This window comes from Nicotiana tabacum, chromosome 16 (assembly GCF_000715075.1).
Source record: "Nicotiana tabacum cultivar K326 chromosome 16, ASM71507v2, whole genome shotgun sequence".
Classification (NCBI taxonomy): domain Eukaryota; kingdom Viridiplantae; phylum Streptophyta; class Magnoliopsida; order Solanales; family Solanaceae; genus Nicotiana; species Nicotiana tabacum.
The window spans coordinates 135,419,044-135,491,132 of NC_134095.1; the positions used below are offsets into that span (position 1 = coordinate 135,419,044).

The 72,089-nt window shown below is 39.4% G+C and overlaps 2 protein-coding genes across 4 annotated transcripts; both read right to left on the reverse strand.

The window, feature by feature from the left end:
• Positions 1–4,873: 4,873 nt before the first annotated feature.
• Positions 4,874–21,404, reverse strand: LOC107786266 (uncharacterized). 3 transcript variants are annotated; one of them, XM_075233370.1, is made up of 4 exons: positions 20,926–21,404; positions 6,500–7,660; positions 5,510–6,251; positions 4,874–5,426 (listed from the first exon to the last, which is right to left on the reverse strand). In XM_075233370.1, exons 2-4 carry the CDS (start codon positions 6,556–6,558, stop codon positions 4,965–4,967), a joined length of 1,263 nt encoding a protein of 420 aa, XP_075089471.1. In that variant the 5' UTR covers positions 6,559–7,660; positions 20,926–21,404; the 3' UTR covers positions 4,874–4,964. The 3 variants fall into 3 exon arrangements, with proteins under 3 accessions (XP_075089471.1, XP_075089473.1, XP_075089472.1); XM_075233372.1 differs by lacking the exon at positions 6,500–7,660 and adding an exon at positions 9,762–9,829; XM_075233371.1 differs by lacking the exon at positions 6,500–7,660.
• An 8,362-nt stretch (positions 21,405–29,766) lies between these two features.
• LOC142170422 (uncharacterized) lies at positions 29,767–31,435 on the reverse strand. The gene is made up of 4 exons (XM_075232326.1): positions 31,201–31,435; positions 30,831–31,108; positions 30,459–30,598; positions 29,767–30,196 (listed from the first exon to the last, which is right to left on the reverse strand). Exons 1-4 carry the CDS (start codon positions 31,433–31,435, stop codon positions 29,767–29,769), a joined length of 1,083 nt encoding a protein of 360 aa, XP_075088427.1.
• Between the last annotated feature and the right edge of the window lie 40,654 nt (positions 31,436–72,089).

Sequence of the window (72,089 nt, forward strand, 5' to 3'; positions counted from 1 at the left end):
TTCCTTTTGCGTTTTGTGTCTGGATTATGGAAGTACTTCCTATTTTCCAAGAGAAACAATTTGTGAACTTCAAAGAAGCTGGTTATCCTCGAATGTTATGTTATTCTGAAATGAAGTCTCCACAATTTGATGCTCTTTGTAGAAAATATTTCCATAATGAAAAAGTAAGTTAATGTAATTACTATCTCTTTTTTTGTTTATTTGTTTTAGTTATGTATACTTATGTTTAGTTTTTTTTTATATAATAGGTGTTTAAGTTGATTGAGGTGCCACCCTTTATTCCCGTGGAAGAAGAAGATACAGAGCATCTTTGTGTGGAGGAGCCAGTTTCACAAGATCAAGGCTCAAGGTCTTCTTCCACACAATTTGACGAAGGCGTACTTAAGGAAATTGTTAGAGTATGTGTTTCTGCCTTTGAATAGTATTAGTTTTTTATTTGATTATTTCTTGCTTACGAACACCTTTTTTTTATATTATGTTTTTTGATTCAGAGATTATCAGAGAGTTTTAAGAAGGATTTGCAAGCAGAAGTTACCAGAGTTAATCAGAAAATTGTTGTATCAGAAAAAAAGATTGAGAATGAAATCAAGGTAATTTCAGTTAGTCCAACTTTAGGATTTTGTGTCCTTAAATTTTGAACTTGGAATTGAAAGATAAGGACTTCTTGTCCTTAACTTTTGAACTTTGAAATGAAACTTAAGGACATCATGTCCTTAAGTTTTGAACTTGGAATTCAAAGTTAAGGACTTCTTGTCCTTAACTTTTGAACTTGGAGTTCAAACTTATGGATTGCATGTCCTTAAGTTTTGAACTTTGAGTTCAAACTTAAGGACTGTCTGTCTTTAAGTTTTAAACCTGTCCTTCTCTTTGTAACTTAGTTGCTTTCTCAGGATTTAAAGAAAATTCTAGGATCAAAGCTTGATACTTTGATGAACATGTTTGGGAAAGCTGATCAGATGAACACAGATAGAGAATCTAGTGTTCCAATTAGAAAATATGGAGTTGATGATCATTGTCGTGCTACTGAGCCTACTGGCATATTCAACCAAGATGCAGGTGGTGTTGAATGTGATGATATGGATGTGCATGCAGAGGGTCAGTATGAAAGAGAATTTAGAGATGCACATCTAGATGATGAAACTGAAAATGTTACTGATATTGGGAAAGGTTAGGTATAGATTTTGATTTTTTTTTCGTTGAAATGTATATTCAATAGATTAATACATATAAACTATGCATGTGCATGCAGAAGTTGAAGATTTAGGAGATTGTCAAGAGCAGGAGAATCAACAAGAGAAAGGAGTGCCAGAGAAAATTTGTAGAGTTTGTGGATTGCAATCACAGGAGGATTTAACAAGTCCATTGGGGGCAAGTGTCAGCGAGATTGTATGCAAATGCTTAGAAGGAACGTATGATCTCTCTACACCGCTGTCATACAAAAAAAAATTTGGAGTTCAAACTTGTTCCAGTCAAGGTTAGATAAAATTTTCATTATATATTGTATCTTTATTTTAGTGCATTATTAGAATGGGTATTAATTGCAAATGTTACAGTATTTTTTGAAGCAGCAAGCGAAGAAGCTGGAGTGCAGTATCAAGAGTAAACTGGACTACAATCTCAAGACATAAGCAGAAGTGAGATTGGTTCCAAATCTATAGATGCAACATGTGATGATGCTGATATAGCTGGAATGATCTTGGATATTGCAAATGGTTAGGCAGTGCTTTTTTAATTTTATATATGTTTGTTTTAATTAAAGATTATTAACATGTTAGCTCTTGTAAATATTTTTGCAGAATCTTGTCAACAAGCATCTAAAAAGATCATGGTGAACAACTGCAAGATAAAGAAAATGTGGAATTGCAAGAAAAAGAAAATACTGCACGCAATATCATAGCTGAGTTGTTTCTTGAAAAAACACAAGAAGGTACTGCGGAGAAGACAGGTACTGATTGTGCCCTAATTATTATATGTACAATTGAAATTTTGTCTCTTCATTTGACCTGTTGCAGAAAACTAATATGAATATGTATATATATATATATATATATAGTGTCGCCAGTAGAGGAAAACAAAGAGGACACCAATGATGACGATCTTAACCAATATACAAGGAAAAGAAAGAGAGACAGTATTGGTTATGATGGTCCGTCATTTTCTCTTTTTACTCCTACTCCTCCAAGTACACAAATGGACATTGATACGACTTTGACTATGGAGGGTGAAGGAAATGTTGAAGAAGAACTTGGTCGAGGTAAAAGGAACAAGAAGTTAAGCTGGCAGTTGAAATCTCCTTTTGATAAGGAAGGAAAATCAGTAAGTTCCAAGGCAGACAATCAAAATACTCCGAAGAGTTCAGGTTGGATAAAATCAACCTATACTCGTAGGTGTATTTTTCATTATGCCACAGAAGATGAAAAATTAGTGAAGAAATTCATTGTGTGGTTGGGCAAGGAGAAAAGGAGAGGTCGCAAAAAAGAGTAAGTCTCTTAATGTGTTTCACTACATCCTTAACTTCTGTGATTGTAAGACTAATTTTAGGACTAACTGTCCTTAACTTATAGATTCAAGTTTAAAACTTAAGGACTTCTTGTCCTTAAGATTTGAACCTGGAATTCAAAGTTAAGGACAGAAAGTCCTTAAGTTCTAAACTTTAATCTATAAGTTAAGGACCAAGTGTCCTTAGCTTTTGAATTTGATACTCAAACTTAAGGACTGCATGTCCTTAGCTTATGAATTTTGAATTCAAACTTAAGGACAGACAGTCCTTAAGTTTTAAACTTGAATCTATAAGTTAAGGACCAATTCTCCTTAGCTTTTGAACTTCTAATTCATATTTAAGGACTGTCTGTCATTAATTTTTCCAGCATGAAAGGCTAAGTTCAGGATTAAATTCTAACTTGACATTTTCAAAATTTTCAGGGGACAAATTGATTTATATGCTGATGATAATAGTGTGAGGAAAAAATCATACAAATTGTATCATCAAAAAATCAGTAGCAAAATATTTTTCCTTGAGCTTTCAGATAGCAAATTTGTTCTTGATGATAAGGTTAGATAATTCACAAGGCATTTATTTTTTCTATTATTAATTTATCATTTTTTCATTATTTTATAACTGATTTGTTATTGATTTGTTTTATTTTTTGCCTTTTTATGAAGCATATTGACATTGCACTCTATTATCTGAGAAAGAAGGAATGCTACCACCCTCGCGATCATCCTTTTCGATGCACAACTACTGATATTCTTTTTGATAATTATATGGCACTTGTGTATAAAGATTTCAGTGAAGATGCTAGTGATGAGTTTTGGTGTGCTGGTGATAATCAGTTATTTCTGACACCATATGTGTGGGGGGACAGCCGAGATGTGGAATTGCATGGACTGAGGTTGACAAAATCTTTTTTCCATGTCGGCTTCCTTCAGAAGATGATAAAGTTGTGACACACTTTCTGTTGGGAGTATTGGACTTGAATCAGAAAAATATTGATGTATATGATTCCATATACAGTGAGTCATATGAAGCAGGAATGAATTACATGCAAATGTATGCACGAATGATCCCCCATTTGCTAAAGTTCTCACAGTTTGACAAAAATCACAAGTCTTTTAGGAATGATTGTCTTCAACAAATTTGATATACAGTGGCAAAGATCATCACACCAAACTGGATCGTACGTGTTGTTATTTGTTATATTATTTATATGTACTTAAGATTTATTGTTTAATTCACTGCATATCTTACATTTCTCTTAGGACTGATTGTGGTGCATTCCTGGTCAAATTTGCCGAGTTGCTGATGATTGGAAAGGACGTGCAGCAATTCCAACCCGAAGACATAAAAGACTTTCGAAAAGAACTTGCTGCAAATCTTTGGGCACATGGTGAATGAAAAAGAAATTCTGGTTATGATACTCCACCAGAAAATGTTGGTGATGATTATGAGAGTGAAAATGAAACATTCTGTCCAAAGGAGTTGTAAAGAAATTGTGGTATTATTTTGTATAAAATTGTTGTAAAGGTGACATCTGAATTCTGCTAGTTTAGGATAGTTCTGAAATATTCTATAAATTTGTGAAAAGGCACTTATATTTTGTTTTATTGACATAGCGTAATTTTTTGTAACAGCTATGCAAAATTACAATTTCAAAAGTTATGTCAAGGCATTTTGTTATTTATTTCGTTGTTTCTCTCAACTGTTGATTTGTCTAGAGTTTGTTAGTATTTGTTCATAACTAAGTGTAAGTGAACTTCAAATTCAAAGTTAAGGACCAAATGTCCTTAACTTTTGAACTTGAAATTCAAAGTTAAGGACCGACAGTCCTTAAGTTTTGAACATGAGACTATAACTTAAGGACCTCATGTCCTTAACTTTTGAACTTATATTTCAAACTTAAGGACTCCTGTAGTTAATGACAAACAGTCCTCAAGTTTTTAACATGGGACTATAACTTAAGGACCTTATGTCCTTAACTTTTGAACTTGAAATTCAAAGTTAAGGATAGATAGTCCTTAAGTTTTTAACATGGGACTATAACTTAAGGACCTCATGTCCTTAACTTTTGAACATGAAATTCAAAGTTAAGGACAGACAGTCCTTACATTTTTAACATGGGACTATAACTTAAGGACCTCATGTCCTTAACGTTTGAACTTAAAATTCAAAGTTAAGGACAGATAGTCCTTAAGTTTTTAACATGGGACTATAACGTAAGGACATCATGTCCTTAACTTTTGAACTTGAAATTCAATGTTAAGGACAGACAATCCATAAGTTTTCAAAATTGCAAGTTGAACTTACTGACTCCTGTTAATAACTTTTAATTGTTGAACTCAAAAGAAATTAAAAGAACGTAACAAGATATAAATATTGAAAATCTAGGCATCCGCTCGAATTAGAATAATAATGAATACAATCTATAGCAAAACTTAAAAGAGTCGATAAACATAAGTGTATATTTCTACTCTTCTCTATGCTTTCTTGAAAATGGATGGAGTGCCGGAGAATATATACAAGCTGTTCTATTATGACCAATTCTTCTGCAACGACCACATTTGAATGTTATTTTTGATGGCTCGGTAGCAGGAATATGCCTTTTCTTTTGCCTTCTACCTGGTGGCACTTTGAAATCTGGAGGTTTAACAATTTGTGACTTAACACTCTCTGGTACAATCCAAGAATCAGTATGTCCTACAGGATGTATTTGTCTTTCATATGTTTTCAGCCAAGATTCCTTTAAGTACCAGTGCGAGCAAAAGTCGGACTTCTTGATGTTTCTCTTCTCGATAACTGCAATTGCATGTATGCATGACAATTCATCAAGTTGAAATTGAAAACAATCACATGTTCTTTTGTTTAAGTCTACCAAGAAAGTTATTCCTTCTTCTTCAACTCTAGAACGCCATGAATCAACAGGGAAGACCTTCAATGTTGAAAAATTATAAGTGAGTACATTATGTTAAAAAATGTTAAAATCATAATATAAACATAAAACATAATACTTACGTTCAAAGTAAATGCTAAATCTATTCTTTTCTTCAATTCCTCCTCTACCCAACAAGAAACATCATAAAATGTTCCTTCTGCTTTATTTCTTCTTTCATAAAACCAATCTTGTAGCTTCACTTGAATGAAATCCATCATTCTTAGTATAGGCAGCTCCTTTGCTTCTAATAGCAATGAATTCAACTCAACTATGCTTGTTGTGAGCATGTCATATCTTCGTCGTGGACTACAAGAACGTGCCCATCTTTCCGGTGGTTCTTCCATCAAGTAGTCATAAGTTTTCTTATCTACATTTGCAATATCTGACATGTATATGTCAAATTCTTTACGCTTGTATACTCTTGCAGCACTTTGGAAAAGTTTTATGACCTCACTTTTCACCTTTCTTCGCTTTAGGTTCTGCTCCAAATGATAGATGCAAATCCCATGATGGCTTTCAGGATATACCTTTACAATGCCATTTGCAATAGCTTGATGCCTGTCTGATAAAAAAATCAAATTCTCACGGCTCCCAATTGCATTGCGAAGCTGACTAAAGTACCACTCATAGGAATTGTTGTTTTCAGATTCTGCTATTCCAAAGGCTAATGGAAAAATTTGGTTATTTGCATCTTTTGAAACTGAAATCATTAAAACACCACGATATTTTGACTTCAAAAAAGTTGCATCAACAGCAATCACTGGTCTACAATGATTCCAACCAGCTATCGATGATCCATATGCGTAAAACATATAAAGAAACCTGAAAATACAATATAAAACAAGGTTAAAATACCTGAAGTTTAGGACAGTCAGTCCTTAACTTACATTTACAAGTTATAAAGTTAAGGACATGTTGTCCATAACTTTTATTTCAAAGTTCAAAACTTAAGGACTGGAAGTCCTTAACTTTTAATTACAAGTTCAAAACTTAAGGATAGGCAGTCCTCAACTTCTGGTTACAACTCAAAAGTTAACAAGGCTAAAGACAGCATGTCCTAAATTGTTTACCTGTTGTTGTCGTCTATCTTTATGTTAGTATAAGTTCCCGGGTTCTTACTTGTCATCATATACAAGTATGAACACAATAATTCATAATTTTCTTCGGGACTTCCTCTTATTAAAGCAGAAGCATGTTGAATAGCATGTCACGCCTTGTGATATCCAATGTCTAGTCCATGCAATTTTTGCATCTCTGCCATGACAAAAGCTGGTGTAACTTCAAATCTTGGGTCCCGAAGATTATCGCTAATGTAACCACTAATCAACTTTGAAGTAGCATGCCTTTGATCTGCTTTCCTAGTGTTAACAGAGCAGTCATGCTTTTTCTCAAGCTTTACTATCTTGAATAATGTTGAGTCTTTAATTCTGAAAGCACGCACACACCAACGACACCTATCATCATTGCATGTCAACGAATATCTTGTTGAGCTTGATCTAACAACTTTGAATTCAAAATGTCCTTTGATTGCTACATTAGAAAAACAATTAATTATGCTCTTCTTCTTGTCAAATACTGATCCGACTTTTATTTGATCCAAAGAAGCATTTTCTCTTAATATCGTAGTTGGGGATTCTTTTTGTTTCAAATTTGATCTTCGTCTAGTTATTTGAGTGCAGGTTTTGTCAGCAACTACTTCGATTACCGGTGCACTCTCTAAGACTTGAATACCCAAAGCTTGTTCGTTGTCAATCTCTATAATGTTTTGTCCTTCTACTTGAATAGAATCAAATGTTTGATGCACCTCTTCATTTAATGGTTGAGCTTCAACCATATCTACTTCAACTATCTGTTGGCATAACTCTTGATTGTCATGTTGAGTTTTTGTGTTGGCATGTTCATTGCTTGTTGATGCAAAAACTCTTTCCGAAATATCAACTATGAAACGACAGCTCTTGAAGAGTGAATGAGTTTTTAGCAACTCTATACATGTGTGAAGATCTAAATCTTTGGATACAAGCATTCCTTTGCTTGTTCCAAGGTTGATATCAAACCATATCACTATTTCAAACTTTTCTCTATCAAATTCAATAAGCTCAAAAATCTGTTTAACGAAATCTTCAAACTGAATTGGCTCAGGTGCTAGGAAAAGCTTTGTTTGATGATCAAGATATTTATAATCTTCAGTCCATCTACCATTAAAAGCAACTATTATGCATATTGTTTCCATCCTACAAGTCAATAGAATGGGAAACAAAGGACATACGTTATAAAGCAATCCTTGTAGAATTAAGAACAAGTGTATTGTAAGTGCAAGACCAAGATAAGGACTGTCTGTCCTTAACATTTAAACATGGAATTAAAAGTTAAGTCCTTAACTTTTGAACAAGAAATTAAAACTTAAGGACTGTCTGTCCTTAACTTTTGAACCAGAAATTAAAACTTAAGGATTGCATGTCCTTAACTTTTGAACCAGAAATTAAAAGCTAAGGACTGCATGTCCTTTAAAATTTAAACATATAATTAAAGTTAAAGACTGTCAGTCCTTAAGTTTTAAACATGGAATTAAAAGTTAAGGACTGTCAGTCCTTAACTTTTGAACCAGAAATTAAAAGCTAAGGACTGTCTGTCCTTTAACATTTAAACATGTAATTAAAGTTAAGGACTGTCAGTCCTTAACATTTAAATATGGAATTAAAAGTTAAGGACTGTCAGTTCTTAACATTTAAACATGGAATTAAAAGTTAGAAATTAAAAGCTAAGGATTGTCTGTCCTTTAACATTTAAACATGTAATTAAAGTTAAGGACTGTCAGTCCTTAACATTTAAACATGGAATTAAAAAATTAAGGACTGTCAGTCCTTAACTTTTGAACCAGAAATTAAAAGCTAAGGACTGCCTGTCTTTTAACATTTAAACATGGAATTAAAAGTTAAGGACTGCTAGTCCTTAACATTTAAACATGTATTTAAAAGTTACGGACTGTCAGTTCTTAACATTTGAACCAGAAATTAAAACATACAATTTGAAACTCAAGCTACAGGACTTTGTATACAGAAGAACAACAACAAAGTGAAGGACATTTTGTCCTTAAGTTTTTTTTATTCAATTTGCAAAATGAGACCAATAGAATCAAAGTTAAGGACATAGTGTTCTTATTTTTTTGAATTCAATTTCCAAAATGAAGACACTATGTCCGGAATACAGAATTATCATAGGAGGCAATGTCTATAAATTTATCAATCCAGAAATTCAAAAAAAAAAATCAAATTCTTATCTAATATATAATCAAATCAATACAGATCTAAAAAAGTATAACTATAGCGAAATAAAAATCGATAGAAACACATGAAATTACAACTTACTGTTTATCTATGTCGTTTTTTTGGATTAGAATGCTGAATTTTTTATATCGGGAAGAGAAATGGTGGTTCGTCCTCAGTTGATCGCCGCTGTGGTAACTGCTGCTACTGCTCGCTTCTTCTCTTTGTGTAACTGCTGCTTGTGTTGATAGCGTAGGTATAAGTTATACCAGAAGGGTATTTTCGTCTAGTCAGGTATAAGTTTTTTAAAGGAGTGGCTAAAGTCTAAATACATTGAAAACAGTGACTTTAAAATAAAAGCCGCTGCTTTTAGTGGCTATTTGTGTCGTTCGCCCTAACCACTGTGGCGTGCAGCCCGATCCGTCATTTATAGTCGACTACGCTCACTGGGGGTGTACAGACTCTGGAGGGGCTCCTACAGCCCAAACGTCATATCACTGCGGCGCGCAACCCGACCCAATACATATATTGTTGCGGCATGCAATACGATCCATATAAGTATCTCTACGGTGTACAGCCCGATCCATAATATATACATATAATATCCTCACTATTAGGTTCTCAACCTCTCTCAGTCATTAACCTCACAACCTCTCGGGCACAACAATAGAAATTAGGGAACTCAGCCCCAACAGTCCTCACAGTTAGAAGTGGAGTGAGAAAACCAATTTTTAAACATTTTAACAGGTAAAACATGACTAAGGATATGCTTTCAACAAGTAAAGTGAGGAAAACAGTAAAAATGCCTCTAAGGGTCTCAACAGGTCGGCCCAAGGCCCCAAACATGGCATACAACCCATAATATAGTATCAACAGCTAAAGTACAGAATATCATAAGGTTCCAATTCAAACACGTGGCTTAATAGTCGCTACGGGACGGACCAAGTCACAATCCCTATCGGTGCACGCCCACACGCTCGTCACCTAGCATGTGCGTCACCGCATTTACCAAAACAAGTCAAATATCGGGGTTTGTACCCTCAGTTCCAGATTTACAATGGTTACTTACCTCAAACCGGTGAAAATACTACTCCACGACGTCTTTGCCCCTTGAATCGGCCTCCACTCGTGTCAAATCTATCCAAAATTAGAATCACAGCGTCAAAATATGCTAAGGGAACGAAGCCCAAGCGAAAACAATTAAATAATACCAAAAATCCTGAAATTACCAAAACCCGACCCCTGGGCCCACGTCTCGAAACTCGATAAAAATCACATCAACGAAATCCTTATCCTCCCACGAGTCTATACCTATCAAGAACACTGAAATCGGAGTCCAAATGACCCCTCAAATCCCCATTTAAATGTCTCTTAATCTTAAGCCCTAATCCCCAATTTTTTCTTCCTTAATCTCCACAAAAACCATGATTAAACAATGAAAAATGATCTTAAACCCAATTAATTAAGCCTAGTAAACTTACCCAACTGATATCCTTTGATTCCTCTTGAAATCATATGCTTTAGCCTCTTTCCCGTCTTCAAAAATGGAGTATTTTGCAAAAATTCGCGAAGAAAGCAATATATACCTTCTGGCCAGGGATTTTCGCATCTGCGGCTATATTTCTGCTTCTGCGGTACCGCATTTGCGGTTCTTCCTCCGCTTCTACAGAGATCACTTACTCACCTTAGTCCGCATCTGCGACATCGCAGATGCGGTCCTCTTACCCGCTTTTGCGGTTCCTGCTCCTCAAGCCATTTTCGCTCCTGCGATCAATTCCTCCGCTTATGCGGCACCACACATGCAGTCCCCAATCCGTAGATGCGGAAATACCAGAAGCAACTAATTCAGCAGCTGCAACAAAGTCCAAACTTCTCTGTTAACCATCCGAAATCACCCCGAGGCCCCCGGAACCTCAACCAAAAGCACAAACATATCCTAATGCCTTATTCAAACTTGTGCCAATCTTCAAAACATCTCGAACAACATTGAATCAAGCTAAACACATCAGATTCAAGCCAAATTTTCTAAAATCTTCCGAATTATGATTTTGATAAAAAATGCAACCAAACCACGTCCGAATGACCTAAATTTTGCACGCACATCCTAAATGACTCAACGGAACTACTGCAACTCTCGGAATTCCATTCTGACCCCTATATAAAAATCTCGCCTATCAACCGGAAATTGTCAAAATATAAACTTCGCCAATTCAAGCCTAAATCTACTCCAAACCTTCAAAACTCATTCCGATCACGCTCCTAAGTCATAAATCACCTCCCGAAGCTAACTGAACCATCGAAACTTACATCCGAGCACTCTAACACATAGGTCAACATCCGGTTGACTTTTCCAACTTAAGCTTTCTTAAAAGAGACTAAGTGTCTCAAACCTTACCAAAATAATTCCGAATTCGATCCGACCAACCCGATATCACAAACACGAATAACAAAGCATAAAGAAGTAGAAATGGGGGAAACATAGCGATAACTCATGAGCCGACTGGCCGGGTCATCATATCCTCCCCAACTTAAACAAACGTTCGTCCTCGAACGAGTCAAGAAACATACATGAAGCCTTAAACAGGTGAGGATATCTGCTCCGCATCTCCCGCTCGGTCTCCCAGGTAGCCTCCTCCACGGGCCGACCTCTCCACTTGCTTTTCACTAAAACTATATCCTTTGACCTCAACTTTTGAACCTGATGACCCAAAATAGCTACTGGCTCCACATCATAAGTCAAATCATCATCCAACTGAACCATGCTGAAATCCAAAACATGAGACGGATCCCCAATATACTTCTGGAGCATAGAAACATGAAATACTGGATGCACACTCGACAAGCTGGGTGGCAAAACAAGCTCATAAACCACCTCCCCAATCCTCTGAAGCACCCCAAAAGGCCCAATAAACCGAGGACTCAGTTTCCCTTTCTTCCAAAATCTCATAACACCCTTCATGGGTGAAACCTTCAACAAAACCTTCTCGCCAACCATGTAGGACACATCCCGAACCTTCCTATCAGCATAGCTCTTCTGCCTCGACTGCACTATACGAAGACTCTCCTGAATTACCTTCACCTTTTCTAAAGCATCCTACACCAAGTCTGTCCCCAATAGCCTAGCCTCACCGGGCTCAAACCAACCAACTGGAAAGCCTCATATGGAGCCATCTGAATACTCGACTAGTAGCTGTTGTTATAAGAAAACTCTGCAAGCGGTAGAAACTGATCCCATGACCCTCCGAAATCAATGACACAAGCATGCAACATGTCCTCCAATATCTAGAGAGTACGCTCGGACTGCCCGTCTGTCTGAGGGTGAAAAGTTGTGCTCAACTCAACCTGAGTACGTAACTCTTGCTGCACAAACCTCTAAAACTGTAAAGTAAACTGAGTGCCCCTACCTGAAATGATGGAAATTGGGACACCATGCAAACGAACAATCTCCCGGATATAGATCTCTGCCAACCGCTCTGAAGAATAGGTAGTACACACAGAAATGAAGTGCGCGAACTTGGTCAGCCGATCCACAATCACCCAAATAGCATCAAACTTCCTCAAAGTCCGTGGAAGTCCAACAACAAAGTCCATAGTGATCCTCTACCACTTCCACTCGGGAATATCCATCCGCTGAAGCAAGCCACCTGGTCTCTGATGCTTATATTTCACATGCTGACAATTGAGACACCAAACTACAAATCCCACAATGTCTTTCTTCATTCTTCTCCACCAATAATGCTGTCTCAGATCCTGATACATCTGAGTGGCACCCGGATGAATGGAATACCGCGAGCTATGGGCCTCCTCCATAATCAATTCCCGAAGCCCATCCATATTAGGCACACAAATCCGACCTTGCATCCTCAACACCCCATCATCACCTATAGTCACATCCCTGACATCATCGTGCTGAACTCTATCCTTAAGGACAAGCAAATGCGGATCATCATATTGGTGCTCTCTGATGCGATCATATAAGAAAGACCGAGAAACCACACAAGCCAATACCCCACTGAGCTCCGAAATATCTAATCTCAGGAACCGATTGGTCAAGGCCTGAACATCAACTGCAAGAGGTCTCTCCCCAACTGGAATATATGCCAAACTCCCCATATCAATGCCTTTCGGCTTAAAGCATCGGCCACCACATTAGCCTTTCCCGAATGGTACAATATAGTGATATCATAATCCTTAAGCAACTCAAACCATCTCCACTGCCTCAAATTAAGATCCTTCTGTTTGAACAAGTGCTGGAGGCTACGATGATCAGTACACACCTCACAAGACACACCATACAAGTAATGTCTCCAAATCTTCAACGCGTGAACTATGATAGCCAACTCCAAATCATGAACAGGGTAGTTTTTCTCATGGGGCTTCAACTGTCGAGAAGCATAAGCAATAACTCTATCCTCCTGCATCAATACACAACCAATCCTAACTCTCGAAGCATCACAATACATGGTATATAAACCTGAAGCTGATGGCAAAACCAACACTGAAGCTGTGGTCAAAGTTGTCTTGAGCTTCTGAAAGCTCTCCTTACACTTATCCGACCATACAAATGAAACACCCTTCTTAGTCAACTTGGTCAAGGGCGATGCGATAGATGAGAATCCCTGCACAAAACGGCGATAATAACTCGCCAAACCAAGAAAGCTGTGAATCTCTATGGCTGAGGACGGTCTGGGCCAACTCTGAACCACCTCTATCTTCTTCGGGTCAACCTGAATACCCTCACTGGACACTACGTGCCCCAAGAAAGCCACTGAACTGAGCCAAAACTCACACTTGGAGAATTTTGCATAAAGCTTCTCCTCCCTCAATCTCTGCAACACAACTCTCAAATGCTTCGCGTGCTCCTCCTGACTATGTGAATACACCAAAATATCATCAATGAAGACTATGACAAACGAATCGAGATAGGGCAGGAACACGTTGTTCATCAAATGCATGAATGCTTCGGGGGCATTGGTCAGCCCAAAAGACATCACCAAGAACTCATAATGACCATATCGGGTCCTGAAAGTTGTCTTAAAATATTCAAGTCCCTGATCTCCAACTGGTGATAACCCGAACGGAGATCAATCTTGGAGAACACTCTCGCTCATTGAAGCTGGTCGAATAAATCATCAATGTGAGGCAAAGGATACTTCTTAATTGTTACTTTGTTCAATTGCCTATAATCAATGCACATCCTCATAGTGCCATCCTTCTTCTTCACAAATAAAACCGACGCACCCCAAGATGACACACTAGGCCGAATGAACCCTTTATCAAGGAGATCCTGAAGTTGTTCTTCTAATTCCTTCAACTCCGTTGGTGCCATATGATACGGCAAAATAGAAATGGGTTGAGTGCCCGACACCAGGTCAATACCAACATCAATGTCCATGTCCGGTGGCATGCCTGACAGGTTTGCAGGAAACACATCGAAAAAATCCCTCACAACTGGAATAGAATCAATACTAGGAGTCTCAACATCGACATCCCTAACAATGGCTAGATACGAAAGACATCCTTTCCTAACCATACGTTGAACCTTCAAGAATGAGATCACTCTACTGGGAACATAGTCAGTCAAACCTTGCCATTCAATTCGTGGCGCACCCGGTATAGCCAATGTGACTGTCTTGGCATGAAAGTCCAGAATAGCACGACACGGAGATAATCAGTCCATGCCCAAAATGATATCGAAATATACCCACAGTAATAAAAGATCCACTCTGGTCTCCAGACCCCCAATAGTCATCACACACGACCAGTACACACGGTCTACAACAACAGTATCGCCCACTAGAGTAGATACATGAACAGGTGAAACAAGAGACTCACGGGGCGTATCCAGATAATGGGCAAAGTATGATGACACATAAGAAAAGGTGGAACCAGGATCAAATAATACGGAGGCATCTCTGTGGCAGACTGAAACAATATCTGAAATCACTGTATCTGAAGCAGCAACATTTGTTTTACCTGGGAGGGCATAGAAACGAGCCTGACCACCACCTGATCGACCTCCCCCTCTAGGGCGACCCCTGGCTGACTGACCTTCACCCCTAGCTGGCTGGGCAGATGGTGAAGTAACTGGAGCAGAAGTCGAGGGCTGACCCCTCTGTTGAGACTGACCATCATGAAGACAAGGACACTGCCTCCTTATATGCCCAAACTCTTCGCACTCATAACAACTCCCCAGTGCTGGAGATGGGGACTGAAGGGAACCCTTGGCACCAGAATGACCAGTAGAAAGGCCTGGCATGGAAGAACCCTGCACAGATGGAGCACGGGACGAACTCTAGGCTGGGAGGGCACTGAGTGATGAGTGGCCCTGATGAGAACTGTGAGAACCATGACCCGATGATGACCCACGATAACCTGGGCAAGCTGAATGAGCCTATTTGAATGGGCGGCCTCTGCCCTGCTGGAACTGACCCCTCGAAGGAGCACCACTAAAGCTACTAGATCCCCAAGGGCTCTTGGCCTCCCTCTCCTCTCGCTCCTGGCGACGAACCGACTCAATCTCACCGGCGATATCAACAACCTCCTCAAAAGTAGCATCTGTCACCCTCTCCCTAGTCATGAGAATCTGAAGCTGATATGTGAGACCATCAACAAACCTCATAGTCCTCTCTCGATCTGTGGGAACCAACCAGACCGCATAACGAGCTAACTCAGAGAACCGCATCTCATACTGTGTCACAGTCATCTCTCCTTGACGCAACTGCTCGAACTGCCTGCGCAGCTCCTCTCGGCGAGACTGTGGCACATACTTCTCCAGAAAGAGAACGGAGAACTGCTGCCAAGTAAGGGGCGCTGCACCAAAAGGCCTACGCTTCTCATATGCCTCCCACCAAGTGAAGGTAGCCCAAAAAACTGAAAGGTGGTAAAAGCTACACCACTGGTCTCTAGGATCCCCGTTGTATGAAGCATCCTGTGGCACTTATCCAAGAACCCCTGGGCATCCTCGCCCTCTGCACCGCTAAAAGTCGGAGGCATGAGTCTACCAAACCTCTCTAGTCGACGCTGCTCGTCGTCCGGCATAACTGGTACCACAAACTCCTGAACTGATGCAATCGCTGGGCTGGAGGTGCCCCCGGTGTCTGGAGTACCTGCACAACCTACTCAGAAGTGCGAGAAACGAGAGTCTGGGTGCCTCCCCCGACCTGAGATGTAGTTGCGGCTATAGTAACTGAAACCGCCTGAGCCAAACTGGTACACATTGATAAGATCTGAGCTAAAGCCTCCTGAAGGCCTGGAATCACAATGGGCACAGTTGGTTCCTAAGCTGGTGCTGCCCTAGCATTTACAACTGGGACCTGATCCTGAATTGGGGCAACTGGTGGGTCTGCAGGTGCTGCCCTAGTTGCTTTGCCCCTACCACGGCCTCGATCGCGTCCTCGACCTCTGGTGACCCCAACTGGTGGAACTGGTGGTCGTCCACCCTGCTCAATAGCACGTGTCCTCACCATCTGTGAGAGAATGGAATAACAGAAGTTTAGTATTCGGATCAACAAGTTCGCACGACAAGAATTTCAAGAATATGAAGAATTTTCCTAAAGGTTCTGCAGCCTCTCAAGGATAACTACAGATATCTCCGTACTGATCCGTGAGACTCTACTAAACCGGCTCATGACTCGCGAGACATATGTAACCTAAGCACTGATACCAACTTGTCACGGGCCCAAATACCAGTCGTGATGGCGCCTATCAGATTACTAGGCAAGCCAATCAATCAATGAATCACAACCCCTTTTCCTTTAACAATAAGCCATTTTCTAACACAGTTTTTAAATACCCAATTTCATTATAAACGCTTAAAGCAACAGGAAATATGCGGAAGTCAAATAACAGGAAACTACACAGCCCCATAATCTGGTGTCACGAGTCTAGAGCCTCTAAATATACAAATCTGACTGTCTAATACATAACAAGTCTAAAATGCAGGAAAAGAAGGATAAGAGGAAGAAAGCAAGGTTGCGGACGCCATGCAGCTATCTTGCAGTCTCCGACAAACTCTGAAAATGCTGAGGACCCTCACTCTGCCGCTCGGGCACCTGGATCTGCACACAAGGTGCAGGGAGTATGTCAGTACGCCAACTCACTAAGTAACTAAAGTAAATAAGGTTTGAAATCACTTACTGACCTTAGTCCGCATCTACGGTCCCCTACCCGCATCTGCGACATCGCAAATGCGGTCCACTTACCCGCTTCTGCGGTTCCTGCTCCTCGAGCCATTTTCTCTTTTGCGATCAATTCCTCCGCTTATGTGGTGCCACACCTGCGGTCCCCAATCCGCAAGTGTGGAAATACTAGAAGCAACAAATTCAGTAGCTGCAACAAAGTCCAAACTTCTCCGTTAACCATCTGAAATCATCCCGAGGGCCCCAAGACCTCAACCAAAAGCACAAACATATCCTAATACCTTATTCAAACTTGTACCAATCTTCAAAACATCTCGAACAACATCGAATCAATCTAAACACATCGGATTCAAGCCAAATTTTCTAAAATCTTCCGAATTCCGCTTTTGATCAAAAACCCAACCAAACCACGTCCGAATGACCTGAAAGTTTGCACGCACATCCCAAATTACTCAACAAAACTATTGCAACTCTCGGAATTCCATTCCAACCCCTATATAAAAATCTCACCTACCAACCGGAAATCGCCAAAATATCAACTTCGCCAATTCAAGCCTAAATCTACTCCGAACCTCCGAAACTCATTCTGATCACGCTCCTAAGTCATAAATCACCTCTCGAAGCTAACCGAACCATCGAAACTCACATCCAAGCCCTCTAACACATAAGTCAACATCCTGTTGACTTTTCCAACTTAAGCTTCCTTAAAAGAGATTAAGTGTCTCAAACCTTACCAAAATCATTCCGGATTCGATCCGACCAACCCGATACCACAAAACACGAACAACAAAGCATAAAGAAGCAGAAATGGGGGATACGGAGTGGTAACTCATGAGACGACTAGCCGGGTCGTCACACTACCACTTTCATAATTCTCTAAAACCATCGAATTTCTTCTGCACTCTATTCTTCTCTCTTCCAAAACCCCAATTCACAAATTCTCTTCTAGAATTAGCAAGATGACTAATCCCCAAGATAACTCAGGCACTCCTCCACAACCCACCCCATCTGATTCATCCACCCCTCCTCCACCTAGCACAACCCTTCAACCTAGGAGAAGGCGAGTAAAAATGCTTGCCCGCAAAACGGTGGCAACTGGTGCTCTTTCAAAGAGATTAAACGAGAAATTAAAGGCAAGCCAAGCCCAAGATTCTGAGAACTCAGACGATTCGTTCAAATCTACGAGTAAGGGGGGTAGGAACTGGGTCTTCTGACTCTGAGAAGGCTCAAAACTCCCTTTCTTAGGTACGTTCTGCTTTGGTTTAGAATTTAGACAATAGGTTTGTTCTAGTTGGGTCTGTTAGGAATGTGTAATTGCCTGAGTCAAGAAGGAGAGGTGATAAAAATAAAAGAGAAAAAGAAAAGGAGAGTGAGGGTGAGGGTGTGCGTAGTGATGTGAGGGGAAAAGGGAAAGAAGTGGCTGGTTCTTCACCCACTTCTAAATTGGTGGTACCAGCTATCTGTGGTGTTGAACATGCAACTGTAGAAGAAAGTAGCAAGAAGACAGGGGGAAGTGGTTCAGGGGAGACTGTTGAAGGGTTGGTTAATCTAAGTGCACATGCAGATGAACCTGGTTCATCTATTGAGGAGACCCTAACAGACCTTCTGAAGAAAGTAGGTGCTAGTTATGATCCAAAGAAAAGGAGAACCTCAATGCCAAAAGCCCCAGCACTGCAAAATCTTCTAAGAAAAGAAAGACTTCTTCTCCAAAAACTGCTGAGATTTCTTTACCAAAAAGAAGGGCCACACGAAGCATGATGAAGCAGAGTGAGAGTAAGTTACAAAAGGTTATGGCAGAAAAGAAGAAGAAAGGATGGATAAAGGAAAAGCTAAGGTTGCAGAGCCCTATGAGGCTGTTGATGTTGAGGAGATGGAGCAGGTCCATCAGGAGGAACACACAACTGTGGAGGTTCAGACCCCCAAGCCCAAAAAGACCAAGACTTCTTTCAAGAAGTCTTCATCTGTGTCTAAGGCTGTTGATCCTTCATTGGCCAAGAGGACAAGGTCTGTAGTGAAAAACAAACGGGATAGAATTGTTGAGGATGAAGAATAGAGTGGTGAAGAAGAGAGTGAGTCTGATGGTGAACAAGACAAGCTAGCCAAGTTTGACAAAAGAAACATTTTGAAGGGTAGATTGTTGAAAGACTTGATGGAATTAGGAATGGTTTGATTGGTGGATGCACTAGCTGCTCAGGGCTGGAAGGACATGGTCCTTCAGATGGATGAAAGGCTATCCAGGAATAAGATCATTGAATTCATGGCAAATGCAGAGGTCAAGGAAGGCGACTCTTGAAATCCATTCTGAAGGGTATGATGACTACACAAGGCAAAGATGGCCATGTCCGGACTCCCTTCCAATTGTCCATGCTATCACACCTCCTTTCTACCACCCGAAAGAGGGTATATAAGGGAGTTTTGACAATTGAAGTAACATAAATCGAAATTGAATTATTTTATTTATTTCAGAGTCGCCACTTGGAATAATTTTATGGTGTCCCAAGTCACCGGTTTATTTTAAATCCCAAATCGAGAAGAATTTTGACTTTATTTAAAAGTCTGCGAAACCAGAAATTCTATGTAAGGAATTATGTTAACTCGGAAGAAGGTGTTAGATATTCCCGGATTCCGTGGTTCGAGCACGGTCGCTTAAACTATTAATAATTGGCCTAAATATCTGATTTATTACATATTTTAAACCTATTGTGCATTTTTTAACTTTTATAACCGCTTTTATTTATTTAAACTATTTTTAGGATTTACGGAATTATTTCTTGAATAAGTTACGATTGTCGTACACTTGTTGTTTTGGGACACATCACAAACCGCACTACATGATATGCACCCGCAATTTGCGACATGTTTATTTATTATTGTTCGAAGTTGTTATGATCGGGTCACATGAAATGCACACCCGAATTTAAGAAATTAGGCATCGTAACTATGTCAGGGAACCATACCCATAATCATGATGGTTTATTAATCGTGCCTAAAGCATGCTACGATTGTTCATGATTAATTGGAGCTTAATTGGTATTCTCCTCAAATGTTGACAGAAGATTAAAGCACTGTGATTCTCTACATTTTAAGGATTCCCTATTTTTTAAAACAAGTATATGTTGAGGATTCTTCAAGCGCTCCACAAGATTATGCAAAGTCTCCATGTTACTTTCTCCTCCAAATCCCGCAATGGTTATTTTCAAACATTTATTTAAGTTTTGTGAATCCATATAACAAGCTCCTAATATTTCCAGTTCATACAAAAGCCACTATCAGACAGTTGCCATGCATAAGGAATATCACAAGGCATAGTAGATTAACAAAAGACATAGTAGAAAATGTTTTACCAGACCTAATAGAGTTGCACATGTCAAGAAAGAGAAAAATTCAGTAGGTAAACAACTAAAAGAGGTAAAGAAAACCTAAAATAATTGAAAAGAGAAGAAGATATCGGACAATAAAGCTTCTCGCGAATGGACCCTTCCCACATGATCTCATGAAAATGTAAAGTTCATACCGGAATCTGAAAGTCCTAAGGAAAAGGGGAAAAAAAGCTAAAAGAAAGAGCATAACTTGATACATGAGACCAGACTTGCTAGTGTAGCATAGAGAGCGCAAGATTGAGAATAACAGTCACAGGGAAGGAGAAAGAGCAGTTCTTCACACATTGAATGGGACTAACATTACTACGAATCTACTTAAACGAGTGAAGGAGAGATTATCATTTAATGATATGAATCTTAGTTGCAGAATTCCTGAACCTCCAAAGTTTGTTCTTTTCCACTACTATCTTATTTTAAGTTCTAACTCTAATCCATAAGGAGATGTGAAATTAACTAATTTACGGATAAAATACATATCTAATCATGAAGGATATAATTATAATCCGTGTTAATCAACAACTACCGAGCCACTAATTTTTCAACCCAGCTGATTATGCAAGTTTCATACCAAAAAAAAAAAATGAAAACAGATAGGGTTCTAATAGCAATAACAGATGAAATCGAATTCGACCATAGCTTAAAAAAATGAGCTAGACAATAAACACAATTCCATATCATAGTAAATCTGAACATAGCTTAAAGGAATACATACCTAATAGCAGGGAAATTGTAGAAAAAAACAACCCAAATAAAGGCTGGAATTGAACACGGAATTCAACAGCTCAAGAACAACATACTCAACTTCAATTTCGGATTCAAACCAAACTCGAAATTCAACGAAATGACAAAGAAAGATTCCTTGAATCAACAAGAACAAACCATAACATTTTCTGCTTTTTCGAACTGTTTGAATGCAAAATCAATCTAAATCTCTACCCTTTTTTGTTTTGGATTTTAGGACCTCAGATTTGGGTTCGAGCTCCCTCTATAAAAATTCTGTCCGACTCCTATTCTTGTCCGTGTTCTCTGTTGACGAATGAAAGGGGGAGCTCCGTCTTTGAGTGTGTACTATCAGATGAGTGAGATGAGGAAGGAGAGGGGGTTGGGGTTTTGAGAAATGAAAATGAAGAAGAAGATCGAGGGAAGGTGTGCCGTTTTTTTTCTTTCTGAGAGGGTCTTCTGATTTTTGTCTTAAGCTCGAATGTGTGTATATATTAGAGTGTAGGAGGTGGGCTTTTAATAAAGGGAAATGGGTATTTGGGTAGTGTGTTGACGTTGTATGGGCTTGGATAATTTGGAATTTTTAGGGTTCAAATTAAATTTTGGGCTTAAAATTAAGCTGGCCCAAACGAAATTAGAAGACCAAATATATATATATTTATTTTTTATTTCAAAAATCTAATTGAATTAATTAAATAAGCTAAATAAAATCCTAAATTAGGCTCTAACTTAAATTATTTTGGAAAATTAATCTTACTTATTTTTACTAATTTAACACTAATTAATTTAAAACTGAAAGCTAAAATGTTGACATGACTATTGTAGTAATTTTTTTGTAATTTTTGTTTAATAAAATTAATTCCTACATGCAAATTGAACTTAAGATGTCATGAAATTAAAACGTGACAAATTTTATGATTTTTTATGATTTTAAAAATATTAAACATGCATGGAATGCAACTAAATAAAAAAACTCCTAAAAATCAATTAAAATTATTTTTGATTTATTTTTAGTAGTTATTTTTATATGGGGCAAAAATTAGGTGCTCACACTTGCAATCACTAGGAGATTCTGTGATGTTGTAGAAGTGAATGAGGCTAAGGCTATGCAAAAGATTGAAATGAAGTCATGCCACAAAGTCTTGTTTGAATTTGTCAACAAGTGTTTGCTGCCTAGACAGGAAAGAAGACACACTGCTAATCATATGGACTTGGTGCTAATGGAGTGTCTTAAAAGTGGAAGGCAGATCAACTGGCCTGCGTTTATTATCAAGCTACTGGACAGAGTTATTAATGGCTCCAAGGCCCATGCCACTCCTTATGGGTTTATTCTGACTACTGTTCTTGATCGCTGCAAGGTGCCACTAAAGAAGTGGAAATGACCACAAGCAAAGATCATTTTGGAATCAACACTTTGATTGCTTGTGATTATGAGATTACTGCCATTTTCAATGAACCTAGTTCATCCAGGAAGACACCTATAAACAACAAAGTCAGAGCCCTAGCGCAAGAGAGTGGAGCAAAAGATGCTGAGATAGCTAGGCTGAAGGCTCGCTTAATAGAGGTTGAATCTAAGAGGGATGCTCTCAGAACTGAGCTCTCCAAGGAAAATGAGAAGAATGATGACATTCTTCATAATATGCTGACCCTTCTCCAAGCCCAAAATCAATCATGTAACTCTCCCAAGCCTTAGGACTTCTAGCCTTCATTTCCTGACATTGTCTAGTACCACCAGTGACCCATATTAGGGATTTCTCTTTCTTTTGGTCATATTTTGAATATTTTTGCTTTTTTTTTGTGGATTGTGGCAGAATCATATTTTCTATCAATGAATTCTACTATTTCTGCTCTTGGTGATTGTTAATATTTCCTTGATAGCTTGAATATGTTTGTTTGATTACTGATGATTAATCCATGATTGCACTTACAGTTGCCCTAGTGGCCATGAGTAATTGTTAAAATTCTGGGAATCACACTTTGTTTATGCAACTTTTCGATGATGCCAAAAGGGGGAAGAGATATTGTGCTTTATATATTATTAATAAGTGATGTTTATAACCTAATGAACCTGGTCCTTGATGATTAGTAAATTTTTCTAACTTTGTATTGATAGATAAGCTGAGTTCTGACAGGGCCTAAGTGAGTGAAAAGCACAGAGTTTGTCATCATCAAAAAGGGAAAATTTGTTGGCCCAAGTAAAGGTGAAGTTTTGAAGACTAACAAAGGAACTCGGATATGGACCAGGTCCATCTTGTGAAGCACAGTTACGATCAACTCAAACATGTGAGATGTACGTGGAGGAGATAAACCTAACTTACCAGAAATGATATCTCATGATCCTGATCGAAAATGTTGCATATTAGATAAGGAGAAATACTCCTTACACAAAGAGAAACACAACTTAAGAATTGGATAGAGTTAGAAGATGAGACCAACTAGAAATCTTCCACCAAGGAAGAGTAATATATGTATTCTAGTCAATCTCTTTTACTAACTCCATAAATATCAGTGTTGTTCTCTTTTATAGGTAATGCACATAAGCAGAAGTTAAACGTGAATTGAGAGCAAAATAGCAAGGCAATTTTGCAAGCAATTTATGTGTGATTCAAGCGTGCAAACCTGAAGCTACTTGAACCAGATAGAAGAACCAGTTCTAAGTGTCTATCTTTTATTCTAGGTTCAATTGTAGTAGGTGATTTTATATTGTACCTTTCAGCTTTATCTAGAAGCAATTGTATTAGGTACTCAGAGTCTTTCAAGTTAGAGTTAACTTGAAGTTGTCGCAATAGTTGAGGCCGTGTGCCACAACGGGATTAGAGTTAATCGTAGGTTTACAAAAGAGTTTTTGTAAATACAGTTTTTGGCTCAGTAATTTTAGTGGAGAGTTTGGGAAAATCCTACTGGAAAGTAGGTCGTGGTTTTTTTCACCTTTTGAGCCAGGTGTTTTTCACGTAAAATCTCTGTGTTTTTTAATTTCTGTATTTATAATTCCGCAACAGTAATAGTTAAAACACATAGAAGAACCAGGTTCTTCTATAATCAAGTTAAGTAAAAATTGGGTACCACACATATCACCCCCTTCTTGTGTGGTATTGAAATATAAAACATCAAAAAGCTTTATGGCGTTTGTCACGACCCAAAATCCACTAAGTATCATGATGGCGCCGGACACCATTGTCATGCAAGCCAACGCCAATTTACTATTAATTTTCTTATTTTAATATTTTTTTTGAAATCGTTTCCTTTTTACATTAAACCATAAGTAATAAATTTCACTGAATAAATGTTTATATATTTACAAACTTAATAACAAATAATCCCATAATCATCCCAGAACCCGGTGTCACAAGTGCATGAGCAGTTACTAGGGAATGAAATAAAATACACTAACTGTCCGGGATACAATTGGATAGGAATAAAATAATACAGTACAGTACTCTGAGAGAGACTCTACTGGCTGCGGATCGTCTCACAAGATGCAGCTCACCTAAGTCCCCGTATCAACCATGCCGCTATGCCACTAGCCACACATGAACCTGTGCAACAAAAATGCACAACAAGTGTAGTATAAGTATGAAAACAATGTGTACCTAGTGAGTATCCCGCTTAATCTTGAAGAAGTAGAGACGAGAGGTCGACTTCGACACTTAATAGTGGTCCAAATAAAAATATAGTGAAAAGGTGAGGAGGTCATGGATTTTATAAAACAAACAATTATAATTCATAAAGTTAGATAACAGGTAAACAACTTCCCAAAATAATAATGCATTTCCAAAGATTTACTTTTCATTATCTTTATCAATTTATCTCCGACCAGGAAAGACAAATATCAACATTTATAAATCTCCGGCAAACAATACAGGCATGTGCATATCATGCCGAGGTCGTATGGCCCGATCCAATATAAATGTAAATTGTGCACTGCCGAGGGTCGAACGGCGCGAACCATAGATGCATCTATTACCCCGCTCGCGAATCATACGTGCGACGTGGTCAAATGTAAATAATCAATCACCCTGCTCGCGAATCATACATGCGACACTGGTACACATAGAAACACATATTCAAATAGTCCATCAGGACATTCATCAAGGAAACAATTATTGAAAGGGGTGAAATTTCCCATTTTTAAGTCATAAAATGGAGTTTAACTCTTTTAGAAAATTATTTGCCACTTCGATATGATTTAAGCAATTTAAACTATTAATAAGATTGCACTTATTACAAGCAAGCATGCTTTTGGGTTCTAGACTACCCGGACATAAGCATAATAGTAGCTACGCACGGACTCTCGTCACCTCGTGCATACGTAGCCTGCACAATTAGCAACACATATTCAATTAAATCACCTATGGGGACAATTACCTCTTACAAGGTTAGAAAGGAGACTCACCTCACTCCGGAGCCTATATTCCGATTCAAGAATGCGCTCAAACCTCCAATTCAAAGTCGAACGATCCAAAACTATTCAAATAGGGTAAGAACTAGTCAATACATGCTCAAAAGTTCATATTCTAATTATTAAACCAATTTCTCATCCCTAAATGTAAGGTTCCTAAAATTCATCCTCGGGCCCACGTGCCTGGATTCCGGAAATTTTTGAAGAAAGTTGTTACCCATAACCTAAGGATAAAAAATATATGATTTTTACTCCATTCCCTAACAAATTTCGTGGTTGAAGAATTTTTTACCAAATTCTAGGTTTTTCATCTACAACCCTTGATTTTCCCTAATATTTAACTCATGTTGTGTAGAAATTACTTACCTCTTTGTGATGATGGAACCCCTCCTCAAATGCTCTAAAACATCGCCTAAGACCAAGTAGGAAATGAGGGAAATGGGCTAAGTCTCGAAATAAAAGCCATTTCCCCAGACGCATAAGTCGCATTTGCGACCCCCAGCTCGCGATTGCGATGGTTGCATTTGTGACAAAGGCACCGCAAATGCGAAACCCAACTTCCCCCTGACATGGTCGCATTTGTGACAAAATTCCTCGCAAATGCGAAGAGGACAGCATCGCAAAAGAGATGGCCCCCTTGCAAATGCGATCTCCCCTCAACAGCCCTAGGTTCGCAACTGCGAGCTCCCTCTCGCAAATGCGATGGTCGTATTTGCGACCAAAACACCGCAAATGCAGTCATACCAGTGCCAGCGGTCCCATTTCTTAGCAAATCACTCTGAAGCTATCCTGAATCTCACCCGAGCCCCCGTGGCTCCAAACCAAACACCCGCACAAGTCTAAAAATATAACACGGACTTGCTCGAAGCCTCAAATCACATCAAACAACGCTAAAACCATTAATCACACTCCAATTCAAGTTTAATGAACTTTAAGATTTCAAACTTCTACTTACGATGTTTAAGCTCATCAAATCACGTCCGATTGACCTCAAATTTTGCGCACAAGTCATATTTGACATTACGGACCTACTCCAACTTCCGGAATCGAAATCTGACCGCGATATCAAAAAGTCCACTTCTGGTCAAACTTCTCGAAAATCTTCAAATTTCTATCTTTAGCCAAATGATCCCACAATGACCCACAGACCTCCGAATTCACTTCTGATCGCGCTCCCAACACCAGAATCACCATGCGAAGCTATTCCTAGACTCGGAATCCCAAACGGACATCGATAATACTGAAATGCACTTCAACCCAAACTTATGAAATTCTTCCAAAAATTCTAGCTTCCACAATAGGTGGCGAAACATTCCCGGTTCTTCCGAAACCCGATCCGGACATACACCCAAGTCCAAAATCATCATACGAACCTACTGGAACCTTCAAATCCCGATTCCAAGGTCGTTTACTTAAAAATCCAATCTTAGTCTATTCTTTCAACTTAAAGCTTTCGAAATGAGAATTCTCTTTCCAAATTGACTCTGAACTTCCTGAAATTCAATTTCGACCACGCGTACAAGTTATAATACCTGAAGGGAAGCTGCTTATGACCTCAAACTGCTGAACAACGTGCTAGAGCTCAAAACGACCGGTGGGGTCATTACAGCGTTGGACCAATTTACATTATGCTGAATTAAAGCATCGTGCTAATAGTATCATATGACATAAACTTTGTGCTATTAGCACCAAGGCCTCCATAATATTTGTTTTTTTGTGCAATTTTTTAATATAGGGAAATATGTTTGATATCACTAAGAATATACACGAGACATTCCTCCTTTCGGCTCGGCGAGTGACACTAGGAGTAACCCTTTTCAACCTTGGTGAAAATCCCTACTCTTGGAGGCTTGGAGAGACACTATTTCATCATTGGTGAGCGAACATGTACCACATCGTATTGTTGCAGGTTTTCGAGGAAGACAATTGGAGTAGGCCTTTCCAACTTCGGCAAGCAAGCACCTAACGTGTCTCTGTAAAAATATTTATTTCTCGATGCAAGAGCGATGAAATCACAAGATACTTCTTCCTAAAGAACTAGAGGCGAGGGATTGGAACATTTAAAAAATTCAGTGCCAAATTCCTTGAGGATTAGCCGCAATATTTTTTTGAAACTGATACACATGTCCGGCATTTCAACTTCACAATACTGTACAATCTCGCCAAAAGATCGATATCTCGAGTTAGGAGTGCCCAAATCATGAGCGTCTGCGCCATTAGAAAGAAAACTCAGATAAGGAAATCTTTAAGATATTCTGGAAGGATTCCTTCCATATTGGCCCTAGAAATTTCTTAAACTTGATCCATCTGTCTGCCGAAAAGGCTCTTCAGCTTTGCACACTTTTGTAAAAAAAATCATATCTTGAGCTACGGGTGTCAGAATCACGAGCCACCTGTACTGTTGGAAAGAAAACTCCGAGACCCACAATATCTGTAAATACCACAACGAAAATCCTTTCTAAACATCTGCAATAATAATTTGAAGTTTCTACAGACATCTGTTGCACTCAATTACTAGATTTGCACACTCTAGATGATTTTTTTATATTGGGCTAGGAACATTGAAATCGCGAGCCATCTACGCCACTGGAAAGAAGACTCAGAGATAAGGAGACTCTCAAAATAATGTAGAAGTATTACTTCCAGATTGGCCCCAGAAATATCTTGAAATTTATCTAGACGTCTGACATACTAGATTTTTCAGCTTTGCGCACTCTCGTCGAAAAATTCATATCTCGAGCTAGGAATCTCCAAATTGCCACCCTTTTATGCCATTAGAGAGATAACTCAGAGACTTCATATAAATTGTATGGCATAACTTCGTTTGGTCTCTCAACAACAAATTTTCGAAGTGGGCCTAACCGAAAGGAGCTTTCAGGTTTGCGTACTTTCGACAAGAAAAACTGTATCTTGATCTAGGGGCGTCCGAATCACCAACAGTTTGATCCAATGAAATTTGAACATCAAGAACTATAATCATGTTTAATATAGAGGCTCCATTCATTCTTAGTTAGTCTAACAAATATTTTTGAAATTGATTTTACAGCCTTGCATGTAATAGATTTGGCTATCATCACAAATCTATCTCCTTATTTATTTCTTTTGCAAACTTGCAAAGGAGCTCAAAACGTCTCGGTGTCAGACTAACAAGGTACACAAGATGAGGATATTTTCATATTTGGAGCAATAAGCAACAAGTAAAATCTTCATGCAAAAGACAAACTTGTTGTAGAGAGATCATCATGTGAAAGTACTCATCTCCCAAAAGTTGTGTATACTCGAAATTTTGATATCCATGAAGCTTACCCAAGGTGCTCACATAATTATGGAACTTGTGAGAGCGAGGTACATGCTCATGTATGTGAAAGAAGAAGTAGACCATTGCGCCCACGACTTAACAACAAGACGTATAGTTAAAGGATTATGGAAGCAGCTAAATGCTATGAGCACGCCATCAAGGATGATCCATCATATGAAGAAGTCTCGAACAAGGTGGCAACCATGCTTATCTTTCTATCATTTACATGACTATAGATTCTTTGTATAGGATAATGTCTCATTCTGCTTTTATCATTGATATACATATTTCTTTCAATTGAAGCAATGAAATGTCTTTTATGCTTTGGTGCCAAATTATCTTCTTTTCATCATTTACATATACCTCTGTATTTGAAAGAGTTAATATGATGATCCTATGACGCCAAACTTTTTTTTAAACACTCATTTGACGGAACTTAGAATGAAACTCTAAGCTGCCTATGTACCTCGGTGAAGAGGATCAAGTCATAATATAGTTTAGAGAGATGAGCTTCTTTTTTGAATTTATTTTATTTTACTTTTATTTTTGGTCCTAACTTTTGCCTAGGCCATCTCTTTCGAAGTTTTCAACCTAGAAGACTTTTTTGTTGTTGGTCGTACACTGTTTAGATTCATGCAGGCCAGGAGTGTAGCAATGTGCAGTTTAGGCTCATGCATCAAGGAACATCATGACTTGCATTCTAGGCTCTTGCATCGAGGAGCATTGTGACGTGCAATTTAGGCTCATATGTCAAGGACGTTGTGACGTGCAATTTAGGCTCATGCATCAAGGAGCGTTGTGATGTATAGTTTAGGTTCATGCGTCAAGGAGCATCATAACTTACAGTTTAGGCTCATAGGTCGAGGAGTGTAGATGAATTTCATAGGAAGTATTGCTTCAGAAATTTGCCATTGATTGGACCAACTTACTTTATCAACAATTTTGTATGAGCCACTTGGATATGCTTCTTTCACAATATATGGCCCATCCTATTTTGAAGTAAACTTGTCGCCTATGAGTTTGTTGAGGATTATGGGTCTTTGAACAACTAGGACCAAGTCTCCTACTTGGATCGATCGTGGCCGCACTTTCTTGTTGAAGGCTCGAGCTAGTCGAGCTTGATAGCACTCCAATTTTTATTGTGTTTCCAATATTTTCTCATCCAATGCCTCTAACTCTTCTATGCAAAGTTGAGCATTCTTTTCGAGTGTGAGTCCTTCTTGGATCGCGATCCATAATGATGGAATTTGTTGCTCTAGTGGAAGGACTGGTTTTACACCATACACCAAAGAGTAAGGAGTTGCTTGTGTAGTAATTCTTAAGGTTGTCCGATATGCCCATAAAGCTTCACCAATTTTTTCATGCCAAACTCTCTTGTTCTTTGCATCAACTTTCTCTAAAAGGTTACCAACCGTATTGTTAAAATCTTCAGTAAGGCCATTGTCGGGTGCATTATACATTAAAGACTTATGTTGCTTGAAACCGAACTTCTCACATAGACTCCTTACGAGCTTGTTGTTAAATGGAGTTCCATTATCTATGATTATGTATCTTGGTATGCCATACCTACAAATTATATTTGACTTGATAAAATCGGTAACAGTTTCCTTTTCACTTCCTTGAGTAGAACAACTTCATCCCATCTAGAGAAGTAGTTTGTGGTAGCGAATATATACATCTATCCCTTTAATGACTTTGGAAGTGGTCCAACAATGTCAAGTCCCCATGCACCAAAATGCTATGAAGCTACAGTTGGATGAAGAGGCTTTAGAGGTTGGTGGATATAGTTCGCATAAAATTGACATGTTTGACACATGCAATCTTTCACCATTGTCGTCTAGGAGTAGCCCATCCTCTTGATGCAAAAATGGAGCTTGGGACCAGATTGGTGTGCTCCACATGAGACGGAATGTGCTTCCTCCATTGCTTAGCGGGCTTCTTATTTATCAATACATTGTAAGAATATTCCTTCAAAAGGACGGCGAAACAATGTCTCTTTATAGAAGATGAATCTTGGTGCCCTTCGCGTGATGTCTGTTTTTTTTCTCGAGGATCCTTTGGTAACTTTCCATGTTTAAGGTACTCTATCAATGGTTGCCTCCAATTTTCTTCTTCAATCACCCGAACAGACGTAATGATGGATTTCATTGATTTGAAGATCAAGAAGTCTAGGAATAATCTATCGATGACATATTTGTACCTTTGTTGACTCTTTCTCTCCAGGTGCCATTGTCATGGCCAAGTGAGACAAAGCATCAGCCATGCAATTTTCTTCTCTTGGGACGTGGCTTAAGAACACTTGGTCAAATCTTTCAAGTAAACAAGAAGCATATTGGTAGTATGGTAAAATATCTTCCTTCTTTACCTCATAACTCCCAAAAAGTTGGTTGATGATCAGCTTAGAGTTGTCATAGATCTTCAATTGTAGAATCTTCATGTCTAATGTCTTTTTGAGACTGATAATCAAAGCCTGGTACCCTGCGACATTATTGGAGCATGTTTCATCTAAAACAAATGAGAATGGCAAGACTTGTCTTTCTAGAGAGATCAACATAACAACTGCGCCACACCATTATGATATGTAGATCCATCAAAGAACATTGTCCATGGTGGCAGTTCTTCAATGATCAAAACGTCATGTGGAAACTCATCAGAAAGCTCCCACTTCTCCAGAAGAGAGTGATTAACTAGAAAATTGGCAAGTGCTTGTCCTTTCACAGCCTTTTGAGGTGTGTATGTGATCTCATATTGGTTAAAAAATATAGACCATCTTGCTAGGCATTCAGAAAGAACAGGTTGAGTCATCATGAACTTCACGAGATCTGCTCGAGAGATGAGTTTGATGTTCCATGCTTCAAAATAATGCCTTAGCTTATTTATCGCATAAAGTAACGCTAAACATATTTTCTCAATAGGCTTGTAGTTCAACCCAACTCCTATTAAGTTTGACTGACATAGTACAAGGTATGTTCCTTTCCTTCCTTATTCTCTTGAGCAAGTAGTGCCCCAAGTGAACGTTCTTGTGCCACAATGTAGAGTATCATTGGCGCCCTTAACATAAGCGGATTCATCAAGCACCTTTTTATACTTTCAAAAGTATTTTGACAAGACTGATCCCAATGAAAAAGAGATATACTTTCTTAATAGATGATTGAAAGGTTGACACCGTCCGACTAGATTAGAGATGAACCTCCGGATGAATGCTAAGTTTCCTTGGAAACTTCGATGCTCCCTCAAGTTCTTTGGCTCGGGCATTTTTTGAGTGACATCAATCTTTGCAGGATCAACTTCAATTCCACGATGATGCACAATGAAGCCAAGAAACTTTCCTAAGTTAACTCCAAATGAAAATTTGAGTGGATTCATTTTTCTTAACCTTTCAAAAACAATTCAAAGTGGTAACGCCTACTCTTTGTCTTCACCACCAAGTCATCGATGCAGCATTCAACCCTCTTATGGAGAATGCCATCAAAGATGTTTTACATTGTGCGTTGGTAGGTGGCACCAGTATTCTTTAGACTGAAGGGCATCACTTTGTAGCAATATATCCCTTTTGGAGTTCAGAAAGCTATACACTCTTCATCTTTTGGAGATATTCTGATTCAATTGTTTTCGGAGGACCCGTCCATGAATGACATAGCCTCATACCTTGTTGTAGCATCAACCATGGGTTCAATAATTGATAGACAAAAGTCATCTTTTGGACATGCCTTTTTAGGTCTCAAAAGTCAACACAAACACATATTTTATCACTCTTCTTCTTGATAGGTACAATATTCGAGATCTATGATGGATACTTCAGCTATCGAAATAATCCTGCCTAAATGTGCTTGTTGACTTTGGCATCAATTTGTGGTATTATCTCGGGTCGAAACATGCATTGTGGCTGCTTCACAGGGCGTGCTACACTTTTGATCCCCAAATGGTGAACAAAGACCTTAGAACTAAGGCCAGGCATCTCTTTATATGACCAAGTGAAGATATCTTTGTACTCAGTCAACAATTTTAAGTATTCCTCCTCCTTTTGAAGCATAAGAAGTGCACTAATGAAGGTTGGGCGTGGATCTTCCAGAGTGCCTAAATTGAGTTCCTTAAGCTCAACTATAGTTAATTTTCTGCCATATTCTAGTTGAGGGGGAGCCTCATGGACTCTATTGTCAACGTCAAAGCATGGGCTATCTTCTATTGTTATGTGATGGGATGTTTCCACAAAGTCTGACTTTTCCCTTTGACTTTGTTGGATGGTCAGCATGGCTTCTTCCTCTTTCTTTATTTCTCTATGAGGCTGGCAAGTGTAAACGATGGTATTCCTTTTCACCTTCTGCGAACCATCTATGGATATTGACAAAATAGGCTTCCTTTTCATACGTGATGGGAAAGCAATACGAATTTACTTCTCAGCAACAACTTCACAATGACCTTGCTCCTCATATTTTGACAATATCTTTCTAGATGGTGACTTCCTTGTAGTTCCCAGCCGATAAAAGATGGAGGTCTTTAAGGTAGAGGTCACTCACTTTGGATGTTTGGAAGACACACGTTCACTTTTGTGACTTAGCCTTTCAAACACCGAGACACGAGGTGTTGAGCATCCAACACGATCAAACACTGAAGCAAGTTATTTTATTCTCTTATATTTAACTTCCTTCTTCTTCTCTACCGAGGTGTATTGTGATGGAGCCATCTCTTTGCCTCTCTTAGATGAAATTCGAAGAGACTCAGCCAAACTTAATCATATCCAAAAATTAGGAGTGGCAACGTAGTGCCCTTGCTTCCTCAACCTTATTTGGGACTCAGTAAAACCATGTATCTTTTCACCAATGAATTTATCTTTGAGCTCTCCTAGCCTTGATAGATTAGAGAAGTCATAACCAGACTTTTCAAGTAGTGTGAAAACCTTTGGAGCAAAGTGCCCTTTTATTTTATCAATTTGGGTATTGCCTTTCACAAGTCACGGATGGCGTTTGTTCATCTTTGATAGCTTTGTGACTCATTTGCTTCTTTGGAGTACATTGCTCTAACAGAGGTTGCACTTTGTTTCGACGTTCACACGGAACATAGCGAAAATCTAGATGCTCATTATTAGTCATTGTCTGTATGTCACCTTCTGATGATGCTAGCTTATTGGATACTTCTTCTATTCTCTTCTTAGATAGCTTGACAGTAGTCCATTGAGCCTAATTTTCTTCTTTTGAATTGACATCAACTTCACCGGCTGATGATGGTTTCTCCGCACTCAATTCATAAGAATCTAGGTAGAATTTTGCATCTACAAAGTATGAATCTGTCTCAGTGAAAGGATTGATGTCTACATCAATTTTGGCTATCTCTCCATCCCTTCTGTACTTTAGACATTGGTGCAAAGTAGACGACACTACTCCATTTTCATGAATCCAAAGATGTCCAAGCATCAAGTTTTATGATGTTTTAACATCTATGATGTGAATCAGGGTGTTTGGCTTCATCTCACCAATGGATAATCATACACGGATCATACCTATGGCTCATTGTCCTCCTTGGTTAATACTTTGGATTGTTATAGCTCATTGATAAAGATCTCAAGCTTTTTTAGCACTATCTTTGGCATGATGTTGATAGCCGAACCAACATCAACAAGTATTCAATTGAGATGTTGTTCCCAAATGACCCCTACGACAAATAAAGGTTTGTTACGTGGCTAGACCCTAGCAAAAAGTCATCATCTGGGAAGGAAATTGTTGCACAACATGTCATAGGAAAGAATTCATGCAAGGTAATGGGCTTTCGGAACTTTTGTGATAAGGCACCCTTAATCTTCTTGCTAGTAGAAGATTTGATGTTTCTTAACGATTGTAGCCTATCCACATTGCTCATCATCTCTCTTGGCTTAGGAATTCGTAGCCTCAAAATTGCCTTATGTTTTCGTTTTTTGCTAGTGACTAGAGTCCAAAACTCGTCGTTATTGTCTTTGGTATAATTTCCCAGCTCTGATGAACCTTCAAGAGCATTCCTTGGAAGATCAACTTCAACAGGATCGAAACTTCCAAATTGTAAGAAGGAAATGCTTGACACGTTCTGCAACCTTGAACGCTTCTTTCCTTAGGCGCGACACTTGCATGGTTTTCTTCCGCCGTTTTATCCGTGTCTATGATAATTTTTCCTTCACTTACAAGAGACATGATTTTCTCCTTCAAGATGAAGCATTTCTCTGTAGGGTGGACAATGACATGATGAAACTTGCAGTATTTCGGATCGCCAACTTTACCAGTTTCCTCAGGCCTTTTTGATTCAGGGAGATCAATGGTTTTTTAGTCTAGTAATTCATCAAGGATTGTGGGTACTTCTCAATATGAAAATGGATAAACAATCACCTTTAATTCCTTCAAGGTTGGGTGATGTTTCTCCTCTTTGCGATATTGACTCAGGGTCTTCTCCTCTTTCACTTCTTGCTTAGTCGTGACTTTCAATGAAGTTGCTTTCACCGCTATAGATTCTTTAGTTTGGTTCTTTGATACAACACTTTTCTTGAACTCCTTCTGATCAACAAATAGAGATTCCTTTACGTGACTAGCGATGCTCAACTCCATGTCGTGTGCTTGCATTGCAAGTTCTTCTAAAGTCCGCAATTTGATCCCTTGTAGGATATACAAAAGGCACCAGTGCATTTGTTGAATGCTCATCTCCACATCAAATATTTTTAAAAGGCAATCTTTATAGTCCAAACTTAATTCTCTCTAATGATTGGTGCCTGCCAACTCTATCATGCTTGTAGTTCTTCGGTTACTGTAAAAATGATTGAGGAAATCCTTGTCGAGTTGCTCCCAGCTATCATTAACTCGGACTCAATGTCGATATACCAGTAAAATGTGTTCCCTTTTAACGAACAAACAAACTATTTTATCAAAAGGTCACCATGCATTCTAGCATTGCTACATGTCTTGATGAAGTGGGCAATATGTTACCTTGCGTTTTCTTTGCCATCAAAATTAATGTAGCTTTGGTGGTTGATAATTGGTTACATGGTTATACAATAAATCCGCTTAGTATAAATCTTAGTATAGTACAACAAACTTTGTGATGGTCCGCCATATTGAGCTCTGATGGTGTTTGTTATCATGTCTTGCAATTGTTGGACAGATAAGGCCGCAACTGTAGTAGATTGCTTCTTCTTTTGAATGTTGAACTTGGCAAGCGATTCCTCAATAGTCATTTTTCATGAGGTGAAGCTAAGTGAATAAAGAGAGACGTGGCTCGACTCTCAAGTGCATAGGCCTCCAATTTGTTCATGAGTTGAGCGATTTGAAGGTCTTTGTCTTCAAGAGATTTCTTCAAGACTTCTATAGTTCATTCCATCATAGCAAACTTTTTGTCCATGTTAGTTTCTTCAGTCATTAAGGCATTGACTTTCATTAAAACTGGAGAATCCACCAAATCCTCAAATCTGTTAAGGTTGGAAGTTGTTTGAGAAATCTTGTCAAATAGCGAGAATGAGGTGTTGCCCCCAGATATTGCGGTTACGGTCGTCATGTAAGATATTCTCTTCTTTTCCATCTTTGAGGAGGAAAAGTATTCGGATCTCTCCAAGCAACTAGCCTTGACTTTCTTCGAGTGGTTGGGCCATTGCCATATCCAAAGACGCGATAATGGTAGCGTATTTGTATGAAACACCATCACACTTTCGGAAGGCCATTGCAGCAGTAGATCTAAAATTTTAACTTGCAAGAGGAAGAGATGAAGGGCAGAATCGGTCCCACCGGACGTGCCAAAATTTATTCGCAACAAATTTTCATAGTACGGAAAATAAACTGCAACAAAAATATGAAGAAAAAGAGAATTTATTGATAAATGTTCATGAGTACAATTCTATGTATCCCTTGATTCTTCTCTGTGAAATTTTCTATAATTCGAGGGTTTGAGAAATGTCTTTCTTGAATATAGGATGATTTAAACCTCTTTATGATGTATTTAATTGCCAAGAGCGTGGAGCATCACTTTGTTATTTCAGGTTGATCTATGGCAAGAACTCCATTGACCACTCCTTTGTTGAAGAAGTATGCACTTGAATATTGATCTTTCTGTTTACGGATGCCTTCACCAATTGTGGAATGCTCTTCTCCAACTATGAATGTCCCAGAGAGTTATGTAACCCCTCTATTTGTACTTGTAGAGGATGGACAGTCCAGCTACAAATGAACTCTCTTTCTTGATTTTGATCGGCTCATGTGAGTCATCAAACTTATCACAAAAGCTATGTGACAAGCTCGCTTGTGATTGGCAATGACATATCATTTTAGACACTTGACGACTCTTGATTGGTCATTGTTTTGGATTGCGATTGCCACATCATTTAACACGTAGCTTTATCTTGTTGGCTTTGAGGTTGACTGGATGTGCCATGTCACTTGACACATGACATGAGTCTGGGCTTTGAGGTTAAATAAACCTTGGGCTTGAATATAAAAATGTACATATTTAATTTATAGAGTCCAAATTAATTATTCGACCCAAAATAATTTAGAATTTAATCCAAATTTGTATGAACAAAACTCAATAATTTTTTATATGTCCACAACATCCTGACCTCCAAATTCTATATAGGTTCGCCTATGGATGGGAGATGTATTACATTCGCCTCCACGTCATTGCCATTTCACTACCACATCAAAAATATGTCATATCTCCAAAATACTTTTTCCATGTCACGTAAATCCTTCTTCTTCACTCCCTACCCCAAATCCTCATCTAAATCCTTCTTCTTCACTCCTTACTCCAAACCCGCCACCACCACCATATGTTTGACCTTCCAAAACCAAAATCACGACAAATGATTAATTAAGAAAAGGTCACTATTCTTCCATTGAACATTGTAACAACTAGAAGAAAAAGTTGAAATGCAAGACAATATGTGTAGCTATTAAATTTATGCGAGTTATTCAAATGGATGGGATTGGTTTGTTATTCTTGTATTAGAGCCTCGAATTTTCACTATGATTATCCAAGATGTTATTGTTTGACCCAAAATTTAGATCTAGGTTTAAACAATTAGATTTTATAATAGAATATAGTTAATCTTAGCTAATATTAATATACAAAAGATCGTTTAACTGATTTCGTGGCAAAATGCCACAAGTTCCATTCTCTTAGCAATAAACGTGTAACAGTAGACGGTATTCAAAGGCCCAAGAATAAAAAGAATAGCATTAAATAGTAATAAATGATATATAATGACTTTATGTAAATAAATGTAAGTGAGGTAACCGAAAAAGAGGTGAAATTATGTGATATTCTTCCTGACAATGATAAATGAATGATGTGCCTTTGAATATTCAGATTCTCCATGGATCGTGGGAGAGAAGTTAGATACAGATTTGGAGAAAATATATATTTTGTATGTATGTAATAAAGCACGAATGTTCAGAGAATATCAATATGTTGTTCTTTACAATGAGTGTCCAACCCCCTCCCCCACATAACTACATATCTTTCTATTTATAAAGTCATACGGGCCACAAAAACCCTAATGGTACGGATGAGAGGAATATCCCCCAGAATATTTCTTTGTAATATCTATTGATACCTAATTTTTTCTTATATATTTTTTAATACATATATATACTTTCAAAATAGCATATATGCAGTTATAAGCATGCATGATCATTTCTATAGTTTTTTGTGCAATTTTTATAGTTTTTAAAAGCTCCAAATTGATTTATTTCTTCCCTTTTTATTTATAAAATTTTCAGTAATTATCCTTCAAATTATTTTTGTGGTGATTTTGCCATCTAAATTCTTTATTTATGCCAAATATTGTTTAAATATTTTTAGTGCATTTTTATAACTGCATTTATATTTTTTTAGCTAAATTGCATATCTTTGCAATAATGTCCCTACTAATGCATAATTACGTTATTGATACATGAAATGATCTTTTATATTTTTAAAATGTTACACAATTATTTTAAATCATTTTAGTATACAATTTTTTTATAAGTCATTTATTATTTTTATAAATTATATAAGATTAAAAGTGACTATTTAAAACCTAGCCTATTTTTATTTTAATTTCAGCCTTAATTCTAACCCAATACCCATCCCAACTCTTAAACCTAAACCTACCCAGGCCCAAATACCCATCTGCCCAACCCAATACCTGGCCAAATCCTGACCGTTGATCATTTTGATCAATGGTCCAAGTTCCCCCTTTCCATAATTAACCTAACGACCCCCCCTCTAACCTAATTCATTTTACACCTTACACCGTCGTCACCTAATCCTCTTTGCTCTCAAACGCTCTCAACCCAAACCCTAATCCTATCTCACTGACCCTCATCTATGGCTATCTCTGGTTGTTTATAACCACCTCTTAGGCCTCCGATGGCCTCTCTCATGTTATTCTTGCCATCTCCAGGGCCCTCGAGGGACCAAGGCTAGTAACTTGCATCTATGGTCATCTCTCTCCTATTTCAGGCCACTCTAGTGAGATTCCGAGTAAGATCGTCCTATATTAGCTATGATCTATGGGTTTCTCAGTATGCTTCTTCATCTCTGTATGGTTCTCTTCAAAACCCTAATTTCTTTTCTAAACCTCCTAGATCTGTATAGATCTAAGATGATTTGAGTTTATTTCCTGTGAGTTTTACAACAGCCTTAAAATTCTTTACAAGAATCGTGTGATTTTCAAGTGATTTTCATCTTTTCCTAAAACTAGGGTTTCCGGAATTTCTTTTTAAAATTTGTTTGATGATTTTTTGTGTTTAAATGTCTACTTCACATATATTTTGACTAAGTTTTATGAGTCTGCTACAACCCTAACTTGCTTGTACCAAAAGCCCTAATTTTTGGGGTTCTTCGTTTGATTTCTGAATATTAGTACATCTGATTGTGTTCTTGCTTTGGGTTCTTGTGATTTCCCGTGATTTTCTTGACCTAACATGCTTCTACTGAATATCTTCGTTTGACCTTTCATTGATTTTATGTGTTTGTATTCGTTCTGACCCTTCATGCTAAGACTTGTATATTTCTCCTTGAATCAATGTCGCTTAACAATGTGTTTTGTTAAAGCTATGTGAAATCTTGACTATTCATGTTCTACCTTATTTTATATGCTAAACATGCCAACTCTTTCATGACTTTTTGAACCCTTGATTACTATGAATCCCTTATTTCCTGGTTTAATTTGAACACTTTCCATTTAACTCTTGATTCTTACCTCTCTATTCGATTTGACTGAATTGCTTGCCATAATTATTTTTCCCTGCCTTGTTTGTATTCCGTTGATTATTACTGATTTGTTTGCTTAATTAAACTACTATTCATTTAGCCCTAATTACCTACTCTATACCAAGCCTTATTTAATTCTTTTCCTTAAATACTTTGCATGATTTTACCGTTGATCTAATTGTCCCTTCATTAAGGGAAGACCTTGCTGATTTACATGTGACTTCCTTGATTTACTACTTAATTGATCTCTTACCTTATGTGTCAAGCTTTTGATTACTATATAAACCTCCTCTTTTTTTAAGTTCTGGAAAAAGCGAACATTAGTTCAAAAAATCACTACTTCTTACACTCTAAAGTTCTGTTTCTCTGCTGTTACTTGTGGTACTTATTGATCTAGCTGGCTGAAAGCCAAGGCTAGATATTGGAACTTCATTTGATTTATATTCTGCACCCTTTTCTTCAACTGGTATGTCTCAGTTAAGTTTTGGAATCCAAACTCTATGTCTTTTTCATTCCTGCATTAGTTCATCAGTTATGAGGTCAACTTGAACTCCTACCTACTTCTTTGCTCAACATGTCTAAAATCTGCATGTTCAATGTATTCTTTATATTCTGCATTCTTTCTTGCTTACTTCTTTGCCTAGCATGTCTAAAATTTTGTCCTGTCCAATGTATGCACTCTTTCCTGCTTATTTCTTTGCCTAGCATGACTTACTGAGTCTCTGAGATCCTAAGTGTTGTATAAAGTTTTTGACTATATGTTTCCTCTATCCCTATCCATGTACCCTAAGGTGATTCTTATATGTCACAATCCCTTTATCAGTTATTGTTGAGAAAGGTCTAGGTGTGAGCACTACCCGGGATCCTTGAGGTCCTTAGGGAACTCTGACACAACTAGACATAATATTATCTATGGAAATTTGGCATTTGAGGCTGTTGGAGGCTTGAAAAGTCATTTGCGCCTGCTTCTGGCTCCCTATAGTTAAATTCTTCTTTTTGTTTATTTGTGTATGTAATGTATTCAGCTGGTCTGTAATAATTATTTGTAAACAACATTGGGGTGATTAGTGAAAATGGGTGGATAGTTGGGTAAATTGGGTAGATATCATGCCTATAGGGTTGTGTTAATTCAAATGTGTTGTCACAACCTCGGTTCGTCCTCCGTGAACCATCGTGACGGCACCTAGTCTCTACAACTAGGTAAGCCTAAAATGCGGAAGATAAACCAAATTTGCAGAAGAAAACAATTTAAACCAGAAATAGTGTAATAAAATAGCATTTAAAAGTGTCGCTCGGCATACACAATATTAACTCTTAAAACCAATACATTTTCCCAAAACTCGGAAACCCATGAATCACAAGCTAAGAGATACATAAGAAGCTCTAACTCCAGAAATGTCTAACCAAAAGGGGAATGCTGAAGGGCTATACTATTACAAAAAGATAGAAAGGGACTCCTCCGTCTGCGGACGCGACAGATATACCTCGAAGTCTCTACAGAAGTGCCTCGCCTCAAGTATGATAAGACAGAGTGAAAGTACCTGGATCTGCACATGAAAAACATGCGCAGAAGGGGCATGAATACACCATAGCGGTACTCAGTAAGTGTCAAGCCTAACCTCGATCGGGTAGTGATGAGGAAGGTCAAGGCCCTACTGAGATAAAATAAAGAATATAAGACATGACAGTATAAGATAAGCAGTATAGTTGAAAACTAATGATAAGAATTTAATACAGGAAAACAAGGAATTTAATAACTGAAACAGAGGCAAAACAATCACAAGGAAAAAATCGGTGATCTCTTAATATCCCGAGGATCTCTTAGTACCCTCAATATATGCCAGGGATCTCTTGGTATCCCGAGGATCTCTCGGCATCCTCAATATATGCTAGGGATCTCTTGGTATCCCGAGGATCTCTCGGTATCCTCAATATATGCTAGGGATCTCTTGGTATTCCGAGGATCTCTTGGTATCCTCAATGTATGATAGGGATCTCTTGGTATCCTCTATGTATGATAGGGATCTCTTGGTATCCTCAATGTATGATAGGGATCTCTTGGTATCCCGAGGATCTCTTGGTATCCTCAATGTACGTGCTGGGGATCTCTCGGTATCCCGCACTTCAGCTCAAATCGTAAATGCGTACATGGGATCTCCCAGGATGCTGTCCCGTAGTCCCAAAGTAAAGCACACAACAATGGCACAAGGAATACTCAAATAAACTACACTTCATAACAAGGTAACACAGATAATTCTAACCTAGCATGCTTCACATAATACAAATAAGGCAGTTAAAGAAAATAAAGCAATTAAGTCAATTAGACATGTTTCTCGAACTAACAACAGGTTTAAAAGTGCAAGTAGAATAAATAGAAAGGGAAAACACAATTAAAGTTACTTAATGAAAATCGAATTTTCAACAATTATCACAAGTACGCACTCGTCACCTCACGTACAAGGCATTTCAATTATCACAATACCAATCCTAAGGGAAAAGTCCCCCACACAAGGTTAGACAAGCCACTTACCTCGAACCGGCTCAAAATCAACCCGAGACCACGTTCTTGCCACGAGTACTCAACTCCAAATGACCCAAATCTATTCAATTCAATTTCATAATGTAAATAACACTTCAAGTAACTGATTCTACATTTAAATTCTAAGCTAATACGCGAAATTAGGTAAAATGACCAAAACGCCCCTTGGGCCCACGTCTCAGAATCTGGTAAAATTTATATTTTCAGAGTCCTCACACTCTCACGAGTCTAACCTTATCAAAATTATCCCAATCCAATGTCAAATCCTTAATCAAAATTCAATTTCTTGGTCTAAGAACCTTTCCCCCAATTTCCACCAAAATTTCGAAATTGAAGGATGGATTTAAGTGTAGATTCATGGAAATTAGTCTAATCCGAGTAGGAATTACTTACCCAAATCGCCCAGGTGAATATCTCTTCAAAAATCACAATCTCCCGAGCTCCCAAGTCCAAAATATATATTATGGTTCAAACCCTCAATTTTGGGTTTTAAAAATCTTCCCAGGTGTTTTCTTCATCGCGATCGTGAAACATGACATGCGATCGCGAAGAGGAAAAATTGATGGCTCCTAAACTGGGCTATGCGAACACGAGATGAAGCACATGAATGCGGAAGAGGAAAAGGGCAGGCTTAAGCGTTCGCAGACAAGGCAATGCGAACGCGAAGGGGAAAAAGGTCACTGTACCCCCGGCTCCTAGTTCTACTACGCGAACACGAAAGGAGGGGTGCGAACGCAAATGAGGAGGGGGTGGACTTACGCAATTGCGAAGAACAATTTAAACATCCTCCAAAATTACACTACGCGAACGCGATTAAGGAAACAAGATACCGGATTTTCTGCAATTCTTACAAGTTCCAAAATGACCCGTTGGGCATCCGAAACACATCCGAGGCCCCCGGGACCTCAACTAAACCTGCCAAGTAGTCCTAAAACATCATTCAAACTTGTTCCAACCTTCGGAACGCTCAAAACCACATCAAAACACCTATCTTTCATCGGATTCAAGCTTAAGAATTCCAAAAACTCTAAATATACGCTTTCGATAAAAAAGTCCACCAACCCTCGTCCAAATGACCTGAAATTTTGCACACACATCATATTAAACACTACAGAGCTAGTCCAACTTCCGGAATTCCATTCGACCCTCGGATCAAAATCTCACTATCGAACCAGAAACTTCAAAAATTCAACTTTCGGCATTTCAAGCCTAAATTAGCTACGAACCTCCAAAACACAATCTGAACACGTTCCTAACCCCGAAATCACCCAACAGAGCTAACAGAACCATTGGATTTCCATTCCGAGGCTGTCTTTACACTGTTCCGACTATGGTTAATGTTCCAACACTTAAGCTCTCATTTAGGGACTAAGTGTCCCAAAACTCTCCGAAACTCAAAACCGAACATCCCGACAAATCAAAATAGCAGAAATAAACTTAGGGAAAGTAGTTAATAAGGGATTGGGGCATTAATTCTTAAGACAACTGGCCGGGTCGTCACATCCTCCTACACTTAAACATTCGTTCGTCCTCGAATGAGCATAAAGACATACCTGAAGTAGTAAAAAGATGAGGGTAACAGCTGCACATATCCTGCTCGGTCTCCCAGGTCACCTTCTCGACCGGCGGTCCAGCCACTGAACTTTCACGAATGCAATGTTCTTTGACCTCAGCTTTCTAACCTGCCTATCCAATATTGCCACTGGCTCCTCAACATAAGATAGATCCTTGTCCAACTGGACTGAACTGAAACCCAACACGTGTGATAGATCACCGTGATACCTCCGGAGCATCGAAACATGGAATATCGGATGAACTCCGGCCAAATTGGGAGGTAAGGCAAGCTCATAAGCAACCTCCCCAACATGCCTCAATATCTCAAAAGGGACAATAAATCTCGGACTTAACTTTCCTTTCCTCCCGAATCTCATAACGTCCTTCGTAGGTGAAACCCGAAGCAGAACCTGCTCTCCAACCATATAGGGAACATCATGAACCTTCTGGTCCGCATAACTCTTCTATCTGGATTGGGCTGTACGGAGTCTACCCTGAATCACCTTAACCTTCTCCAAAGCATCCTGAACCAGGTCTGTGCCCAACAATCTAGCCTCACCTGGCTGAAACCAACCCATCGGGGATCTACACCGTCTCCCATATAAAGCCTCATATAGTGCCATCTGAATACTGGACTGATAGCTGTTATTGTAAGCAAACTCCGCCAATGACAAGAACTAATCCCAAGACCATCCAAACACAATCACATATGCACAAAGCATATCCTCAAGAATCTGAATAGTGCACTCGGACTGTCCGTCCGTTTGAGGGTAATATATTGTACTCAACTCCACCCGAGTACCCAACTCATGCTGAACGGTCCTCTAGAACTGTGATGTGAACTGAGTACCTCTATCTGAAATGATGGACACTGGAATACCATACGGACAAACAATCTCCCGGATATAAATCTCCGCCAACCGCTCCAAGGAATAAGTAGTACACACATGAATGAAATGAGCAGACTTGGTCAGCCGATCCACAATCACCCAAATAGCATCGATCTTTCTCAAAGTCCGTAGGAGCCCAACTTCAAAGTCTATGGTGATCCGCTCCCACTTCCATTCCAGAATCTCTATCTGCTGAAGCAACCCACCCGGTCTCTAGTGCTCATACTTTACCTGCTGATAGTTGAGGCACCGAGCTACAAATCCAACTATATCCTTCTTCATTCGCCTCCACCAGTAGTGCTGCCTCAAATCCTGATACATCTTCGCGGTACCCGGTTGAATGGAATACCGCAAGCTAAAGGCCTCCTCTAGATTCAACTCTCGAAGCCTATCAGCATTCGGTACACAAATCTGACCCTGCATCCTCAATAACCCATCATCACCAATAGTCACATCTCTGGCATCACTGTGTTGAACCTTGTCCTTGAGGACAAACAAATGAGGGTCATCATACTACCGCCCCCTGATATGATTGAATAAGGAAGACCAAGAAATCATGCAAGCTAGAACATGACTGGGCTCCGAAAGATCCAATCTCACAAATTGGCTGGTTAAGGCCTGAAAATCCATCATCATAGGCCTCTCCGATGTTGGTAAATAAGCCAAACTCCCCAAACTCTCCTCCCAGTGACTCAAAGCATCGGCCACCACATTGGCCTTGCCCGGGTGATACAAAATAGTGATGTCATAGTCCTTCAGCAACTATAACCACCTCCCCTAGCACAAATTTAGATCATTTTGCTTGAACAAGTGCTGCAGGCTTTGATGGTCAGTATAAATCTCACAGAGAACCTCGTATAAACAATGGCGCCAAATCTTCAGGGCGTGAAAAATGGCAGCTAACTCAAGGTAGTGAACATGGTAGTTCTTCTCATGTATCTTCAACTGTCTGGATACGTAGGCAATCACCCTACCGTGCTACATCAATGCCGATCCGAGGCCAACCCTCGAGGCATCACAATAGACTGTATAAGACCCCAAAACCTGTAGGCAATATCAAAATTGGGGCTATGGTCAAAGCTATCTTGAGCTTCTGAAAGCTCGCCTCACACTCCTCCGTCCACTGGAATGGAGCACCCTTCTGGGTCAACCTGGTCATAGGGGCTACAATCGATGAAAACCCCTCCACAAAACGACGATAGAAACCCGCCAAACCAAGGAAACTGTGGATCTCTCTAGCTGAGGATGGTCTGGGCCAACTCTGCACGACCTATAGCTTCTTTGGATCCACCTAAATACCCTCACGCGATACCACGTGGCCTAAGAATGCCACTGAATCCAACTAAAACTTACATTTCGAGAATGTAGCATATAACTTCTTCTCTCTCAGAGTCTGAAGCACAGTCCTCAGGTGCTGCTAATGATCTTCCCGACTCCGGGAATAAACCTGAATATCATCAATAAAGACAATGACAAATGAGTCAAGATACGGCCGGAACACAATGTGCATCAAATGCATAAAGGCTGCTGGGGCATTGGTCAGCCCAAATGACATAACAAGGAACTCGTAATGACCATACCGAGTCCTAAAAGCAGTCTTCGGGATATCTGGCTCCCGAATCTTCAACTGATGGTAACCTGAGCGCAAATCAATCTTAGAAAACACCCATGCGCCCTGAAGCTGGTCAAACAGATCATCAATACGAGGCAAAGGATAACGGTTCTTAACTGTCACTTTGTTCAACTAGCGATAATCACTCCACATACGCATAGAACCATCACTTTTCTTCACAAACAAGACAGGAGCACCCCAAAGTGATACACTGGGCCGAATAAAACCCTTATCAAGCAATTCATGTAACTGATCCTTCAACTCTAGAGGAGCCATACGATACGAAGGAATAGAAATGGGCTGAGTGCCCGGCAACATATCAATATCAACATCAATATCTCTATCAGGCGGCATGCCCGGAAGGTCAGCTGGAAACACATCGGGAAAATCCCATACTACTGGAACTGAATCAACTGAAATACTGACATCTCTCATATAAGCTAAATATGCATCACACCCCTTCTCAACCATACACTAAGCTTTAAGAAAAGAAATAACTTTACCGGGAGTGTGATCTAAAGTACCCCTCCACTGAACACGCGGTACACCTGGCATACACATCGTCACGGTTTTGGCGTGACAATCAAGAATAGTATAATGGGGCGACAACCAGTCCATGCCCAAGATAATGTCAAAATCTACCATGTTGAGCAACAATAGATCGGCTATGGTCTCAAAACCACTAAGAGCACCCAAAAATGACCGATAAATGCTGTCCACAACAAGAGAATCTCCCATATGAGTAGAAATCCTGAGGTACACACAAATGCTGAGCAAAATAAGAAGACACATATGGATAGGCAAAGCCTCGATCGAATAAAACCGATACATCTCTATGACAAACTAGGACAATACCTGTGATGACAGAATCGGAGGCGACAGCCTTAGTACGGGCAAAAAGGGCGGAATATCTGGCCTGGCCTTCCCCTCTAGCTGGCGGGTAGCAGCTGGTGCGGTGATCATAGCCTGAGAACTCTACGGAGCGCGCTGTGGCTGAGAAGTCTATGGAGGTGCACTCCTCCCAAGTCTAGGGCAATCCTTCACCATATGGCATATGTCACCACACTCAAAACAAGCTTTGGGAGGACGTGACAGTGGAAACTGTGCGGTACGGGTACTCCAAGACCCTTGAACACCTGAAACGCTGTGTGAAATCTGAGATGCAAACTGAGCTGGCTGACCTACAAAACCTCTACCATGCCATACATTTCCTCCAAAATAAAGACTAGTGGGTCTCTCCAGTCTACAAGGTCTACTCACTTCCCTATAATCTCTCTCCTGACCTTGTCTGTCCTCTCTCTCCTGGACCCACCTGTCCTTTACTCAGCGAGAGGTCCTCACCACCCGCTGAACTAGGACCACAGGTTGTGTCGCCATGACACATGGAACTTGTACAATGAGAACTCGCGGCTCTGGAGTAGGGGTGGTTGAAGTATGGGTCCCTTCCCCGATCTGTGAAGTATTTGGTACAACCTGAATCAACCTCACCTAAACTAATGTACCAAATATGCTTAGGAACTGTGCTAATGTCTCCTAAAGTTCTAGAGTAGTAGTAGCAGTAGGCGTATCCGGTGCCTGGGCTCTGGCTAGAACTGTTGGTGGCTCCTCGGTGGCAGCTCGCGCGGGTGCTCTGGCTGCACCACATGCGCATCCTCGGCCTCTACCCCGACCCCGACTTCTGGCGACTATCGTAGGGGCACGGGTGCCTGATCATCTTTGGTAGCGCGTGTCCTCACCATCGGTGAGAGAATAGAAGATAGAAGTTTAGAATTGTGATATCAAAAGTCTCGCACGACAAGGAAAATGGAGTGGAAATTTTCCTAATGGTTACGTAGCCTCCCGTAGATAAGTATAGACGTCTCCGTACCGATCAGTGAGACTCTAATAAACCAGCTTGTGATCCATGACTCCTATGAACCTAGAGATCTGATATAAACTTGTCACAACCCCGGTTCGTCCTCCGTGAACTATCGTGACGACACCTAGTCTCTATGACTAGGTAAGCCTAAAATGCGGAAGATAAACCAAATTTGTGGAAGAAAACAATTTTAAACAGAAATAGTGTATAAAATAGCGTTTAAAATTGTCGTTCGGCATACATAATATTAACTCTTAAAACCAATACATTTTTCCAAAACTCGGAAACCCATGAATCACAAGCTAAGAGATACATAAGTAGCTCTAACTCCAGAAATGTCTAACCAAAAGGGGAATACTGAAGGGCTATACTATTACAAAAAGATAAAAAGGGATTCCTCGGCCTGCAGACGCGGCAGATATACTCGAAGTCTCTACAGAAGCGCCTCGCCTCAAGAATGATAAGACAGAGTGAAAGTACCTGGATCTGCACATGAAAAACATGCACAGAAGGGGCATTAGTACCACAACGGTACTCAGTAAGTGCCAAGCCTAACCTCGGCCGAGTAGTGATGAGGAAGGTCAGGGACCTAATGAGATAAAATAAAGAAAATAAGATATGACAGTATAAGATAAGCAGTACAGTTGGAAACTAACGATAAGAATTTAATACAAGAAAACAAGGAATTTAATAACTGAAACAGAGGCAAAATGATCATAAGGAAATAACCGGGGATCTCTCAGTATCCCGAGGATCTCTTAGTACCGTCAATATATGCCAGGGATCTCTTGGTATCCCGGGGATCTCTCGGTATCCTCAATATATGCCAGGGATCTCTTGGTATCCTGAGGATCTCTCGGTATCCGCAATATATGCTAGGGATCTCTTGGTATCCCGAGGATCTCTGGGTATCCTTCATATATGCTAGGGATCTCATGGTATCTCGAGGATCTCTCGGTATCCTCAATATATGCTAGGGATCTCTTGGTATCCCGAGGATATCTTGGTATCCTCAATATATGCTAGGGATCTCTTGGTATCCCGAGGATATCTTGGTATCCTCAATGTATGATAGGGATCTCTTGGTATCCTCAATGTATGATAGGGATCTCTTGGTATCCCGAGGATCTCATGGCATCCTCAATGTATGATAGGGATATCTTGGTATCCCGAGGATCTTTTGGTAGCCTCAATGTACCTGCTAGGGATCTCTCTGTATCCCACACTTCAGCTTAAATCGTAAATGCGTACAGGGGATCTCCCAAGATGCCGTCCTGTAGTCCCAAAGTAAAACACACAACAATGACACAAGGAATACTCTAATAAACTCAACTTCATAACAAGGTAACACAGACAATTCTAACCTAGCATGCTTCACATAATACAAATAAGGCAGTTAAAGCAGATAAAGCAATTAGCTCAATTAGACATGTTTCTCTAACTAACAGCAGGTTAAAAAGTGCAAGTAGAATAAATAGAAAGGGAAAACACAATTAAAGTTACTTAATGAAAACTAGATTTTCAACAATTAGCACAAGTACGCACTCGTCACCTCACGTACAAGGCATTTCAATTGCCACAATACCAATCCTAAGGGGAAAGTCCCCCACACAAGGTAAGACAAGCCACTTACCTCGAACTGGCTCAAAATCAACCCGAGACCACGTTCTTGCCACGAGTACTTGACTCCAAATGGCCCAAATCTATTCAATTCAATTTCATAATGTAAATAACACTTCAAGCAACTGATTCTACAATTAAATTTCTAAGCTAATATGCAAAATTAGGTAAAATGACCAAAATGCCCCTTGGGCCCACGGCTCAGAATCGGGTAAAATTTATATTTTCAGAATCTTCATACTCTCACTAGTCTAACCATATAATAATTATCCCAATCCAATGTCAAATCCTCAATCAAAACTCAATTTCTTGGTCTAAGAACCTTTCCCTCAATTTCTACCAAAATTTCAAAATTAAAGGGTGGATTTAAATGTAGATTGATGAAAATTAGTCTAAACCAAGTAGGAATTACTTACCCAAATCACCCAGGTGAAAATCTCTTCAAAAATTGCAATCTCCCGATCTCGCAAGTTCAAAATATGAATTATGATTCAAACCCTCGATTTTGGGTTTTAAAAATCTGCCCAGGTGTTTTATTCATCACGATCTCGAAACATGACGTGCAATCGCGAAGAGGAAAAATTGATGGCTCCTGAACTGGACTATGCAAACGCGAGATGAAGCACGCGAACGGGGAAGTGGAAAAGGGCAGGCTGACGCGTTCGCGGACAAGGCAATGCGAACGCGAAGGGGAAAAAGGTCATTGTACCCCCGGCTCCTAGTTCTACTACACGAACGCAAAAGGAGGGGTGTGAATGCAAAGGAGGAGGTGCAGACTTACGTGATCGCGAGCCAATTCATGCGATCGCGAAGAAAAATTTAAACATCCTCCAAAATTACACTACACGAATGCGGAGGGAAGGCTGCGAACGCGATTAAGGAAACCAGATACTAGATTTTCTGCAATTCTTACAAGTTCCAAAATGACCCGTTGGGCATCCGAAACACACCTGAGGCCCCCGGGACCTCAACCAAACCTGCCAAGTAGTCCTACAACATCATTCAAACTTGTTCCAACCTTCAGAACGCTTAAAACAACATCAAAACACCTATTTTTCATCGAATTCAGGGTTAAGAATTCCAAAAACTCTAAAAATACGCTTTCGATCAAAAAGTCCATCAACCCTCGTCTGAATGACCTGAAATTTTGCACACACGTCACATTAAATAGTATGGAGCTACTCCAACTTCCGGAATTCCATTCCGAACCTCGAATCAAATCTCACTATCGAACCGGAAACTTCAAAAGTTCAACTTTCAGCATTTCAAGCCTAAATTAGCTACGGACCTCCAAAACACAATCCGAACATGCTCCTAACCTCGAAATCATCCAACGGAGCTAACGGAACCATCAGATTTCCATTATGAGGCCATATTTATAGTGTTCCAACTACGGTCAACTTTTCAACACTTAAGTTCTCATTTAGGAACTAAGTGTCCCAAAACTCTCCGAAACTCAAAACCGAACATCCCGGCAAATCAAAATAGTAGAAATAAACTTGGGAAAAGCAATTAATAGGGTATCAAGGAACTAATTCTTAAGACGACCGGCTGGGTCGTCACATGTGTTTGCCATGATTGCTTTACTGCCACAATATTATGAACCATGCCTATAGGATCTAAATGGCTTTAACAATAGAGATCATGTCTATAGGGTTAAAATCAGCCTTATAATTAGATATCATGACTATGAAGTGTAAAGTAATTGAGGTTCAGTTTTCGTTACAACACGTATTCACATTTGTCTCCTTAGAAATCATGCCTATAAGTTCAGAAGTCAGCTTTTAATAATTAGATGTCATGCCTAAAGGAATTAAAATCAGCTCTAGTAAAAATTATGCCAATAGAACTTAAAACCAGTTTTGTTAAATAAATTAGTTTAATTCATGTATGTTCATTCTGAATTGGTTTAATTAATCTGTCCATTTCTTTAAATGAGTTTTCAAACACTGCCTTAAATTAATACCGCTAGAAAACATCTCTATAGGATCTCAAGTTGTCCGTTTAAAAAACTGTTCACTGTTTTACTGCATTCCTAATCAATATAGATATCATGCTTTTAGGATACCACTGTTATGCTCTTATGCAAGTCTATAAGGTGATTAAAATTCTGCAACTATAAAACTATGCTTTGTTATTTTAAAACTGTTCAGATTTAACAAGTCTAAATCAGTAGGCAAGCTAAATAGGTTTTTGACACTTTGTCCTAATTCAATAATGTATAATCCGTGCTCACCTAGACATCATGTTCTAGGATTTTCTCTTAAATACCTAGTTGTTGTTTGAAGACGTGCATTTATCTGTTATATTTGTGGAGGTAACTGTGAGCCTATCATTTGTTCTTTTTAAATGCAGTCCTAACTGTTCTTGATTGACGCCTAGACTTTTATCCTTTAAAACCTTAGAAAGGTCTAGAACTGCCCAAAAATAGAGGTCCTAAAATACCTCCAGGGCCACGAGGAAGGGACGGGTAGTGCATGCATAGGACATCAGTCAAGGTTATTAGAACGCTTTAGGATATGACCAAGGGGAGGGAATTGGGTAGTAAGGATATGATGACTACGCGCTAATGTCACGTATAGCCCCTCGTTAAGGAGTGTTTACCAGGCATTGTGTGGGGTGATCCTGTAGGCTAACCAACCTAGGACCCCCTTTTCCAATTCCTGATGTTTAAACTCTACATTTTCTCTATGTATGCAACTTGTTCAAGTCTTTTCCTTTTGTTTCATTACTTGATCCTTACAATGTCTAAAACATGCATTTATTTACAAGTACGTGTTTAAACTATTTATTTGTTAAAAGGACTAATTCATAAGTACAAGTTTGGCCGGGACCAACCATTGTGGACCGCGAGGGGTGCCTAACACCTTTCCCTCAAGGTTATTTCGATCCCTTACCCTAAATCTCTGGTAATGCAAACTAGTCTAAGAGTTAATCTCTCTAGGTGCCCTAACACACCATAATCCGTTAGTTGGCGACTCTTCAAATACCCAAAATCCCAAAAGGGAAATGAGTTATTACCCTCATAAATGTCGAAACCGGGACTTCTACTGAGTTACTGCCCTATAAAAGGAGTGCTCATCCTCGTCCCTCTACTGAGTTAGCTCGACCTTGTTTTCATACTTCATCAAATTACTTCGACCTCGTCTTCGTCCTTTGTTGAAAAAACATAGATAATGCATAACAGCCTTCGAAGGTTCTCTTAATGTTGGCTCGACCCAGACATAACTAGGATAAATTTTAGCCTATACTGTTAGCCCTCCGCTTGTTGAGGTCGTTTTCGTGGGCAAATATAATAATAGAGTTCATGGCCGTCTTTTTCGTCGAGTTCGCTGAATAGATAACAACGATCGTGATCGTTGTGACGAATATACAATGTGGCTCTTTGTGGGCTGTATATTTTAAACCCTTAAATTTCCTAGGTGATTTGTTGGAACTATCTGGTCCAGAGAAGGAGTGACGTCATGACTTCATGCGTCATGATGATGTCGGTTCTCGATGCATTGTATCGATTCACGCGTGACCTTTGATTAGTTCTACCGTTCAGATTTTGATGCCAATTATGATGAACCGTTTCGGATTTGGTGCCAATTATGATGAAATGTTTTGGATTTGGTGCCTCAATCTTTATTAATAGGGAGTGTTTCTTCATTATTCAAACTTTACTTCCTTTCTATCTTTAGCCAAATGACTCCAAAATGACCTATGGACCTCCGAATTCACTTCTGATCGCGCTCCCAACACCCGAATCACCATACGGAGCTACTCCAGACTCGGAATCTCAAACGGACATCGATAACACTGAAAAGCTCTTCAACCCAAACTTATTAAATTTCATCCAAAATGCTAACTTCCACAATAGATGCCGAAATGTTACCAGGTCTTCCAAAACCTAGTCCGGACATACGCCCAAGTCCGAAATCATCATACGAACCTGCTGGAACCTTCGAATCCCGATTCCGAGGTTGTTTACTGAAAAAGCCAATCCTAGTTAATTCTTTCAACTTAAAGCTTCCGAAATGAGAATTCGCTTTCCAAATCAACTCCAAACTTCCCGAAATTCAATTCCGACCACGCGTACAAGTCATAATACCTGAAATGAAACTGCTCATGGTCTCAAACTGCTGAACGGTGCGCTAGAGCTCAAAACGACCTGTCGGGTTGTTACATTCTCTCCCACTTAAACATACGTTTGTCATCGAATGTGCTAAGAACTGTGCTTGAGTTGCCCGAAATCACTGTTTAACACCTCGAGCACCTACCCGTGCTACCACAACTCAGCTGGACGCCCTAGCTTGATCAATCTGAAGATATACTTTTCCCACTTAAGCAAGCAAGCCTTAGGGCCCAATTCCAGCATCCGAAATTCTCTGCCAGGACTGTTCCAACATACGATCACCATATCAATCACTACATGCAACACCATAACATGACTGCATACCTTGGCTGAATTCACACCTTGCACCACTTTACTCACAGGATCACAATAACATTCTCTGATCAATTTAGTCGAAATTCCATAAATCTGATGCTCCCATTGCACCTCATGGCATACATAGGTCTTGTTATAACTCTTACATTACCACCACAACAGAAGAAATGTGTAGAAATTCATAACTAACTGCCGAATCAACAATTCATTGGGTCTATACTCCTGACAGGAATTATCACCTCATTCTGAACCAAATAATGGTCTTTGCTCCTTAATATTCTTCATATAATCAGATTGCAATGATCCTAAATCCACGATCTCGTCTCACCCAGTACGAACTGCTCAGTCAATAAGCCACCCCGGACATGATCAAAAAGTCTCATATGCTATCACAATGTACCAATAGGCTACCACTTCGAACATGATACATAAAGGAAACGAACTCTGAAAAGGAAATCCAATTACCCCGCTCGCGAATCACACGTGCGACGCGGTCTACATAACTAAATAAACACCCCGCTCGCAAATCATACATGCGATGCGGGCACATAGCTAACATGAGCTTTCCTAAAAAAAATAAGAAACAAAACACATGAAAATAGATATAGGGAACTATACTCAACGTCGCACTATTGCGGCATGCAACCCGATCCAAACAACATACTCATGGCGGCGTGCCAGCCGATCCACACATAAAATTCACATAAGGAGATACACACCGAGCTAGATTGCTCGCTACAACAAAATACCGAATGTCGGTCACAAGCACGCTAAGTGCATAATACCATCCCTGGGGAGACATATAGCGCTATAAGCTACCGACTATTGCGCAACTGAGGTACGATATACTATCTGAATCTCAAGAGTCACTCTACTCATATAACATCATCACTATGCGGAATCTCAACACATAAGAAATTCACCATGCCGTTTTACAACTCACATGGCGCAATACATCATTCCATGAAATAGCTGACGACGAAATAACGCCCCGACTACCCTTCCATAAGGCTGAAATGAACACATCTGGCCTGATATAAAGCCCATATTCACATTTAAATCCATCCACAAACCTCAAGCTGATTCTGATCGCACTGAACTAAGCTAATAACCTTTCAAAGGTCCATAATAACTCCCTTTTTCATAATATATAAGAACAGCCATCATAACCGGAGTAATCCTCCACAGTCAACAACCCAATAAACCGAGTGCCCTCCAAGCATCAATTCTCAATTTAACGACATCACTACAATCTTTCATACTTGGTTTAACTCTTCAATCAATCAAGTGACTACATGCCACACTTATACCACCTTCCAGTGGGGCACACTCCCACAACCTTCTGTAACAGATGACTAGCATGTACATCCAAACCGTCGGCCGCACTAACGCTGAAAAGTGATTAAGAATCCTTAATCAGGATGCAAAACATTTTTCACAAAACACCGATCTCAAGTGACGCTAAAGACAATACCAACTTACTTTAAACATCGAAACTCCTTTCCTGCTCATCTAAGCTTGTGACATCCTTGTCAACACCGAATTGCAACCCTGATCCTCACATCAAATTCCATACCTCTCCCTGCACCCAACATGCCAATATACGATAGAACACGATCTTCATCATAACTCCGGAACCACTAATAGATTAATACTTCATCATATAAAAACATTTCACTTAACTCACTTCGGGAGAACCATAGCAACACACGAGTGAATTCTCATAACCGTAGAGTATAAATACCTCTAAGTAATGGTCTAAGCCACCATAGCCCTTCCGGGATCCGCCTACACATGACAGGCCATAACAGTAGAATGCTTCTGAATAGCATCAATTACGGCAGCCGACAAGCGTCACACGTACCATCACAAATCACTTGCATGACTTGATCACTACCACCAATATACCAGTTCAAATATGGCTAACCAATCTATCTTCTTCCAATTTATCCTTGATTGCCTTAGAAATAATAATAACTCCATTAAACACCTAACACACTCCATCCGCACTCATCCCGAGTGACCTTGAATCACGAGACCATGCTGTCTCAAATACCACGAACTATTTCATATTTCCCAAATGCTATACTGCAAGTCAAAACATCATAGAACATTCTGGGCCTCTTCTCATAAGCTGCTACAAAAGCTTGATTCTTAACCGCACCTATAGGCTCGAAGTCATTAGGCACCACACTTTACCCCTTTGAATCCACTAAGATCGTTGTTGAGAGCCACCTGCTCTGACTTAGCCCCGAATATAATCAACTCCATGGATCTTCTAGCACATGAATACCCTTCTCGACGAAGCACCCGGTAGAATCACTTTCCTTGAAACCCGCATCTATACAAGGCATAAATCCCGAATCCTTCCCCAAGTCTGAACATGAGCCAATAAGTTCAACCATGGTACGCCTTTAACAATCCCTTTGCTCAAATTACCACCTAAGGTTCTTTTCCCATAGATGAAATAATTTACCAATATGCTAATAACCCGAAACCTCACAAGAAGATAACCATACAACCCAATCGTAGGAGGCGAGGCTCTCCCACTTAGCTTTAAACCACCATACACAAATCTAGGATCCACCAAGATTTTTTCTTCATTGTTGGCTTGCTCTTGCATAACTGGCCCGCCAAATCCTCCGAAATCTTTCTGTAAAACCCTTTACGGATACTCTGAATCATTAACCACATTCACATGACTGATCTCTTTACCGTATGGCTAGTAGAATTCTTCGTAGAAGCTTGATCCACGCAACCACTAACCTGCTCACAGGGAATAACCCCCTGTGGAAATCACTCTTTGACATCTTCCAACATCGCTGCATGGGGTACAATCACTACGACATCAATAACCCCTCTTGAGCCTGTGCTCCTTCACTAGCTACACAAGTCCATTCACTCCTCGTGGACATCAACTAGATGTGCGAAAATATCCTCTAATTCAATTTTATGTTGTACCCTCCTTCATATCAAGCAACTCCTTTCCACCATATCAAGTCTCCCACAGTATAATAGCCGATATTTCAAATTAAGTCCGTAGACCCAGCCACTGAATCCACATACTGCTCTGCCACTCTCTCACTTTGGGCAGACTCACTTTTTTAAGAAACTACTCTACCTCCACTTCTTACACTGGGCCTTCTAGAAGTTTAACCACTGCATGACACTCTCCACACGTCCTTCCTCATCCTTTACTGCTAAGGTAATGCCTTAGATAGAAATTTATCTTGGTAGCATTTGAACCAATAGACCGCTACTCACTTTTAAACCTTTCCGAAGATCAACTTTCTCGAGCCGTCAGTATTAGGAATACATATTCAATCCTGAACCACCGTACCTCGTGATCTCTGACAGCCATTTCTCCAATATTATTTCACAATATCTTGCCCCAAAGGCGAATTGCAGAAGGCCATAACACCGACAAACTTAACACATTCAATCGAGGACGACGATACCACGTCGCAAATGAAAATTCCACCACACTTGAAAACTTCAAGTCTCGTTACTCCATCGATCCAAATTTGGACATTCATAGGCCAATTGCTTTTCCCCCGCCGGAGATGAAATACCGAATCTTAGAATCATGCACTGAGAGAACTCCCTTCCAAATCATTCACTGCCCCACATAAAGGCAAGTATCCTACTATTATGTCGATACTGTGCGATAACCAATCATGAGCAATCATAGCGATCTGTGCATAGCCTCAAAGCTCTTAGGAATACTGTTACTGAGCTGAAATAACAAGATATCCTCTCGCAAGGCAACAACAATAGCCCAATCAACTATACCGGGAGAAACATCCCGCACCACATTTGTAGTGCCATTATAATCCTTTAATTCTCGATTTATAACCAGCGATTCGCGTCGCGTAAGATTGAGTAGGAAGGAAACAAGGGCATAAGCCTCAAGGAATCAAATCACACGATGAGGAATTAAGAAGGGAAGTACTCCTAACAGCCTTGTAGCCTCTCGAAGATAAGTACAGACGTCTCCGTACCAATCCGCGAGACTCTACTAGACTTGCTCATGACTCGTGAGACCTAAGGGAACCTAGTGCTCTTATACCATGTTGTCATGACCCAATATCCACTAAGGGTTATGATGGCGCCAGACACCACTATCAGGCAAGCCAACTACAATTTACTAGCAATTTTTTATTTTAATTATTGAAATTATTTTCTTTAAATAAATAAATAATACATAATAAACTCCACTGGATAAATAAGGATGTCTTCACAAAATTTAACTACTGAAAATCCTGTGATCCTCCCAGAACCCGGTGTCACAAGTACATGAGCATTTACTAGGGAATGAATTAAAATACAGTAACTGTCCGAAATACAAGTGGACATAAATGAAAATACAATACAATACTCTGAAGGAGACTCTGCTAGCTGCGGGTTGTCTCGATAAATGCAGCTCACCTAGGTCTCCGTATCAACCATGCCGCTATGCCTCTATGCCACTAAGCCACTAGCCACATATGAACCTGTGCAACAAAAATGCACAACAAGTGTAGTATGAGTACGAAAACAACGTGTACCCAATGAGTATCCCGTCTAATATCGAAGAAGTAGAGATGAGAGGTCGACTTCGACACTTACTAGTGGTCTAATAGTAATATTATTATTGCGATGAATCACATATTTATTAAGGACAACAATAAATTCAAATAAGTCACGAAACATGTAAAAGTTCCTTTTTATTAAAAGTCTCCGGATTCATAATCCATTAATTAACAATTATCTCAAGTCGGGGAGAGCAAATATCAATATCAATGAGTCTCAAGGCAAGCAATACAAGCATGCACAAATCATGCCGAGGACGTACGACTCGATCCAACAATATTTAAATTGTGCACCACCAGAGAGTCGAATGGCGCGAACCATAGATGCATCTATTTAATCTACCGAGGTGTTCGACCCGTTCCGAAATTAAACACACAGGCAGTCAATCAAGAAGTCAACAGGGAACAATTATCCAAAGAAACGCCAATTCTCTTTTAAATATTTTTGAAAATGAAGTTTAAATCCTTTTTAGAAATTCATTTACTAATTCGATATTATTTAAGCAATTCAACTGTCAGTAAGTTCACAAAATCCAAGGGAAGCATGCTTTTGGGTCCTAGACTACCCGGACTTAAACATAATAGTAGCTATGCACGGACTCTCGTCACCTAGTACGTACGTAGCCCCCACAACTTGGAGCACATATTTAATTATTTCACCTATGGGGACAATTCCCTCTTACAAGGTTAGAAAGGAGACTCACCTCGCTCCGAAGAGCCATAATCGACATTCCACGTTCTTCCGAAGACTCGAATCGATGAACAAAGCTCCAAAGCTAGCCAATAATAATACAATCCATTAATATATACTCAATTAGCCCTAATGATCTAATTTATAACAATTCCTAACCCCGATCGAGAAGTTGACAAAATTGCCCTAGGACCCACGTGCCCGGATTCCGAAGATAAACTTTACCCATAACCTCACTAACTCAAATATATAATTTACTCTCAATTTCATACCCAAAATCGTGGTTAAATTCCAAGAATATTGATTTTCTAGGTTTTCGCCCAAACCCCAAGTTTCAACAAATTTCATGCTCAAATCTATACATAATCAATGTATTTAACTCAAGATAGGTGGGGATAGCTTATCTTATCGTATATGATGAAAACCCCCTCTTGAAACCCTCCTAGAATCACCCAAGCCAAGAGAAAAATGAGAGAAAATGGCCAAATCCTGATTTCTAAAACACTCACTGCCTCCAATCCTTTCGCACCTGCGGTCTATTGACCGTTTCTACTGTCCCGCAGGTGCGGACCAATTGCTGCTTCTGCGGTCTTCCCCCAAGCCTTCAACTTCCGCATCTGCGCTTCTCCCTCTGCAGGTGCAGTCCCGCATCTGCGGCAAAATGACTACGTCTGCGGTCCCAGCCTAGCCGTCCATTTCCGCTTCTGTGGCATGAAAGCCGCTTCTGCGGCCCTAGTTTCACAGGTGCGGTTACACCAGCAACCAGCAACTTCAGCCTTCTCCAAAATTCATTTTCGATCCTTTAACCACCCGGAATCCACCCGAGGCCCCCGGGACCCCAACCAATCATACCAACCAGTCCCAAAACACATTAGGGACTTGCTCGAGGCCTCAAATCATATCAAACAACGCTAAAACCACGAATCGACCTCCAATCCAAGCTTTATGAACTTTAGAATTTCAAACTTCTACTTTCAATGTTTAAACCTATCAAATCACGTCTGATTGACTTCAAATTTTACACACTAGCCGTATTCGACATTATGGACCTACTCCAACTTCCGGAATCGGATTCCGACCCCGATATCAAAAACTCCACTTCCGGTCAAACTTCTCAAAAACCTTCAAATTTCTATCTTTAGCCAAATGACTCCAAAATGACCCACAGACCTCCGAATTCACTTCCGATCACGCTCCCAACACCCGAATCACCACACGGAGCTACTCCTAAACTCGGAATCCCAAACGGATATCGACAACACAGAAATGCACTTCAACCCAAACTTATGAAATTTCTTCCAAAATGCTAACTTCCACAATAGGCGCTGAAACGTTCCCAGGTCTTCCAAACGCAATCCGGACATACGCCCAAGTCCAAAATCATCATACGAACTTGTGGAACCTTCGAATCCCAATTCTGAGGTGGTTTACTCAAAAATCCAATCCTAGTTAATTCTTTCAACTTAAAGCTTCCGAAATGAGAATTCTATTTCCAAATCAACTCCAAACTTCCCGAAATTCAATTCTGACCATGCGTACAAGTCATAATACCTGAAATGAAGCTGCTCATGGCCTCAAACTGCTGAACGGCTCACTAGAGCTCAAAATGACCGTTTGGATCGTTACAGTCTGCCCCCGTCCCAGCTACTGTAGCTTATGTATCCGCCCCGTCCCAACTATTGCACCCGCTCCTAAGTTATTTTCATTTGTTAGTGAGGATGATAACGTCTCCCCTGGTGGTGGGGACCTAAGGCCCCCCCAAGATGAAGGTTATAGACGTTGGGGAGGGAGGGGAGTCTCAACGACCATTGATTCAGTTGAGGATGACTTCACTCTTCGAGAAACGCAACAATACAAATCGAAGACAATGTTGGGGTAATTTTTGAGGCCCCACAATCGGAGGAGGTGAACACGGGCGTGCTGGTGTGTGCCGAGGGGGAGATGGTCATGAAGAGGACACTTGATTGACAACTTTGTGTCTACGAGGTAGGAGGAGGCTTCATCTTCCAAGCAGGCAGCAGATGCCTATCCGGCAGTCAAGGACAGAGGAAAATATGTCATCAATGAGTGCAATGAGTCAAGTTTCGACATAGCCCTTGATGATCTTAGGATGATCCATGAGGGGCTGATCTAAATCGAGGGTGAGAATGGAGGCATGCTCTAGGACTATCACGATTTCAATGGATCATGATTTGCTGTGAAATACCGAGAAGGTGGTTACCACTCCCGGTACTCTCTACTCCGACGCCGAGGGCGTGACCTCAAGGAGATAACTGATAGTACCCTGTCAAAGAACATTGTCGGTCTTGCTCTTAGGGTATGTATGGCTATTGTCTGCTCTTTTCCTTTTACCTTATCTTGTTTTTAAGTTCTAACTTTCGCCTTTTCTTTGAATTGCACACGGTCACTCTAGAAATTGAGAGAGCTTGGAGGGAGAAGAAATGTAAATAAATTTACGTGAAGTTGAAGGGTAAATATGAAGAGTACAGTGAAAAGTACCGAAACCTTCAGAGGCAGCTTCACGAGGAGCTCGACTTGCTGGCCTTGAGAGAAGAATTAATGAAAAAATACGAGGAGTTGATGGCGGCCGTGGAAAGGTTCAGCGTCCTTGAGGGAGCATTAAGGAGAAAAGAAAAAGAGATCGAGCAAAGTTGGCTCAACTGCGAAGCCAGTTGGACGGATGTCAACTCAAAATTGACTCTCTTAGGGGGGAGGTCACTGAGAAGCAACATTTACTCGAGCATACGAAGGCTTACTGGATGCTCGGAGAAAGATTTACATTCTCGAGCTAGCGAACATGACTCTCTATTTTGAGCGAGATAATAATCCGTCGATGGCTAGGGTTAAAGAGGACCGACTTGAGGAGAGGATCGCTGAGCTGGACATGGAAAACTTCGAGCGGCATGATCGAGTTATTGGTCTTGAGGTCGAGAAGGCCCAACTGCTTGTGCGTCCATCTTCGTCTAATGCTTCTCAGTATCTTACATTCCTTAGGAACTGTACGAAGAGTGGATCCACACTGAAGCCTGGCAGGATGTGCTCCGTGATTTGAATATGGCGGGCTCTATTTCTAATATGGCCCTCGACGATGCTCAAGTAAAAGCTCGTGAGGCTCATCTAACTTGTGATTATGATCCTACTATACCCCAACCTGGTTCCGAGGAGGATGAGGAAGACGGTGTAGACCGGCTTACGAACGGTGCTTGGTATTACTCTACTTACGGCCAAGGCGAGGATGGAGAGGGCGTCGAAGGCCGAGATGGTGATAGCATCGAAGGCCGAGATGTTGATGGCCATTAGTTTTTGTTTCAACTTGTTGTATAATTGTTGTTGGCGTCTTCGAGTGCTTTTTGTAAAAACTCTTCGTCTGAATATCAAAGTTGTCTTTTGTTTTATATGCACCTTTTTCATTCTGATGGTAAGCTAGAAACTCATGTTTTAGCCGTAGTTTACACTCTAATTACTGCATTGTGTGTGTGTTTGAGCTTAAATAATAATAAATTGTACTTATTAGGTGTTTTATGCCTTGAGGGAGTTGATTCTGAGTTAAAAATATGAATTGGAGCTAAATCAAACAAGTTGGAGCTTTGAAGTCTGAGTAAAAGCCCAAGAAATTAAGCCAAAATCACACGTAGGGGTCGAGGACCAAGTCTGGATGTCAATAGTGAAAAAAACCATTTACTCTAGAAAAACGACACTGCACGCCGAATGGGGCACTGCAAGGCGCGCGCGACAGTGAAATTCCTACCTGATAAACAAAAGTCAAGCCACCTGATAAACTCCATAGGCTCGCCGCGTGGGGCACCGCGCCCTGCGTCGCGTTATTGCATTTTTGTTAGAGTAATTTATGTTTTGGCTTGGAAAGGGTAGTTTCATCCGGGCCCACTTCTACATGGTATAAGTGCACCTAAAATACACTTTTGAAGGGACTTTTGACCTATGAAATATTTGAGCAACAATTAAGGCAAGAGGACACAAGGATTTATCAAGATTTAAACCAAAAATCGGTGCAGTACGGGAGTTTGTATTGAATCATTAGAATTGGTGTTTTCTATGTTTTTAAACCTTATTGATATGACTTTATCCATTGTTATGGAGTAATTTCTATTAGGGTGTTGGCAAATACGATATTTTGATAACTTGATTAGGGATTCGATTCTTGATTATTGTTGGAATTAATGGAGTTTTAATTCATATTGTGAAGTTATTCTTATTTTGCTTAATCGAAAGAGGAGCTTGCTATTGAATTTCTTTACATCTTATGCTCTAGGTCAAATTCATGATTCAAGTAGGTAATCGAAAGAGCCTCTTGAATTGTTAATCAAACTAGAAAATAGGGAAATATTCGTGAGAAGTTACCCTTTTGACCATAACTATCATTTATTCGTTGCAATTATTTACCGTGCTTCAATTGGATTAATTACTGAAATTAACATTTAATTAAAAGAGGAACATTAACTTCAAGGGTAATCTAATTTTCTATTGAATTCGTGAGAATCAACAATATTATAGAGCGAACTAACTCAAGAATTGGATTTCGAGTAAATTATTCTGCACCTGTCTAATCAATTACCTTTGCCTCTCATTGATATTTCTTCGTTTCTCATCTGCTGTCTTTTGTGATCAATTATTAATTGCTTAATTTTTAGTAGTTAATCGTAGATTATAATCATCAAATCAATTGTTAATCTTACTAGATAGTAATCAACTAAAGATTATTCGAACATTGTTTAAATCCAATCCCTGTGGAGACGATAAATAAACTATACTCTCTTTGGCTAGCGAGCCATAATTTTTTGTTGTGTTTTGGCTTGTCAAATTTTGGCATCAAATCTATTGTATTCACAGTTTCTCACTTGTGTGCAGGATAAGGGTTTAACTTCTCTGGTGCATGACTCGATCTTCTTCAAAGGAAGTGATACCCTACAAACCAGAGTTGGAGAAACCTACGACAATTGAGGAAAGAAAGAGAATTAATAGAAAACTTCTTGGGTCATACTTCGACTCAAGATAAAATGGCAAAAAAAGATTGATAGAGTAGACTTAGCTGCAAAAGAGGCAGCAATAAGAAGCTGCAGATATGGCAATTGAGGCAGCCTTTAAAGCTACTGAGGAGACTATCGAATATGGTGGGGGTCGAATATTAAATCTAAACCTACCCTTGGTTGAAGACCAGTTCGAGAATGCAGCACCCAAGCCTGAGAGATCATTAGGCGACTATGCCAGACCAGTCTACAATCAAGGACTGTCAAGTGTCAAACCTCCACCCATAGAAGCAAACAACTTCGAGTTGAAGCAAGTCTTGCTTCAAACCATCCAAAACAACCGTATATTTAGAGGGAAGGTGAATGAAGATCATAACACTCAGTTGATGAACTTTGAAGAAATCATGAACACCTTCCAATAAAATGGAGTATCAAAAGATGCGATCTACATAAGGGCAGTCCCATTTTCATTGGAGGATGACGCAAAGCACTGGCTTTGTAGCTTACCCACAAGGTCGAACAAGACATGGGAATTTACGAATAAAAAGTTTCTTGAAGTACTTCTCAGCTGCAACAACACATAAATTCAGAAGGGAAATCCACAATTTATGCCAGAAGGAGACAAACGGTTTATGAAGCTTGGGAAAGATGCAAGGAGATAGTCAGAAAGTGTCCGGAATTGATTTGTGGATGCAATTCTAGGATTTTTTGGATGGACTGACACCTTTGTCACGATGAGCTTTGAGTATTGCATGTGGAGGTCCACTAATGAAGAAAACTCTGGAGGAGGTTGTCTCAGTCCTTGATGAATTATCTGAGGATGCTAACTAGTGGCCTGCTGAGAATAACGTTATGGGGAACTATAATAGAAGAAACTACGAGAGTTGGAACAAATATAATGTTATGGGACAAATACATCTAGGTTTTTCGTGGAGTTCACCTAGTGGGAGTTTGAACTCATATCAGCAAAATAATCCTAGACCCCAAGGACAAGGATCACCGGGTTTTTAGAACCAACAGAGGCAGCAATACCGACAACAATAGTCAAAGTAGTCTAGTATGGAAGATCTCATGAAGGCATTCATCAACAAAACAGATGAAAAATTTGAGTCTCATGGCACAACCATCCGGAATTTAGAAAGGCAAATAGGACAAATTACAAATTTGTTATTAGAGAGGGCTCCTGGGACTCGACCCTCTGACACAATAAAGAACCCAAATGAAACAATCAAAGCTGTACCTCGGAGAAGTGGCAAAACATTGGCTGATCAAGTTGTAAAATCTAGACCCGAGGTGGTGAACAAAAAGACTGAGACACCGGAAGAGAAAAAGAATGAAGAGCAGAAATGCCAGAGTAGTGGGGTACAAAATGAGATTGAAGAAAGTAGACACATGCCAGCTCTACCATTCTCTCAAAATATGAAGCAGGAAAAACTTGACAAATGTTTTGGGCGGTTCTCGGAGTTGCTCAAGCAACTTTATGTGAACATTTGTAATCACTCAGATGTCTGCTTATGCAAAGTTCTTAATGGAAATCTGTCCAGCAAGAGGAATCTAGAGGAGACAATATTGGTCAAGCTGAATGCCTACTGCACTGCCATATTGCAAAATAAAATTCCTCAAAATGTGGGGACCTAGGAAGCTTGACCATACCATGCTTGTTGGGGAGTGAGAAATTTGACAAGGCCCTCTGTGATTCTGGTGCTTCTATAAATCTAATGCCTTTGTTTGAGTTCAGGAAACTGAAAGGTAAGCTTGGAGTGATCAAATCAATACCAGTGTCCCTACAACTGGTAGACTGGACCACCATTTTGCCTGAGAAAACATTAAGGATATTCTAGTACGGGTGTACAAGTTTGTGTTCCTTGTAGACTTATTGTGGTGGATATGGAAGTAAATAAGGAGGTGACTCTAATTCTAGAGAGGCCATTTTTATGTATAGGCAGAGCTATCCTTTATATCTATGAAGGGGAGCTTATGCTCAGAGTGGACAATGAGAAAGTTGTGTTCCAAATAAAGAGGATGATGATACATCAATGATGAAGTGTCTGCATACTTATGTTTCAAGCAAGATGTTTTTAGGGAGTTGGCTAAAAAATATAAGTTATACAAGCTTGTGGGGGATACTCTAGAGAGGTGTATTACTCAGTCTAGCACAATGGAGGATGAAGATCCTGAAATAAAGAAAGAAGCCGAAGCTCTTGAAACTGAGGATCAAGTGGTAATGAGGAGGAACTAAAAGAGGAGGCTTCTAATCCTAGTGTGGAATTGAAAGTCCTCCCTGCTCACTTGAAATATGCTTTTATTGAAACTAACAATTTTCTTGTGATTATTTCTGCTTACTTGACAGGTACACAACAACAAAAACTAGCAGAGCTGCTGAAAAATACAAAAATGCCATTGGTTGGAGTATAGCTGATATTAAAGGAATCAATCTAGCCATTTACATGCACAAAATTCTACGGGAAGAAAATAACAAGCCAGTGGTGCAGCTCCAATGTAAGTCGAACAAAAATTTGAAGGAGGTAGTGCACAAGGAGATCATTAAATTGTTAAATTTGGGAGTGATTTTCCCCATCTCTGATAGCCAGTGGAATAGTCCAGTGCAAGTTGTACCTAAGAAGGGGGACATGACAGTGGTGAAGAATGAAGATAACGAATTGATCCCAATACGAATAGCCACTGGGTGGAGAATGTGCATTGATTATAGAAGGCTGTATGATACAACAAGGAAAGACCACTTCCCACTTCCCTTTGATCAAATGCTCGAGAAAGAGGCTGGACATGGATGCTACTGTTTCTTGGATGAGTACTCAGGATACAATCAAATACCCATTTCCCCAGAAGATGTTGAGAATACCACATTGAAAGTACAAGAGGGGGTGGGGGTGAATTGTAGCCTTTTTAATTTTCTAGTCGACTATTCTTCAGACCGAGTCTACATATGCAGAGACAACCTGCACCGAAACTGTTAGTACTTCAATTTGAACAAGTACTACTCACAACAAACAGTAAAAGTGTATAGTAAAATATGAGAGCAATAAAATAAATGACACTAGGAATTTTATACTGGTTTAGAACCAATGTGGTATCCTAATACAGTTTCCTTGGGTTGCAAGGATGTTATCTCTTGAGTTCTTTGTAATTTAGGTTAAGTACAACTTGTGTGATTTTTAACGTTCACCACCAACATTTACAGGATTGGTTTTCACTCACTCATCAAAAATGACCCTTTGGTTTTCACTCGCTCACCAAAGAAACAAACAATGACACAACCTCTCGGACACACATCCTCTCCAATAACTTTCTATGTCTCTTCTCTCTTTTGTGTACACAGTAAATCTAAAAGTGAATTACAATGCTTGTTAAAAGTAGAATAAAGAACTTTTGTGTACACAGTAAATCTTTTGTGATCTTGTGTCCTGCTTGATTTGTGCAAATTGATACCTTCTCCAACAGATCATTCTTTGCTTCTGACAGCTTGCACTTCCTTGTCCATGTTTATTTTCCTTTTATCTAAAGATGATTAAATTTGATCAAAAAGTTATTTCCATAAAGAAGCTATTCACATGCTTTTAAATAATACATGGAATTACTTTTGGATCTTGCACTTAAATGATCCCGTATAGATTTGAGATCATTTCAATTATAATTTCATAATCTTGGACCTTGATTATATCACTCCTTTCATAACAATATTTTCTTTGTAAGCTCTTTCTAGATCTTTCTCAGTGTGCTATTTAAAAACCCATGATTGATTGTCCAGAGATATAATAATCTTTACATAATCAAAGACTACTCTTCAATCTTCCTTTCTTGTAGCTTTTCAACGTGCTTTTCTTTCCTTCTTCATTAGACCAATTTATTTGCTTCGTACTGCACATTTGCACTGAAAAATATTTCTTTCCTTGTAACACAGTTTCCTTCGAACAACTTCATTGCCTTGTAAACTCCTCGGACTCGTTCCTTCCAATAACTTCATTTTTCCTTAATCATATATTCTTCTTGACCTCCTCCCCATGTTGTATCACTTTGCAAATAGATATTCTATTACCTTTTTCTGATTGCTGAAATATTCTCGTGCTCTTCTACTTATGGTAAATTTCTGCATGTACAAATTTAACCTCTTATTTAGACAACCCAACAGAATTTCAATCTTACTTTGAGTTTAGGTCTTTGTCACGACCCAAAAACTGACCCGGTCGTGATGGCGCCTATCGTGAAACTAGACCAGCTGACACAATTCCTGAATCAACCATTATTCAATAAAAGTCATTTTTATGCCATTTATTAATCAATAATCTCATGATGTAAGTTTAAATGAACAGTACAGAATAAATACACAAGCCCGACATAGGGTATCACTAGTCATGAGCATCTACTACAATTGTCCAACAACATCAAGACCAATATGCCCAGGAAAAAAAATCACAAGAATAAATAAGGAAGAATAAGGAGGGAGAAAAGCAGGGTTGCGACAGCCAGACAGCTACCTAGCTAACTCCGATGAACCTGCCACCGAGCTTAGAAATACTTGAATCTGCACACATGGTGCAGAGAGTAATGTGAGTACGCCAACTCAGTAAGTAATAAAAGTAAATGAAGACTGAGCAATAAGAAATCATGTAAACCATGTCATAACACCATAGTGGTTACAGTATGTTCCCAAAACAGTTACCATTCAAATCATTTCGTTAAATTTCCAACTTCAGTAAAATCCTATATATATATATATATATATATATATATATATATATATATATATATATATATATATATATATATATATATATATATATATATATATATATATATATATATATATATATATATATATATATATATATATATATATATATATATATATATATATATATATATATATATACCCCTCGGGCAAAAACATAGTTCATATACAACCCATCGGCCAAACAAAAATCCATAAAACATCTCATAACTTAAAAATCTCAGTAGAAGTAAATAAGCAAAATCAATGACTAATTCCGAACACCTTGTGAAAATTCCAGTATAAATGAAAGTTGTTTAAAGAATTTGTTTATCATTTTCAATAGAGGCTCGGTATAAAGATGAGTGAAAGTAGTAATTTAATAAACATATTCAGTAGAGACTCATTTTAAGGAGGAGTGAAAACAGTGATTCCATAAACATGCCCCTCAGGAAAAGCATCACTTGTATATGTGTATATATGTAGCCCCTCGGGCAAGCCTCTCAATTACTCATGACTCAACTCTCAACAATCAACGCTGACACTCAGCACTCACGCTCCATATGTACCATATAATAACCATTGTGGCGTGCATCCCGATCCATATATCACTACGGCGTGTAGCCCGATCAATATATATAGTCGACTGCGCTCACTGGGGGTGTGCAGACTCCGGAGGGGATCTTATAGCCCAAGCGCTATATCGCTGCGGCGTGCAGCCCGATCCATATACATACATACATACATGTATACATATATATATATATATATATATATATATATATATATATATATATATATATATATATATATATATATATATATATATATATATATATATATATATCTCACAATCAAACCCTCGGTCTATCTCAGCCATCAACCTCACAAGCCACTCGGACTATCAGTAAAATAGGGCGTTCAACTCAAAATATCATTTATAGTATCAAAATTTAGTAAATAAGGCTGAGTTAAGAAATCAATAAAATACAGCATGACTGAGTACAATTATTAAGTCAAAAACAGTGAGGAACAGTAGTTAAAAAGCTCCATAAGGGTCCAAAATAGTTGGCACGAGGCCCAAGTATGACATTCCGCCCAAAACATAGCAATACTTTTTGAATATAATGATATCAAATAGTTTTCAATCAAATATGCGACTTAACTATCGTACGAGATGGACCAAGTCATAATCCCCAATGGTGCACGACTCCACGCTCATCATCTAGCATGTGCATCACCTCAAAGTAGCACAACGATGTGAAATTCAGGGTTTCATAACCTCAACACAACATTTAGAATCATTATTTACCTCAATCCGATCCAAACTCTAGCCCGCAATGCCTTTGCCCCTTGAATTGGCCTCCAATTTCTCCAAATCTAACCAAAATCAGATTCATACCATCAAAATATGCTAAGGGAACAAAGCCCACTCGAAAATAACCAATTTACATCGAAAATCCCAAAATTGGCATAACCTGGCCCCCAGTCCCATGTCTCGGAATCCTATAAAAATCACATCAATAGAATCCTTGTCCTCCCACGAGTCTATACATACTAAGAACATAAAAAATCGGACCTCAAATGGCCCCTCAAATCCCCAAATTAAATGATACAAATTAAGATAAAATCATGGTATTTAACCAAATTTGGGTGAAGAACACTTACCCCAATCACTCCTCTGAAAATCCCCTCCAAAATCGTCTTCTCCCGAGCTCCATAGTTCCAAAATGCAAAAATGGCCGAAATCCTCGAAATAGAGTACTTTATAAGGCTGCACAGGTTTCCTCATTCGCGAACACGGAATGACCATCGCATCTGCGATGAAGAAAAATATCGGCTCCCAAAATGCTCTACGCGTTTGCGGCACAAGCCTCGTGAACACGATACCTACTGGAGACATAACTACGCGAACGCGAAGAACACAACATCAATACATTGCGAATGCGACACCCAAAGAGCGAACGCGAAGAACAGAATTCACCACCTCCAGAACACTCTTCGCGAATGCGAGTCCCTGACCGTGAATGCGATGACCAAAAATCTCTGCAACAAAAACCAACAAAACTGCCAAGTCCAAAGTCCAAAAATTGATCCGTTTAACACCCAAAACTCTACCGAGGCCCTCGGGACCTCAACCAAACATGCCAACATATACCATATCGTCTTTCAAACTTGTTCCAACCTTCGGAACGCTCAAAACAACATCAAAACATCAAATCATCATCGGATTCAAGCCTAAGAATCCCAAAAAACATCCGAATTTCGAATTCGATCAAAATGTCTATCAAACCTCGTCCGAATAACCTGAAAGTTTGTACGCACATCACAAATGATACAATGGACCTACTCCAACTTTCGGAATTCCATTCCGACCCCGATATAAATCTCACCTATCAACTGGAAAATGCCAAAATCGCAATTCGCCAATTCAAGCCAAAATCTTCCACAGACCTCCAAAATACATTCCGATCACGCTCCTACATCCCAAATCACCTAACGGAGCTATCCAAATCATAAAAAGTCCATTCCAAGATCATATACTAACAAGTCAAAACTTGGTCAAACCTTTCAAATTTTAAGCTTCAAACTGAGAACTGTTCTTCCAAATTCATTCCGATTACCCTGTAAACCAAAACCAACAATTTACATAAATCATAATACATCACATGGGGCTAGTCGCGCCCAAGAACTGGCAAGAAAAATGCAAAAGCTCAAAATAATCGGTCGGGTTGTTACATCCTCCACAACTTAAACATGCGTTCGTCCTTGAATGTACCTA

Coding starts and splice junctions, on each gene's coding strand:
- LOC107786266 (XM_075233370.1), bottom strand. CDS start 6,558: ATGATGACAAGTAAGAACCCGGGAACTTATACTAACATAAAGATAGAC. Junction 6,252..6,499: donor AAGATAGACGACAACAACAG/GTAAACAATTTA, acceptor TTGTATTTTCAG/GTTTCTTTATATGTTTTACG. Junction 5,427..5,509: donor ATTTAGCATTTACTTTGAAC/GTAAGTATTATG, acceptor TCAACATTGAAG/GTCTTCCCTGTTGATTCATG.
- LOC142170422 (XM_075232326.1), bottom strand. CDS start 31,435: ATGACTCAACCTGTTCTTTCTGAATGCCTAGCAAGATGGTCTATATTT. Junction 31,109..31,200: donor TGGATCTACATATCATAATG/GTGTGGCGCAGT, acceptor ATAATGTCGCAG/GGTACCAGGCTTTGATTATC. Junction 30,197..30,458: donor GCTACTCCTAGACGACAATG/GTGAAAGATTGC, acceptor TATAATTTGTAG/GTATGGCATACCAAGATACA.